Consider the following 60,023-nt stretch of genomic DNA (forward strand, 5'->3'; position numbering starts at 1 on the left):
TACCATTTCGGAGGAGGCGCGCTCAGAGATTAGTTCAGTAGTGCAATGCAACATAAAATTACCCCAGTCTCAACTCATCGACATCGATGGGCTGAATTCTGAAGCAAGGAAAGTACAGAGAAACAAAATAAGGCGCTGTCCCCCAACAAACTAACGTAACGTTTATTCCGGCGTACGCTTTCGTGCATTGGAGTTCACTTCATCCGATATATGAACTGAACGTCTATTACACTGATACCTAAAACTACATACAAACAACCGGGGGGGGGGGTATTTGCAGAAACAGGAGAATATGAAACAAGATGCAACCTTAAAGAGTAAATAATCCACTCAGAGCAATCCTGTGCATTTTCTCAGAACTACATCCCATTTTATTCAGTGGTGCTTATTCCTAGGTAAGCAAGTATTATTCAGAGTCTGGTCAGACTGGGTGAGGACCTATAAATTATGAAACAATAGTCAATCTTGTCTATAAGAAAGGCCTAGAGCAGAATGCAAATGCGTAGGCTTTGATACATGAAAACAAGCAGGTTGCAGGTTTGGACCATAACACTACAGCTAATAAGGAGCTGGGAGTTTGTTAAAGAACTTGCCAATATGTGTCAGTATTGGGGAGGGAAGATTATATCTAATGTAATGTTGAGTTCCATTTTGGAGTTTTTGGAGCAGTTATGTTTCGTTTTAATAAATATTTAATAAATATTGTAGGGGTCATGTAGCATCACCAGCTTATCAAATGTAAGAATTACACTCATGTTCGTCCAGCGTTGCAAATCTTGTGGCACAGTTAAAGTTTTATCCAGTTCCTTTTCCAGTCTAGCTGGTCTCTTTTTCCCCCCTCCCTTTTCCACCTGCTTATGATCTTGTTATTGTTTGGGGTTTAGGAAAAAGATTGGAATTCAAATTTGTCTCCATCTCCCCCGCGCTTCCGTAGGACATATTATTTTTAAGGCACCGGGTTTTGTTATTTTGCTTTATTGTCATGTTTCTAGTTTGATTTTTTTTATTGATATGTATATTACTGATGTAAGCTTCTCTGAGCCTGTCATGACAGGAGAGAGCAGCGTAGAAGTCAAACAGATAAAAAAATAATGTGACATTAACTTTTGGTCACAAGAACCTGATGATCTCAAAGGTGTCTTCTGTTTTTACTATGACAGTTCTTCAGAAGTGTTGTGAAGTTGCTGAAAATTTTAAAATGCTAACTAACGCTCTCTTAGATAGGTGCAGGTAACTCCAATCACAATCCCTGTTTACTCAGAAGCAGGCCCGTGCACATCTCTTCCAACTAAATATGCACTGGATTTGCAGCTCAGTTGGGAGGCTCTATTGAACTAGGTGCCATGTCTCGTTTATTATTGCCCATTGCTCAGAATGGCCCCTTCCACTATCTTCATCACAACCCTGTGAGGTATGTTTTATCAGAGAATGACCAATCCAAGGTCATCCAATGAGTTTCCTGGTAAACAGGGGGTTGGTTTCCTTAGCCACAGTCTCTTAGTCTAACCAGTACACCATAGTATGACTTCTTCACAAGCACGTCCAGGATCAGTTGACTGGTGTCGTGTGCACTTTAATTCTCCTGGCCACAGGATGAAGGGCTAATGTGGCCAGCCAACTGCACAACTTCGCCTTAAAAACATATTTCTCTTTTCACCTCCCTCATGGATATATCCAGGCGGATCAGGAATTCTGTGGCAATGCGAAAGCTAACTCATTACGGTGTGACATTCTGAATGATCTCTCATAAAGACTGGCGAGTGTTAAACCTACTGCTGTGCTATTTGTCCATAGCTGCTGCATTTGATGTGCCACTGAACCGTTTATTTTTGCTGCAAGCACCCCGACAGGAAAACCCCATGAGAAGCGAGGGTCATTCTGCACAGCAGTTTTGTAAAGAGCTGCAATCGTTATAAATGTGCAGTGCAGAATCCACAGAGTCACGTCCGTCCATCCCAAAGCCTATCTACTGTTTCCAGACAATCTGTCCCAAACTTCCGGATCGCTATCGTCGTTTCGTTCCGCTCTAGGACTTTAACGCTTCCGGATCTCTGTGTTGCGTCCCTTCCACCCATACGGTGTGTCGTAGTCTGACGAAAGTATTTTTGCAACTCTATGGTTATCGGCTTCGAATGAGTCATCGCCGTGTCATCTCTGTGCGCAGGCGCAGTGCGACAGAGGGGTGCATGTGTGAAGCCAAAATTGCAGGGAGGCGACAGAGTCGCCGGAGAGTAAGTGGCAGCTGCGGGGACGGAAGAAGGAGGTTGATCAGCCATGCCTAAGGGAGGAAAGCAGCACCAGCACCAGGAAGAATGGATCGGGGACGAGGAAGAGAAGGGCGTCTCCAGGGAGGGGGCTGGAGGTAAGAAAGGGGGCAGTTGAATTGGGTCCGGGGGTGGGGGGTGGGGATTGCTGGTCTGCATAAAGTAGGGAAAGGCCACTTGGAGAGAGGTGGGAGGAAATCCTGGGGGTGATGGGAAAGAGGGCGAGAGGTTTGGGACAATCACTCAGTTCCTTCCTCTTATTCCTTACAATTGGATTCGTTATGGTTGTGTAGCCTTCGTGGGAAGGAGGCAGGAAAGCTCAAAGTTCGTAGGAACAGACTTGCTCATTGGTGATTCCCACGCCTCTCCTCCCTCCACTCTTTCTGAATGAAAATTATGTGGGTTTGGGGGCATGTGGTTCTTGTGTTGCTAATTTTGTAAAGGAGCCTATGTCTTGGTAATAGTCATTTATAACAATGTCTTATCCCTGCTTTCCATCCTAAAGCATATCCCCCAAAAGAGGTGCGCTTGAATGTCAGTACAGATAAAACTCCTGTTTTATTTTGCTGCCACACACTCACACAGTTTCCAGTCCTGGAATTATTATCGGTACTGATCTTGGTTGAAATATAACTGAAAAGGTACTTGAAGAGGGAGTTCTGTGTGAGATTTGTGTCCAGGCCCAAATGTGAGGTCTGCCTCTTCCTCTCTTTCTGACTCCTCTGCTAGTCTTTGATGATGGGATGGGAGGAGGTTCTGAGCTAGAACTGGAGCCGGTTGGGATATGGGAGTCCCTGGGCGTTTCCTTCTCTTGAATCGTACTTTTTGGCCAGAGGTTGGAATGAGCTCTTCAAGTAATGTTGGAGATGAACCTCTAATGGTGGAAGAATCCTGAGACAGGACCCTGTAATGGGGAGAGGGGAAGAGATGTGATCGTTTCTTAAGTGCCATAATGTTTTATGTGCTTTTCCTTTGGGTCACTATATTGTTGAATTAGTTTGGTTCTCTTCATTTTCTATAGGGAAAAAAATTAGGAACATGAACTCTTAAGGCATACAGGGTAAAACTAATAAACTCAGCTAGCTTTCCAAATCTCAGTTCCAGTGAACATTGACTCAACATAGTCCAACATACGCAGAGTGAAGATTAGATGTTTGGCCATGCTGGCAGGGGCTAGTGGGAATTGTAGTCCATGAACGTCTGGAGAGCCGCAGGTTGCAGACCCCTGAAATAGACAGGTTAAGATGAAGGTGGAACCCAGCAGGATATTCATATTAGAAATCTGTAGCCAAAGATATTCTCTTGTGAGATTCTAATCTGTATTTGAGATTGAGCTGATGCACATCTGTTTAGCTTTTTGGTTCCTCTGCCTTTCTGTATCCTTTTCCACAAAGAGCACACAGCACACGAGGGAGCAGCAGTGGCGTAGGAGGTTAAGAGCTCGCGTATCTAATCTGGAGGAACCGGGTTTGATTCCCTAGCTCTGCCGCCTGAGCTGTGGAGGCTTATCTGGGGAATTCAGATTAGCCTGTACACTCCCACACACGCCAGCTGGGTGACCTTGGGCTAGTCACAGCTTCTCGGAGCTCTCTCAGCCCCACCTACCTCACAAGGTGTTTGTTGTGAGGGGGGAAGGGCAAGGAGATTGTCAGCCCCTTTGAGTCTCCTGCAGGAGAGAAAGGGGGGATATAAATCCAAACTCCTCCTCCTCTTCTTCTTCTTCTTCCTCCCTGTCCTGTGCCAAGGTTTCTCACCCACCCCTTTACCACCTGTTTCTCCCCATTCTGTGCTCCCTCATTCTTCCTGTTGCCTTCTCCTGGCAGCCTTGTCTTCAGACAATCAGTCTCTACCACATAGGCTTCCTAGTTTGTTAGAGACTCTCTTTTCTTTCAGTCTTTCCTGTCTTGAATTAGTTACAGGGTTTGCAAAGCCTCTGACTATTGGCATCCCCAATAACAATTGTTCCATCTTTGGGATTAAAAGTTAGGTTCTTTTTGTTGTGGCTGGTGGCATCTGAAGTTAGACCTTTGGGGACATTATTTCCCCTGGAAGCCTCTTGCAGCAGCCAGGCATTCACCTGAGAGAGCGTCTGTCAAACCATCTGTGCCCTCATTTGCAGAGTCCTGAAGCAAAATCTCAGTGGGAGGGGGGCTTGGGCATGAAAGGAAACTGAACATCCACTGCTGTATGTGGATATTTTCCCATGAGCTTTCTGGATCTTTGCTGCGTGTCTGAGAGGTAGACATGCCAGTAAAAGATTCATCTGTTGAATTTTTGCCTGTCATGTAGAAAAGTTTGAATTCCCCCCTCCCTTTTCTCAATCTTAAGGAGTCTCAGCACGGCTTACAAACACCTTCCCCTCCCCCACAACAAACACCTTGGTAGTGGGGCTGAGAAGGTTCTGAAAGAACTGTGACTGGCCCAAGATCACCCACCAGTCTTCATGGGTAGGAGCAGGGAGACAAATCTTGTTCACCAGGTAAGTCTCATGTGGATGAGTGGGGAATCAAACCTGGTTCAGTCCACTGCTCTTAATTACTACACCCCACAGGCAGCTTGTTCAAAGGGCCATTTTAACTTCCCCATGTGGGGAAGCTGGCTGGAGTGAAGTTTCAAGGTAAATGGGAGGGTGAACTGAGTAAGATGAAAGGAATTGGGCTACGGCAAGTTAAGTTAATTGAGGTTGGACCTTGAATGAAGTAGGATGCTTCATAATTGAGTGACTAGCAGTGCAATCCAGAACAGAGTTGTTCCAGTCTAAGCCCGTTGAACTGAATGGACTTAGGCTGGAGTATCTCTGTTCTGGATTGCATTGTCCAGCTGTTCCTCACTTGGTAGGATGTTTTCATATGGCTGTCCTCTTTATTTTCTGGACTGGGCTTAATAGCTGGACAGGAATTCAGAAAATGCCCCCTTTTTCCCTGCAGGGAAGTGAATGGAGAAAGGCTTGCTGGTTGAATTTCTGCCTGCTGGGAAAGATACAAGAGTTTAAAAGACTGAAAAAAGTGACTTCTGCTATTTATTTATTTAGATATTTGTACCCCATTTTTTCTCTTCAGTGGGGACCCAAAGTAACAGCAACATTGTTCTCCCTCTTCCATTTTATCCTTACAATTATTTGCCTGTATGCCGCCCTTCCCCTCACAGACTTAGGGGGGCTTCCAACATGCAAAAACAACAAAATGATACATTGAATACTTATCTACTTCTCCCTCCCCTCTTCTACAATCCAAACATCTGAAAGGTGCCTTGTTATTTCCTCTACTTGACTCCTGTAATGTGGCTTATCTGGGAATGCCCTTGAAGGCTTCTCCAAAAGTTCATCTCATCAAGAATGGCGATGATGGTGACAGAGTGTATGAATCATGGATCTTGAGAGGGTGTCGCTAGGAACTTTTAATGAAGGGCTAATGTTAAAGACCTAAGTACCCCTGTTGTAGCATAAGAAGTCCCTTTTTCTACATGTGCTTATTCACAGTCAGAACCCTTTAGGAGGAGTCGTTTTCTGATTATGACTTCCTTCAAGGGTGAGGTCGGCTTATGTCCTGAGCAACCCTTGTGCTTTTCCGAGTGCCCTCTGTAGTGATTCCTCCCCTACCCTCTACCTGCCCAACCTAACGTTTCCAGATTTACTAAGATGGGAAAGCAGCCTCTCTGTGTGTGTGTTTGTTTATTGGATTTCACAGACTGCCTCATCCCCAAAGGGCTCTAGGCGGTTTACAGCAACAACATCCATAATCAATAATTAAAAAACAATTAAAACCCTTAAAATTCAGTAGCAGCGTACCAATCTCTAAAACAGAGACAGCTTAAGAATCCCATGGTAGGGGCGCCCGTTCTTAAGGTCGGGAGGGGGCGACAGTGCCAAAAGATGAAAAAGGCATTGCGGAAGATGGCGAAATATGGCAGGAGCCTCACATTGTGGCCTGTGACAGAAGAGGATTTCCTCCAGCTGGACAGACAGGGACCTTATTGTAAATGAAATCAAGATGTGCTTGTCTTTCCTCCCGTCTTCTGGCTGTCACTATGGCACATTAGCAGCTGGGCTAATTTTGTGGGCTAGAACCTTTTTGCAGTAGGTTTGTTTTTCAGGAAACCTTTGGGCTATAGATAGCTGTTATATTTGACATAAAGGATTTCGGCATGCCATTTTTAAATGTTTTCTTTAATTCTTTCATTGCAAGCACGGCAGGGGTGCTGAACGTTCGGCCAGGGGGACAGATCCAGCTCCTTTCAAGGGCTTGTCAGGTCCACAGGCCAACTGAGGAAGCTCCCCCCCCCCCCCAATCTGGGCTGGCAAGCCTGCCGCTGGCTGGCTGGTCCAGGCACTCCCTCCCCCCATCTACGCTTGGTCTGTCCTGGCAAGCCACTCTCCTCCCCCGTGCCAATCTGGGCTGGTGAGCTGTGGGCTTACCAGCTGAGGCAGTGGTGGCGAACCTTTGGCACTCCAGATGTTATGGACTACAATTCCCATCAGCCGTTGCCAGAATGGCCAGTTGCCCTGCTGGCGGGGGCTGATGGGAATTGTAGTCCATAACATCTGGAGTGCCTGATTCCATCCCACACATTCTCCTGAACTGCTTATTATACCAAGAACTCTGATCCAGCCTGTTATCCCAAGCTATAGACTCTATGATTGATTATACTGAATCAGGTAAAGTAGTTAACGCTTTTAAATTGTCAGGATTTTCATTGTTGCCTTATAGTGGCAAAGTTTTTGTCAGAAGTTTGTAAACTGAATGTATGACAAACGCGAAGTTTTTTACTATTCGCTTTTTAACTGGAACTGTATCTTTATACTATCGTGTATATATTTTTATACTATTGTATATGCCAATAAAGGCTTATTGAATTGAATCTGGAGTGCCAAAGGTTCACCACCACGGAGCTGAGGCAGCCACCCCCTGTAGCTTTTGATCTTACCACAACGGAGCTGGTGAGGCCACCTCGAGGAGGCTTACACCAGCCAAGGTGAAAGCTGCCTGGCTCCGGCCTACTAACTAAGTCAGCTTGATTTTAACGCGTCATATCCAGCCCTTGTAACAAATGAGTTTGACACCCCTGGCCTATGGGATGTATTGAGCAACACTGTAAAAAAGTAGTTCATAATTATTGCAGTAGTAAATAAGGTGTTGTTGATGCATAGGGGGTGTGTGTGTGTGTGTGTGTGTGTGTGTGTGTGTGTGTGTGTGTGTGTGTGTGTGTGTGTGTGTGTGTGTGTGTGTGTGTGTGTGTGTGTGTGTGTGTGTGTGAAGTCTGGGTTTTGGCTCTCAGCTTCCATGGGAGGGAGGAATGATGTGTGTGTTCCCTGTGGTTATAGGGAGCTTAATAATATCTTGAGTCTTTCGCTTTTCTTTGGGGGAGCTAATATCCTCAGACATTCTCTGATTCTTTTTTTTTCCAGACAAAGTGGTGAAGAAGGGGAAGAAGGATAAAAAGACCAAAAAATCGGTAAGGTTCAGTTTCAGCTCATTTATTTGGACTGAAGGGGAGGGTTTTAAGGTTCATAACTCTGGAGGCAATCGGGGCTCCTGTTCTTTACCTCATGAGTAGCCTCAGGTGTGCTGCAGGTCCCCGAATACTTGGAGGTGTTTGAGAGCCTGCAGCCGATATTAATCATAGGAATAGCGCTTTTCAAAGTACCCAGAATGCTTTGTGGCTTGTACTTCATTTATCCACATAAGCCCCTACCGAGTAAAACTTCACAACTGATCATTTAAAGCTGATTCAGAATGCCATTCTGCTGCACCAGGTTGGCCTTTAGCATGTGGGAAACCATTATACAACTCAGAGTACATGCAGTAAGTGTGTGTGACTTCAGAAAGAAGGAGGGTGCTGTGCTTCTTATTCCACGAAGCAAAGGCATGTCTTGCTTTGGAAGAAAACAGAGCTGTTTCATTCTTGTGGCCTCACCCATGTCACCAAAATAACCAGATTTGCACTTTATTTTGCTTTTTTCCTGCCTCCCAAGTTCTTTGAAGAGTTGGCTGTGGAAGAGAAACACACCAGTGAGGAGCAAGTGGCTGAGAAGGAAAAGGAACAACAGCAACAGGTGAGCAGATTTTTAAAAAATCCACCCTCCTCATTGTTTACTGTGGAGTCTTGTCAGCAGAAGATACCCTCCAACAACCTGGACTGTGTTTTGCTGAGTGCTGCCATTAATCCTGCTTCCCTTTTTTTTCAATTTTTGTGCGTGGCTTTCGCAGCAAAAAAAGAAAAGAGACAAAAAAAAGGACCGAAAGAAAAAAGAGGTGGATGAAGATGAGGAGGAGAGCCAGCTGATCGAAAGGCTCAAGAAGCTGTCGGCACAAGCCAGCGATGAGGAAGATGAAGGTTGGAGGCAGGAATTTGGCGGTGGGGTTTTTTTCCTCTGTGAGCTCTTCTGCCCCCTCTCCCTTCAGAGGTTCAGACCTCCTATGAACAGGGTTTGCGTTGCAAATCTGAGGCCTTACTGTTGCAACAGAACAAGGTGACTGAATCCTCAAGCCTTAGTCTGGGCTGTGTCACTTCTGACTGCAGGTGGGGAAAATGACATTGTTAATGGTCCTCTCCATCATATAACCCCTCCCTCGCCCACAAATATAACATGAGCACCCCAAGGAGACAGATTATAGCTTAGGGGCCCTTTGCATGCGGTGTCAGTCTTCTCATTACAGGAGCAGCAGTGGCGTAGGAGGTTAAGAGCTCGTGTATCTAATCTGGAGGAACCGGGTTTGATTCCCCGCTCTGCCGCCTGAGCTGTGGAGGCTTATCTGGGGAATTCAGATTAGCCTGTGCACTCCCACACACGCCAGCTGGGTGACCTTGGGCTAGTCACAGCTTCTCGGAGATCTCTCAGCCCCACCCACCTCACAGGGTGTTTGTTGTGATGGGGGAAGGGCAAGGAGGTTGTAAGCCCCTTTGAGTCTCCTGCAGGAGAGAAAAGGGGGATATAAATCCAAACTCTTCTTCTTCTTCTTCATTACCAAGAATTATTAATATGAGGGAGTTTTGAAAAAAAATGTTACACCCACCCGCACCTTCCGTGCAGTCAGAGGTGCTGCAGCCTCATCTGACCCCTCAGCACTCTGCTGTTACAGGTCAGGTCAGCAATAATCTTGTTTAAAAGGACAGAGGCACATTTGGTGGGTGTGAGCTGTGTTGTTGCGCCTCCATAACCACAGGTGGAGAAAACAGGGCACTGGTACAGTCTACTTCATGAGGTGCTGGATTCCTTGTAATTGGGTTTTTCAGCTTTCAAATGGATACAATCTTGTCGGCCACATGTAGTTGTAGTTCCAGCAGGGGCGTAACGATGCAAACTGTAGCCCTGGGCAAAACCTGAGTTGGATGCCCCCCCCCCCATGGGCGGCCACTCCACCACTACCAAATTGGTGCCTGCAGGGAGTGAATTTGTAGACATATCAGCACCAACATTTCAGCGTATCATCAGGAGACTGTCCTTATGCTACCCCCCAAGTTTTGTGAGGTTTGGTTCAAGGAGTCCAAAGTTATGGACTCCCAAAGGGGGTGCCCCATCCCTCATTGTTTCCAATGGGAGCTAATAGGAGATGGGGTCTACCCTTTTGAGGGTCCATAACTTTGGACCCCCTGAACCAAACTACACCAAACTTGGGGGGTGCCATCATGACAGTCTCCAGATGATACCCTGAAATTCTGGTGCTGATACGTCCAAAAATGCACCCCCTTCTGGAACATCCCAGAAATTTGCCCAAGAATCTTTGTTCTGCATTGAGTTTTCTGCACTGCTGTCAATGGGGGTTGCAGGCTCGGGAGGGGGGCACATTTCTGAAGGCACAGTCTCCCTGAACCAAACCTCACCAAACTTGGAGGGTAGCATAAGGACAGTCTCCTGGTAATACGCTGAAATTTTGGTGCCGCTAGCCTAAAAACTGTGCCCCTGCAGGCCAAAAATGGAAAACCACTAAAAATACCCCAAAACGAACCCTGCATTTTGATGCCCCCCCACAAGGTGGTGCCCTGGGCAGCTGCCCACCTTGCCCAATGGGCATTACGCCCCTGAGTTCCAGGGTAGGCCAGAGGTTGGACTTGATGACCTTTGTCGTCCCTATCAACTCTGAGATTATATAAATACATATAATATTATGATCTGCCTGTGAGCTTCCAGTGATATTTGGCAGTTTACTGTTGAGGGCAGGGCTAGACTAGCTAGACCCACGGTCTGACCTGCAGGGCCGTTTGTAACGTTCTTCAGGGCTGTAAGGAAACTGGTTCCTCAGGCCCAGCTTCCCTGTCACATAGCAGAGGAAAGTGCATCTGTGGACTGTTGCCCTGGTGTACAGCTTGTAAAAACAAATAGACCTTTTATGCAAGGCGATCTTGCCTGCGAGTTTTGATCCTTACTTTAATTTCCAGTACAGTCAATCGCCGTTTGTTTCTCTTCCAGTGGCTTTCCCCATTGTCAAAGCTGGTAAGACGAAGAAGGTGAGTTCTTGGGCCTCAGAAGCTTCCTTTATCAGGAGGAAAATTGCTGTTGGCCGTTTCTTTGCCGAGGGGGGCAGGATCAGCATGCTAGACTCTACGGTCCTGCAGGGATGGCCATAAATCTCAAGACATGGCACCACTGTACTCTTTATTACCCCTTGTTTCCCCTAAGATATAAAAGGATACCCATCCCCAGAAAAAATAAGAGCTAGTAGTAGAGGTTTTGCTGAAGTGCGAAATATAAGGCATCCCCCAAAAGTAAGACGTAGCAAAGTTTTTGTTTGGAAGCATGCCTGACGAACAGAATACAGAAATATAAGACATCCGCTGAAAATAAGACATAGTGCATCTTTGGGAGCAAAAATTAATATAAGACACTGTCTTATATTCGGGGAAACGCGGTAGACTCTCACGCTCCTCATGATGACCTTATCATGGTTGAGCTTATAAAGGTTTTGTCAGGAAATGGCCAGGAAGAAGTTTTGCGGTGGTCCAACGATGGTTCCGTCACACCTACAATGTCTTCAGATTACCTTACAAGATAGAAGAATGTATCAGTTATTATTAATTAGTGTTTTACCCATTCCTGAGGGAATGGTTTTTTGGCTAGATCCATGGTGGCGAATCTTTGGCCAATTGGTCTTGTTGGCGGGGTTGATGGGAATTGTAGTCCATAACCTCTGGAGTGCCAAAGGTTCGCCACCATGGGGCTAGATGGTGAGGAAGCCACACTTTTCTGGCTCCATTAGTCGATGAGTTCTGGGAGCCCCCAGAAGTCTCTTCCGCATTGTGGTGTTGTGGCCGGAGTATGGCACTAGGAACGGGGAGACGCAGGTTCTAATCCCCTCTTGCCTTTGGTCGGTTTGTTCTCTCTCACTCTAACCTACAGGACAAGGATTTTGTAAAATGGAGGAGAGAACCGTGTGTGCTTCACTGAACTTTGTAGGGGGAGGGATGGACAGGAGGATAACTGTGTGCCAGGTAGTTATCATGTATGGTGCCGGTGTGAACGGTCTATTTGCTGCCATGTGCTCTCTTGGTTGTCTCTAGGGAGGAAACTTGTTTGCTGCCTTGAGTCAGGAGCAGAGTGAGGAAGAGGAAGAGCCGCCAAAGCTTGACAAGAATAAGATCAACAAGGTGAGATGTGTGGCAGAATGTGGCAAGCAGTGGCTTGGGGCAACGACTGTGAACGAGGAGCTCGTGGAAAAGTGGGGTGGGTGCGTGGGTGAGCCACAGGGTGCCACGAGAATTGTTTTGTACGTCTCATAGGTTAGAAATCTTTGGGCACATGAGCAGAGGTATTATATGTGCACACTACTCATCCTCTGCTTCCATTTTGAAAAGAAAAAAAAGGATCTAGCCCACATGGAAGAAAAGGGTGAGGAGACTGGTCATTTTTCTGGGATTTTTTTTCCTGGTCAGAAATGAGAAAAAATGTCACTCACACCAATCTCTATTTCTTCAGGCTTCTGATAGTGAAGAGGAGAAACAGCCAAACAAGAAGGGGCCAAAGGGCAAACAGACGGTGAGTGTTTGCGGCATTACCTGAAGCAATTCCGGATCATACCTTAGGCAGAGCAAAAAATTATAGGTAGATCATCTGGTCTGGTTCCCCCACTCCCCCACCCCATTGTGCTCAGACACAACCTGCCACTCCCTGAAGACTTCAGGTGAGTCACACCACATAAGAAACACTGTAAAATTTAAAATGCAGCAAACGACTCTTGCAAATGTTAAGCGTCATCACTGGTTGGGATAGGAACCAGAGCTTAAGGACAGATGACATGTTTTGCTGCCTTGTGCTGAATCAGACTGTTAGTCTATCAAGGACAATATTATCTGCTGTGGCTGGCAGGGAGTCTCACATAAAGATCTTTCTACTATTACTATCCTTTAAACTGGATGCTGCCTTGGAAGGCCTGTGATGCAACCATCTTGCTCAGTCTAAGCCAGGAGTCTGCAACCTGTGGCTCTCCAGATGTTCATGGACTACAGTTCCCACCAGCCCCTGCCAGCATGGAGCTGGTGGGAATTGTAGCCCATGAACATCTGGAGAGCCACAGGTTGCAGACCCCTGATCTAAGCAGACCTCGGGCCTGGTTAGTATCTGGATGGGAGGCCCCCCCTGAGAGTTTCCTAACATTCCAGAAGAAAAGCATAGTATACATGCAGTAAAGTCCAAGGTTCGTGGCCCGCAGGAGACTCACTGCTCATCAGCTGGTAATTCTGGGCTAGAGTCTGTCCTCTATTCAAACCACTTGAACATAAGAACATAAGAACAAGCCAGCTGGATCAGACCAGAGTCCATCTAGTCCAGCTCTCTGCTACTCGCAGTGGCCCACCAGGTGCCTTTGGGAGCTCACGTGCAGGATGTGAAAGCAATGGCCTTCTGCCGCTGCTGCTTTTGAGCATTTGGTCTGCTAAGGCATTTGCAATCTGAGATCAAGGAGGATCGAGATTGGTAGCCATAGATCGACTTCTCCTCCATAAATCTGCCCAAGCCCATTTTAAAGCTATCCAGGTTAGTGACCATCACTACCTCCTGTGGCCGCATATTCCAAACACCAATCACACATCGTGTGAAGAAGTGTTTCCTTTTATTAGTCCTTATTCTTCCCCCCAGCATTTTCAATGAATGCCCCCTGGTTCTAGCATTGTGAGAAAGAGAGAAAAATCTCTCTCTGTCAACATTTTCTACCCCATGCATAATTTTATAGACTTCAATCATATTCCCCCCTCAGACGTCTTCTCTCCAAACTAAAGAGCCCCAAATGCTGCAGCCTCTCCTCATAGGGAAGGTGCTCTTTATGAAGGACTTGTTCCTTATGAAGGACCTGCAGTAGCAAGGAGTCTGGCAGCCTTGGAAGAACCTGCGCTGTAGCTAAGCGGATCTTTGTCCTGACTGTGTATAAAGTATTTTTTAAAATGTTTTAATCTCCACTTCATAGAGGCCTTCCCAGATAGAAAGACTTAACACTTTAAAAAGGTGATCAGGCAAAAATATAAGGCTGTTCTGGAAACCAATTCTGAAGTTACCTATCCATGGTGGTCCAGCCTGATGCACTTTTGTGTCCTTGGACGGTACTCTTAATATTATTTTGAGAGGTGTTCCAAATGGAATATCTGGGAGGGTGAGGTCCTTGTAGTACGTCAAGCTCTAAAGTTGTTTGGTCATTACTTAATTTCTAGTGATACTGGCATTTGAAAACTCTGTTTTAGAAACACGTAGTTGGTCTTGACCTTGGGAGACCAGTAGTCTGACTCCGTATTAAGCAGTTTCAAGTGTTCATAGATTCAGATTCCTCCTGAGGTAATCCTAGTGCCGCACTGCTCTAACAACCGGAAGGGTTTCCTAATTCTAGTTTACTGGGGAAAGAAAAATACAGTAAGTATTCCTGGCTTTCCTTGTATGTGTTTTCCAGCAGCAAGAAGAAGAGGAGGACGACGTAAAGAGGAAGAGTAGCAAAAATGAGAAGAACAAAGGAAAACAGCAGGTTTGGTTCCTCCATTTTGTTACTCAGCCTGACTTAACAGTCCTTGACTTATCTCCTGTTCAGTTGGTTGCCTTCTATGGCAGATTGATGTTCTGAGGGGCACTTGAGGGGTGGTGATTTATGTCTGAACAGTCTTTCCACAGCAAACTACAACCCAGAACTATGTTAGCTCTCACTCTTCAGATCAGCTTTCTGATTTTTTTGAGCTCCGAAAAAAACTGCTTGTGAGTCCCAGCTGAGGAGAAAGAGAGATATAAAAATAAAAGAAATAAGTACCAAAGGCATGCAATTCAGCTTTCTTGCTAGCGTCTATAATTTCCTTAAGATCACTCATAATGCCAGGAGTGGGGTTTTTCAACAGAGTCGGAACATTTCAGGAGGAATTAAAGATGCAGAGGAAACAAGTGAATGGGCAGATTTGTTAACAGGAGTCAGGAGCCTTTTTTAAAAAAAAATTATTGTATCATTTGAATTTTACAGTTTATAGTAATTTCCTTCTTCCTACATTTTCAAACAATACTTTTCCCCCCCTTTTCTCCCTCCCCCCCCATTGCTTCTTCTTCATAGTTTTGTCACACCAACAGCAGTAAGTTCGTTCTCTGCAGCCTCTTCTCCCATATTTCCTTGTCGACTCGAGCTTCTTTCATCCAGTCCACGTATATTATCCATATCTTCAAAATTTTCATTCTGTTTATCTTGCCACGTCTTATTTTTGGTTAGCGTATCGAAAATATCGAGGGTCACTTGTTCCCAGATATATTCTAACCATCTCTGAAGTGTCCATTTTTTTTCTTTTCTTTCCAGCCCAAGGCTATTGCTGCATGGGCTGCTTTGATCATTATTTTATACATATTGAAGTCGTTACGGGTGATGCAAGGAATAGGCGAGACGCAGCAATATCATCCGGTGGAGAGAAGCCAGTGGCGATATAGCGTGATCCGTGGATCTGGCTACTCTGCCGAGCTGGCGGTCCCTGGCACCTTTTATTAGGGTTTTTGGAAAGGCGGGAGAGCGGGAGAATTTGCACAATACATGAATCATAGGGGCTGCGTAAGTGCGGGAGGAAACGTTCCTGTCTGGGCTTAATCCAAACCTGGGGGTATGCACCTTTTGTCCCTTTGTCCAGGACATCTTGTGACCCGTGAGTCATGGGGGTCTTGTGCGCCCAGAAGGCAACAGATGGCACAGGCATGCCTGTGCTCTGTCTGAAGCTCTGCTGTGTTCGCTGGCTCACCCCTACACATATAACCATATTGTTTGTCCACCCTTCTGTCTTCCATTACACCCATGAACATTAAGTCATTATTTAAATCAATATTTATCAGGAGTCAGGAGCCTTGACCATTGGGAAGTTGGCTGCATAGACAAGAGAGGTCTGTGCACAACCCCCACCCTCCAGACCACTGGAGGGTCTGCTGCTTGAGCAGAAGTGTGTAGAAATCACTCCCTTTCTGCATTAACTGTGAGGGGAGGGTGTGCAGTTGTGGAATTCTGCCAGGTTTTCCACCTTGCTGCGGTCTCTGCCCTGTCTTCCTGTGTCTGGAGCGGGGGGGGGGGGGGGAGCTCTGCTCCATGAGATTCTTCCATTTGCAATTCAAAGGATCCACTTGTTGACACCTAGACAGTTATGAGGAGAGATCCCCTTCGTAGGGGGGGCAGAAGGGATGAAAACAAAGGGGAACATTTGACTGAAAACTTGAGATACAAATTCTGGAAAACTTCAGATTGTCCAGATGTCATTTCTGCTCTGCTCAGGCTCTTGGACAAGAGATGCCTCTTCCTTTTCCCCATCCCTTATTGATTTGTTTCCAGGGTGGGATGTTGCTGTTTGACGCTGTGTCTTTCTGCACACCTCATGTTTGTTTCTTTCTCTGCCATCTCAGGGGGGAGGCTCCGCCTTTGCCATATTGGCTCAAAGTGATGAGGAGGAGGAAGAAGAGGAAGAGAGTGCAGAAGCCAAGAAGCCCAAGGGCAAAGCAAAGGTAGATATGGTGAGGCCTCTAGGAAAGGTGGTGGGTGGATAAACAGGCAAAAGACTCCCTGGGGTTTGTACCAGGTGGGCAAAATGGCTACTTCACCTAGGACACTTGTGATAGAATTTGGGTCTTCCCTTTGTTTCCCTGAAAGCCCCGTTTGTATTTTACCTGAGCATCAGGTTGCTGACCAGAGCAGCTGATCAGCATTTTTTGAGCCATCACCTGCTGTTCCTCAGTTCCCATGGGTAGCAGTTGCTTATATACACTTGGTCTCTGCAGGGTTGGTCTCTGTCACCAAGCTCTGTCTGAATACCATGAGTCAGTAGACACCCCGCCCCCGCCCCCATGAACCAATTTAAGGGAAATGTTTGCTTCTTCCTTGACAGAGTTATGCTCTATAAATCATAAGTTCTGAGAAGATCTCAGAAGAAGAAGAAGAGTTTGGATTTATATCCCCCCTTTCTCTCCTGCAGGAGACTCAAAGGGGCTTACAATCTCCTTGCCCTTCCCCCCTCACAACAAACACCCTGTGAGGTAGGTGGGGCTGAGAGAGCTCCGAGAAGCTGTGACTAGCCCAAGGTCACCCAGCTGGCATGTGTGGGAGTGTACAGGCTAATCTGAATTCCCCAGATAAGCCTTCATAGCTCAGGCAGCAGAGCTGGGAATCAAACCTGGTTCCTCCAGATTAGATACACAATCTCTTAACCTCCTACGCCACTGCTGCTCCTAGTTCTCAGAGTTCCCCCTGCTTGAATGCTCCCTTGTTGCAAAGATTCCTGCATTTGAAAAGCTGCTTCTTCTGGATGAAGGGGTCCCGCTTAGCCTTTATCCTGATCTTTGCAAAGATTGCAAGGTTGGCTGCCAAATAGAGTGATACGTTCTTCTTTCTCCCTGTTCGGTTGGATAGGCCCTCTCTCAACAACGAGCCGTCCTCTGCATTTTACTTTGCAAGCCGTCCTTTGCCCCGTATGCTCTCAGCCCCCTCTCCTTGACATTCATATCAGTAGAACAGGTCTCCCAGAGAGAGAATCTCAAGGAAATAATGGTCTAGTCACCTCACAATTGTGTTTCCTAACTTGCCTCCATGCAGCACACAACTGCGCATCATTGAGGGGAGGAGTTGAGTCCCAAGAGAATCATGATCGGCAAGCGCTAGAAAAATATTGATAGGCAGGGAAGACGGAGATGGCAACGTAGAGGCAACCTTTGTGCCATTTCCGCCCTGTTTACACCTTTCTGTTCTTCCAGGCGGTGAAAAAAGAGACTGTTCAACCTGATGAAGCTGGGAAGAAGGCCAAAGGGAAAAAGAATCTGCCTTCCAAGGTAAGAGGACCTGAAGATGAGGCCACAATGTAGCCCAGCGGGGCGGGTGCAGTTCCGTTGGCCTCAGAGCCTGTGCGGAGCATAGGGAGGATCTGCCATCTGCTGCTGAGTTTCTCACTGCCACTTGCGTTAGCCGTATCTGGGGGGTGGAGCCTGTGCTGCCTTTTCTGTTATCCTGTGGGGCCTTCAGATAGGGAAATGTTAAGCAAGTGACCAGAAGGGTTGTCTCTCTGGCCAGTTATGCATAAGGTGTTTGCTGCATGGCGAAAGCGAATGTCCGTAGCAGCAACATTTCTTGTACGGCCGTATTTCCTCTAGCCCCGCTTTCACTTTCCACTCTCTCCGTGGCGAGCAAGTCCACCTAAAGCACGATTTTAATTTGCTTCGCTGCCAGGGTGGGACAGATTTGCCAGCGGGCACAGGTTTGCCCCAGACTGCTTCCCTACGCTCACAGCCAGCCAGCCAGTCTGGTTTAATCCTCCCCCAATTAATTTAAGGAAATACGGCCGTACAAGAAATGTTGCTGCTACGGACATTCGCTTTCACCATGCAGCAAACACCTTATGCATAACTGGCCAGAGAGTCTATGCCGCCCCTCCCCCGAAGGGTTTTGGGCGGTGAACAACAGAATACAACAACAAACAGATGGAGCATGAAACAAAATGCAAATTATAAATACATAATCTGGGCTCCATAAACCATAAAATACTAAAGCCTATTAAAATACAGCGTTCCATACAAAATTGTCAGCGTCCAACATTAAAACCTTCATTAAAAGGTTTAGATCAGTGGTGGCGAACCTTTGGCACGGGTGCCAGAGGTGGCACTCAGAGCCCTCTCTGTGGGCCCGCATGCACCGAGTTCATCATGTGATAATAGTATAATCATTTCAGGGAGATTATTAGCATCAAACCTAAGACCTAGTTTTGGGGAAGCAGTGTAAGTAAACCCTGTTAAGTTCTGTTAAACCCCACTGATTTTCATGGGAAGAACTAGGCGTAATCCTTTACCTGGGAGTGAGCTTGGTTGCTTCAAAGCAAAGCCACCGACTACCACCAAGCTTACTCCTGAGTAACGCGCGCCTTGGAGCCAACCGTTTTTTCTATACTAAAACCTCAGTATTCAGGTTAAATTGCCATGTTGGCACTTTGCCATAAATAAGTGGGTTTTGGGTTGCAGTTTGGGCACTCGGTCTCGAAAAGGTTCGCCATTACTGGTTTAGATCTTTAGATTAAAAAAACTAAATAATAATCCATAAACCAATACTAACTCTAAAAAAAAAAAAAGTAAAGACTAGTCGATCAGTCCAAACACCCGATTTGCCCCTGCGTTTGATCAACAAACTGGGACATCTCCAGCCTCGTACACAAGCAGTCAGTGATTCCAGACCACACCAGTAAAAGGACGCTTGGGTTTACAGCACATTGAGAGACAGACAATCGTGAACCTAGGGAGCTTCGCAAATGGCAGTTCACATTGTCCTTTTGCTGTTTTGCCTTTGTAATCCTCGTGTTTAATGTCATATTCTAAGTTTCCCCCCAATCACAGGGTTTTTCTTTAAATTTCCCAGCCCTGCTTCTTGAGTTTTCTACTTAAGAATGAAAGATGCCTAAGACTTCAGGGACCCTCCAGGAGAAGGGAATTCTGCATTCAGGGACCCTCCAGGAGAAGGGAATTCTGGAAGTAGGGGTGGGTAGTGTGGTGGCCAAGTTTGCAGGGGGCATTCATTGAAAATGCTGGGGGGAAGAATTAGGACTAATAAAAAGAAACACTTCTTCACACAACGTGTGATTGGTGTTTGGAATATGTTGCCACAGGAGGTGGTGATGGCCACTAACCTGGATAGCTTTAAAAAGGGCTTGGACAGATTTATGGAGGAGAAGTCGATCTATGGCTACCAATCTTGATCCTCCTTGATCTGAGATTGCAAATGCCTTAGCAGACCAGGTGCTCAGGAGCAGCAGCAGCAGAAGGCCATCGCTTTCACCTCCTACCTGTGAGCTCCCAAAGGCACCTGGTGGGCCACTGCGAGTAGCAGAGTGCTGGACTAGATGGACTCTGGTCTGATCCAGCAGGCTAGTTCTTATGTTCTTATGTTCTTATGCATCACAGCTTAGGCTTGATGAGTCTGGGCTGAGGTAATCACTTTTTAACTCTTTTCCTGGTTTTCTTGGTTCCACAGAATGTGTTCGCTGCTCTGGAAGCAGAGGAGATGAATGAAGAAGAGGATGACAGTTGTGGATATGAAGATGAGGAAGAGGGGTCTGCAGAGGGCAAAGAGAAGTCTAAACAGAGCAGCAAGGCAGTAAGAAATCCTCGCCTTGTGTCTAGAGACCTGGCTTAGGCCCCTTCCTCACACGCAAAATAATGCGCTTTCAAACCACTTTCACAACTGTTTGCAAGTGGGTTTTGCTATTCCGCACAGCTTCAAAGAGCACTGAAAGCAGTTTGAAAGTGCATTATTCTGCATGTGCGGAATGAGCCCTAGTTTGAATCCAACACCAGTTGTTTAATTTGTCCCTGTTCATACAGCATTTGACTGCATGCAGTGCAGTTTAGGAATGACACTCAATGTGCATACAATTCTGCACTGTGAGCTCCTTCTCTGCTCTTGTCTTCTGTCCACCTTAATGAGGCACACTTCCAAGCGAATGTATGCACACATGTGTTGGTTCCTACAAAATAAGCATAAGCATTTTATTGTCATTGTGCACGCACAACGAAATTTACAGCAGCATTCCTCGATGCGCACAATTTCAGACTCATACCCCATCCTCACTTTCCCCTTCCTCCACCTATCCCTACACAGCCCCAAACACATCAACACGAAGCCGCTGAGTTTAGCATAGCCACAGCTCTAGAGTAGAAGCTGTCTCTAAGCCTCTTTGTCCTAGTTTTGATAGACCTGTATCGTCTGCCGGATGGCAACAGTTCAAAAAGAGAGTGTGCTGGGTGAGACGGGTCTCTCAGAATATTTTGGGCTTTTTTTGCTGCATAACTGCATAATGCTGCATAAGTGGGGACTGCAAAGCTTGTTTCTGCACGCCACTGCTTCAAACATGTTCCAACTTTTGGTACATCATGACCCAAATACCTCTGTGCCATAAAACTCCCATCTGCCTCCTGCAACCTAGTGTGTGTAGGACATAGTGTGGACTAGTTGGGCAATGGGGAGGTAAACTGGTGCCTTCCCCCTACTCAGAATAATTATTCTGGCAACCGTATTATTCGATGAGCTAGAGCAGGGGTCTGCAACCTGCGGCTCTCCAGATGTTTGTGGACTACAATTCCCATCAGCTCCTGCCACCATGGCCAATTGGCTGATGGGAATTGTAGTCCATGAACATCTGGAGAGTCGCAGGTTGCAGACCCCTGAGCTAGAGCAAGTCATGTGAGGGCAACTTTCAGCCCTCCTGACAGGCATTCCCCACAGAGTTGAACCCTGTGGACCTTCTGCTGCATAAAAATAGGAGAATGGGCAAGAGGCTTGCTGCGAAGTTACCTGCCCTGAGGCAAAAATTTCCAAGCAGTAAGTGCTTTTGAGTTTCCTGCCTGACCCCACTTGCTAACACACATTTGCTGTAAATACTGTAGCATTCAGAAGAGGAGGATGAGGAAGAAGAGGAGAAGAAAGAAGACGATCCCTTTGCGCACCTCAGCAAAAAGGAAAAGAAGAAACTCAAGAAGCAGGTTAGCTTTATCCTGGAGGAAGGAGGGTTTGGATGGAGCCTCGTAGGGCAAACTGAGCTTTGCCAACTGTTCTCCAGGCTTTATCTTCTTTTGCTCAGGAATGGCTATATTGTGTGTTCCCACAATCCTTTGCATGGCTCCCTTTGATGTTTAAGGCCTCCTGAGGAACTTGTTCAATTAAAGTCTGTCAGAAAGAGAACTTGAGGAGTCCACATACAGCTACCTCAGTGTTAAGCCCTGCAGGATATGAACACCAGGATGAGAGTGCCTCTAGGCATGTGTAGCTTGTCCTTTCCCTTAACACTGGTTAGTACTGGCACCACCACCGCACAAACAAATACATTTGTTCAGCAGCAAGCCTCAGAGCAGAAGGCTAAATTCTCAGTTGAGAAATCATGCCCTGTTTGTTGGGCCAGTCTTAGAATTGCTGCTAGGCAACTAAAATACTCTCCGGCGGGTTGGGGGGCAGAAGCCAGTTTTTCAAACTATTTTGATGTGACCTATTCACTTGTGGAAAATACCATCAAGTGACAGCTGACATAGAGTTTTCAAGGCAAGAGACGTTTAGAGGTGGTTTGCCATTGCCTGTCTCTGCATGGGCTGAGAGAATTCTGAGAGAACTGTGACTGGCCCAAGGTCACCCCGCAGGCTGCATGTTGGGGAATGAGAAAACCAGCCCTATTCTTCAGATTAGAGTCCACAGCTCTTCACTACTACACCACTCTGGATCTCCCAATTTAGTCACTTAGCAGCAGTGGCGTAGGAGGTTAAGATCTCGTGTATCTAATCAGGAGGAACCGGGTTTGATTCCCAGCTCTGCTGTCTGAGCTGTGGAGGCTTATCTGGGGAATTCAGATTAGCCTGTACACTCCCACCCACGCCAGCTGGGTGACCTTGGGCTAGTCACAGCTTCTCGGAGCTCTCTCAGCCCCACCTACCTCACAGGGTGTTTGTTGTGAGGGGGGAAGGGCAAGGAGGTTGTAAGCCCCTTTGAGTCTCCTGCAGGAGGGAAAGGGGTGATATAAATCCAAACTCTTCTTCTTCCTCTTAGGCATGTTAATATTTATAATTTATAGGTTGCAATTCTGAGCTATTTGTAGATGAAACCGTGCTGCGGTTTTTAATGCAGTAACAGTTTTTATATTTGAGTTTTGAATCATTCCATTTTGTTTGCTTGTTTGTGTTACAGTTAAATAGACCTGATCAAAATGGAAGGTGTATTGAGCAGCTGGAAGTGTGTGTGAGAGAGAAAGAGCAAGAGTGAGAGAAAGGGAGATGGGCAAGGGGGGAGAGAGAGAGACCAGTCACAGTTTGAAACATATTTTAAAAGGGCGATTTCTTGACTGAGTAACATGGTGAGGGAAATAATGTGAACCACAAGTAAAGGCCCTATTCAGACTTTTAAAAATTGTGTAGAAGGTCTGAGGAGCAAAAAGTGAACAAAAGACTCTCCCAAATTGAAAGGGAGGAAACATTAAGAGAGAAGCCATGCCAGCCAGTCAAGAACATTCTCCGGTAAAAGGTGTTCCCTGTAGAATCATAAAATCTGATTATGGTGAAAGGGTTCTAGTGGAATGATGTGTGGGAAAAAACAGTTGTCAGGTTGTACAGAGGTAGCTGGTAGCAGACTGATGAAGAAGAGGCAGTGAGGTCTTCTTTGCTGGTGTTTCATGACTGGGACACTCCTTTCTCTGTCAGCTGGAGTTTGAACGGCAGGTGGCGACTCTGAAAGCAGCCAATGCGGCAGAGAATGATTTCTCGGTGTCACAAGCAGAAATGTCCTCCCGACAGGCCATGCTGGAAAACGCCTCAGATATCAAGGTACTGCCATCACTTTACATCCTGCCTCCCCTGCCCCTGTCTTTTTCTCTCATTATGAAGTCATTTGAATTATTCCTTCCTTCCTTCCTTCCTTCCTTCCTTCCTTCCTTCCTTCCTTCCTTCCTTCCTTCCTTCCTTCCTTCCTTCCTTCCTTCCTTCCTTCCTTCCTTCCTTCCTTCCTTCCTTCCTTCCTTCCTTCCTTCCTTCCTTCCTTCCTTCCTTCCTTCCTGTTGCACTTTATGACATTGGGTTTGTAATGCAAGAGGATCCCTGGACAGAGGGCATAGCTCAATACTGATTGCATCCTCCTGATGTGTGAGGAGTGGGGAGTCAAACCTGGTTTTCCAGATTAATGATAGCAAAAAAATCAACCGGGCATAAATATAATCAACTGGAAAGCTACAGGTTTGGCAACAACCCAAAAAAGATAGCCCAATGCAAGGGATAGTGCAATTAAATTCATGATAACTATATTCTAAATCACAACTATAATCTTATACAAATATACAGGTAAGTCAAGGACATTCATCTGTATCAGCCAGATATAACTAAACGTCTCATTGAATGAAAAATTCACATCAAGTCTATGTGTGGTGAGGCAAAGATAAGCTCACCACACCGCCGAGGAATGTAGGAATGGAGTCAAAGTGTCCGCCGCCAGTTCTATTCACCATGTAGTTTATGAAGGCAGCGAGTCCAGCGTTCAGACTTGATGTGAATTTTTCATTCCGTGAGATGTTTAGTTATATCTTTGGGTTGTTTCCAAACCTGTAGCTTTCCAGTTGATTTTCCAGATTAATGTCCACCATTCTTAAACCACCACATCATGCAGAGTGGATATTTTAAAAGTTCCTAAGGGGGAAAGACTGAATTTGTCAATACCCTGTTTTGTATACTGAATGTTCCCTGGAAGACTGGAAGCTAATCGCTGCTTAGTTCCAGTTAAATCATACGGCGCGTAATGCTGTTATGAACATGCAACCCACGTGCCTTTTGCACTACAGAATTATCTTTGACTAGTTCTAAAGCATTTTAAAGTAAAGTAACGGGTACAGTTAGGTCATATCATCCAACCCCTAATAATCATCTCCGTGCTCTTCCATTACAGTTGGAGAAATTTAGCATCTCGGCTCATGGCAAAGAGTTATTTGTTAATGCCGATCTGTACATTGTGGCTGGCCGCCGATATGGCCTCGTGGGGCCTAATGGGTAAGTACTAGGGGAGGGGGGTTGTTTGCTTACTGTATCTGGTGCAGGACCCGGCTTGAGAAGGAGCTCCGTTGCAGAGAGCCTTGTAATGGGGGTCAGTGGGACAGGCCTGGCTGTCATTCATTCTGTTAACCCCGTATTGTCTGTATTAACACGTTTGTTGTGATACAGGGGTGGCAGAGTGGGTTACTTGGGTGCCTTCCTTTTGCACAGTCACATTAATTGTCTCTTCCCTTTCAGGAAAGGGAAAACCACCTTGCTGAAACACATTGCGAACAGGGCTCTGAGCATCCCTCCTAACATTGATGTGCTGCTGTGTGAACAAGGTACAGGGGGCGGGTGCACGAGTTTGTGTGTTGTTTTTATTTATTTATTTATTTATTTACTTACTTACTTACTTACTTACTTACTTACTTACTTACTTACTTATTTATATATATTGGGCTTGATAGACCGCCCAACCCCCGAAGGGCTCTGGGTGGTGTACAATGAGACATAAAACAAATAAAATCTCAGAAATACAATATAGCAATAAAACATTAAAATTCATTAAAATACACTATAGCAGCAATTTCAAAAAATTTTACAAATAAAATACATGCCCAGATGCATGCACAGATGGCGCCCAACCCAAAGGCCAGGAGGGCCAGCATTGCCCAAAAATAGGTGGGATCAGCAATCAGGCAATGCTGAAGATGGCAAAACTGTCGTGGGGGCTCCACGGGGGGCAGGCAGTCTGTGGCTGGCATCCCCAAAGGCCCGGTGGAATAACTCAGTCTTACAGGCCCTGCGGAACTCGTCAAGGTCCCGCAGGGCCCGGACAGCAGATGGTAAAGCATTCCACCAGGACGGGGCCAGGGCTGTAAAGGCCCTGACGCAGGTAGAGGCCAGCCGCATCGACGAGGGGCAGGGGACTACCAGCAAATTGGCCTCCGCCGAACGCAGAGGCCTATTCGGGACATATGGGGTTAGACGGTATCGCAGGTATGAAGGCCCCAAGCCGCTAAGGGCCTTAAAGGTTAACCCCAACACCTTGAAGACGATCCGGAATTTTGCTGGTTTCCAAAGTGAGCTTGAAGGTGAAGCTCCCAGAATTCCATCTGGGCAGGAATTTGGGGGAGGAGTTAGAAGCAGGAATAATTTCAGCAGCCCCGGGTATTCATACGAATGCATAAAGCCGCCTTACATTGAATCCGACCATTTGTCCGTCAAGGTCAGTATTGTCTGCTCAGACTGGCAACCGGTCTCAGGTTCTTGCACATCACCTACTGCCTGGTTCTTATAACTGGATATGCTGAGAATTGAACCTGGGACCTTCTTCATGCCAGGCAGACGTTCGACCAGTGAGCCATCTCTTCCCCACTGTAGAAAACATACTGTCTTAATAGCAGCTTCAGATGTGGGAAAAAATATGTTTTTGCTGGCTGTTGTGGGTTTCCAGGCTCCGTGGTCGTGGCCTGGTGGTTTTTGCTCCTACCGTTTTGCCTACATTGGTAGCTGGCATCTTCAGAGGCATGTCATGGTAACCGTGACATGCCTCTGAAGATGCCAGCCCAACCTCCTTTGCGAGGCTTTGCAGACACCATACTGGTGTTTCGCAGATCTGCCAGTAGGGGGAGCTCTCACTGAGCTCTTGCAGGCAGCTCTGTGTTGCTCAATGGTAGAGAATGTCCATGCAGTTCCCTCCCATGGTTAGAGGCAGTGGTGGGATCCAAAAAAATTAGTAACAGGTTCCCATGGTGGTGGGATTCAAACTGTGGCGTAGCGCCAATGGGGCCACACCCCCCCCCCCCCCCACCCCCCCCCCCCGCCCACCCTCCCCCCCACCCCCCCCCACCCCCCACACCCCCCCCCCCCCCCCACCCAGCCCCCCCCCCCCACCCCCCCTCCCCCCCCCCCCCCCCCCCCCCCCCTCCCCCCCCCCCCCCCCCCCCCCCCCCCAACCCCCCCCCCCCCCCCCCCCCCCCCCCCCCCCCCCCCCCCCGCCGCACTCACCCCCCCCGCCACCCGGGCCCCCCCCCCCCCCCCCCCCCCCCCCCCCCCCCCCCCCCCCCCCACCCCCCCCCCCCCCCACCCCCCCCCCCCCCCACCCCCCCCCCCCCCCACCCCCCCCCCCCCCCACCCCCCCCCCCCCCCACCCCCCCCCCCCCCCACCCCCCCCCCCCCCCACCCCCCCCCCCCCCCACCCCCCCCCCCCCCCACCCCCCCCCCCCCCCACCCCCCCCCCCCCCCACCCCCCCCCCCCCCCACCCCCCCCCCCCCCCACCCCCCCCCCCCCCCACCCCCCCCCCCCCCCACCCCCCCCCCCCCCCACCCCCCCCCCCCCCCACCCCCCCCCCCCCCCACCCCCCCCCCCCCCCACCCCCCCCCCCCCCCACCCCCCCCCCCCCCCACCCCCCCCCCCCCCCACCCCCCCCCCCCCCCACCCCCCCCCCCCCCCACCCCCCCCCCCCCCCACCCCCCCCCCCCCCCACCCCCCCCCCCCCCCACCCCCCCCCCCCCCCACCCCCCCCCCCCCCCACCCCCCCCCCCCCCCACCCCCCCCCCCCCCCACCCCCCCCCCCCCCCACCCCCCCCCCCCCCCACCCCCCCCCCCCCCCACCCCCCCCCCCCCCCACCCCCCCCCCCCCCCACCCCCCCCCCCCCCCACCCCCCCCCCCCCCCACCCCCCCCCCCCCCCACCCCCCCCCCCCCCCACCCCCCCCCCCCCCCACCCCCCCCCCCCCCCACCCCCCCCCCCCCCCACCCCCCCCCCCCCCCACCCCCCCCCCCCCCCACCCCCCCCCCCCCCCACCCCCCCCCCCCCCCACCCCCCCCCCCCCCCACCCCCCCCCCCCCCCACCCCCCCCCCCCCCCACCCCCCCCCCCCCCCACCCCCCCCCCCCCCCACCCCCCCCCCCCCCCACCCCCCCCCCCCCCCACCCCCCCCCCCCCCCACCCCCCCCCCCCCCCACCCCCCCCCCCCCCCACCCCCCCCCCCCCCCACCCCCCCCCCCCCCCACCCCCCCCCCCCCCCACCCCCCCCCCCCCCCACCCCCCCCCCCCCCCACCCCCCCCCCCCCCCACCCCCCCCCCCCCCCACCCCCCCCCCCCCCCACCCCCCCCCCCCCCCACCCCCCCCCCCCCCCACCCCCCCCCCCCCCCACCCCCCCCCCCCCCCACCCCCCCCCCCCCCCACCCCCCCCCCCCCCCACCCCCCCCCCCCCCCACCCCCCCCCCCCCCCACCCCCCCCCCCCCCCACCCCCCCCCCCCCCCACCCCCCCCCCCCCCCACCCCCCCCCCCCCCCACCCCCCCCCCCCCCCACCCCCCCCCCCCCCCACCCCCCCCCCCCCCCACCCCCCCCCCCCCCCACCCCCCCCCCCCCCCACCCCCCCCCCCCCCCACCCCCCCCCCCCCCCACCCCCCCCCCCCCCCACCCCCCCCCCCCCCCACCCCCCCCCCCCCCCACCCCCCCCCCCCCCCACCCCCCCCCCCCCCCACCCCCCCCCCCCCCCACCCCCCCCCCCCCCCACCCCCCCCCCCCCCCACCCCCCCCCCCCCCCACCCCCCCCCCCCCCCACCCCCCCCCCCCCCCACCCCCCCCCCCCCCCACCCCCCCCCCCCCCCACCCCCCCCCCCCCCCACCCCCCCCCCCCCCCACCCCCCCCCCCCCCCACCCCCCCCCCCCCCCACCCCCCCCCCCCCCCACCCCCCCCCCCCCCCACCCCCCCCCCCCCCCACCCCCCCCCCCCCCCACCCCCCCCCCCCCCCACCCCCCCCCCCCCCCACCCCCCCCCCCCCCCACCCCCCCCCCCCCCCACCCCCCCCCCCCCCCACCCCCCCCCCCCCCCACCCCCCCCCCCCCCCACCCCCCCCCCCCCCCACCCCCCCCCCCCCCCACCCCCCCCCCCCCCCACCCCCCCCCCCCCCCACCCCCCCCCCCCCCCACCCCCCCCCCCCCCCACCCCCCCCCCCCCCCACCCCCCCCCCCCCCCACCCCCCCCCCCCCCCACCCCCCCCCCCCCCCACCCCCCCCCCCCCCCACCCCCCCCCCCCCCCACCCCCCCCCCCCCCCACCCCCCCCCCCCCCCACCCCCCCCCCCCCCCACCCCCCCCCCCCCCCACCCCCCCCCCCCCCCACCCCCCCCCCCCCCCACCCCCCCCCCCCCCCACCCCCCCCCCCCCCCACCCCCCCCCCCCCCCACCCCCCCCCCCCCCCACCCCCCCCCCCCCCCACCCCCCCCCCCCCCCACCCCCCCCCCCCCCCACCCCCCCCCCCCCCCACCCCCCCCCCCCCCCACCCCCCCCCCCCCCCACCCCCCCCCCCCCCCACCCCCCCCCCCCCCCACCCCCCCCCCCCCCCACCCCCCCCCCCCCCCACCCCCCCCCCCCCCCACCCCCCCCCCCCCCCACCCCCCCCCCCCCCCACCCCCCCCCCCCCCCACCCCCCCCCCCCCCCACCCCCCCCCCCCCCCACCCCCCCCCCCCCCCACCCCCCCCCCCCCCCACCCCCCCCCCCCCCCACCCCCCCCCCCCCCCACCCCCCCCCCCCCCCACCCCCCCCCCCCCCCACCCCCCCCCCCCCCCACCCCCCCCCCCCCCCACCCCCCCCCCCCCCCACCCCCCCCCCCCCCCACCCCCCCCCCCCCCCACCCCCCCCCCCCCCCACCCCCCCCCCCCCCCACCCCCCCCCCCCCCCACCCCCCCCCCCCCCCACCCCCCCCCCCCCCCACCCCCCCCCCCCCCCACCCCCCCCCCCCCCCACCCCCCCCCCCCCCCACCCCCCCCCCCCCCCACCCCCCCCCCCCCCCACCCCCCCCCCCCCCCACCCCCCCCCCCCCCCACCCCCCCCCCCCCCCACCCCCCCCCCCCCCCACCCCCCCCCCCCCCCACCCCCCCCCCCCCCCACCCCCCCCCCCCCCCACCCCCCCCCCCCCCCACCCCCCCCCCCCCCCACCCCCCCCCCCCCCCACCCCCCCCCCCCCCCACCCCCCCCCCCCCCCACCCCCCCCCCCCCCCACCCCCCCCCCCCCCCACCCCCCCCCCCCCCCACCCCCCCCCCCCCCCACCCCCCCCCCCCCCCACCCCCCCCCCCCCCCACCCCCCCCCCCCCCCACCCCCCCCCCCCCCCACCCCCCCCCCCCCCCACCCCCCCCCCCCCCCACCCCCCCCCCCCCCCACCCCCCCCCCCCCCCACCCCCCCCCCCCCCCACCCCCCCCCCCCCCCACCCCCCCCCCCCCCCACCCCCCCCCCCCCCCACCCCCCCCCCCCCCCACCCCCCCCCCCCCCCACCCCCCCCCCCCCCCACCCCCCCCCCCCCCCACCCCCCCCCCCCCCCACCCCCCCCCCCCCCCACCCCCCCCCCCCCCCACCCCCCCCCCCCCCCACCCCCCCCCCCCCCCACCCCCCCCCCCCCCCACCCCCCCCCCCCCCCACCCCCCCCCCCCCCCACCCCCCCCCCCCCCCACCCCCCCCCCCCCCCACCCCCCCCCCCCCCCACCCCCCCCCCCCCCCACCCCCCCCCCCCCCCACCCCCCCCCCCCCCCACCCCCCCCCCCCCCCACCCCCCCCCCCCCCCACCCCCCCCCCCCCCCACCCCCCCCCCCCCCCACCCCCCCCCCCCCCCACCCCCCCCCCCCCCCACCCCCCCCCCCCCCCACCCCCCCCCCCCCCCACCCCCCCCCCCCCCCACCCCCCCCCCCCCCCACCCCCCCCCCCCCCCACCCCCCCCCCCCCCCACCCCCCCCCCCCCCCACCCCCCCCCCCCCCCACCCCCCCCCCCCCCCACCCCCCCCCCCCCCCACCCCCCCCCCCCCCCACCCCCCCCCCCCCCCACCCCCCCCCCCCCCCACCCCCCCCCCCCCCCACCCCCCCCCCCCCCCACCCCCCCCCCCCCCCACCCCCCCCCCCCCCCACCCCCCCCCCCCCCCACCCCCCCCCCCCCCCACCCCCCCCCCCCCCCACCCCCCCCCCCCCCCACCCCCCCCCCCCCCCACCCCCCCCCCCCCCCACCCCCCCCCCCCCCCACCCCCCCCCCCCCCCACCCCCCCCCCCCCCCACCCCCCCCCCCCCCCACCCCCCCCCCCCCCCACCCCCCCCCCCCCCCACCCCCCCCCCCCCCCACCCCCCCCCCCCCCCACCCCCCCCCCCCCCCACCCCCCCCCCCCCCCACCCCCCCCCCCCCCCACCCCCCCCCCCCCCCACCCCCCCCCCCCCCCACCCCCCCCCCCCCCCACCCCCCCCCCCCCCCACCCCCCCCCCCCCCCACCCCCCCCCCCCCCCACCCCCCCCCCCCCCCACCCCCCCCCCCCCCCACCCCCCCCCCCCCCCACCCCCCCCCCCCCCCACCCCCCCCCCCCCCCACCCCCCCCCCCCCCCACCCCCCCCCCCCCCCACCCCCCCCCCCCCCCACCCCCCCCCCCCCCCACCCCCCCCCCCCCCCACCCCCCCCCCCCCCCACCCCCCCCCCCCCCCACCCCCCCCCCCCCCCACCCCCCCCCCCCCCCACCCCCCCCCCCCCCCACCCCCCCCCCCCCCCACCCCCCCCCCCCCCCACCCCCCCCCCCCCCCACCCCCCCCCCCCCCCACCCCCCCCCCCCCCCACCCCCCCCCCCCCCCACCCCCCCCCCCCCCCACCCCCCCCCCCCCCCACCCCCCCCCCCCCCCACCCCCCCCCCCCCCCACCCCCCCCCCCCCCCACCCCCCCCCCCCCCCACCCCCCCCCCCCCCCACCCCCCCCCCCCCCCACCCCCCCCCCCCCCCACCCCCCCCCCCCCCCACCCCCCCCCCCCCCCACCCCCTAAATGAAGGATTGTGATTATAGGTGATGGAAATTACTGCTCTTGTCAGCCTAGTGTGCTGTTGTTCTTCGTGCTTTTTTCTAAATGTCTGTCTGTTGGGAGCCCACTCAGAAACCTGTCTGGGTTGGTTTCCTGTCTTTGAAAGATCGAACCTCCTGAGAGGTGGAGGGAAGGGGCTAAGTTGACTGGAATTTCCTGGTTTCTTGTCCAAATACTAACCAGGGCAACTGTGCTTAGCTTCTGAGATCAGGGTAGCCTGGGCTGTAAAGGGCAGAGTGTACATACACACGCCAGTTGCTATCTGTGTGTTAAGTCAGCTCTTGTTCAGACTAGCAGTGGTGTAGGAGGTTAAGAGCTCGTGTATCTAATCTGGAGGAACCGGGTTTGATTCCCAGCTCTGCCGCCTGAGCTGTGGAGGCTTATCTGGGGAATTCAGATTAGCCTGGACACTCCCACACACGCCAGCTGGGTGACCTTGGGCTAGTCACAGCTTCTTGGAGCTCTCTCAGCCCCACCTACCTCACAGGGTGTTTGTTGTGAGGGGGGAAGGGCAAGGAGATTGTAAGCCCCTTTGAGTCTCCTACAGGAGAGAAAGGGGGGATATCAATCCAAACTCTTCTTCTTCTTCTTCCATATTGGGAACAGCCTCCTTTCCCCCCCATCCCCGCCCCATCAATCATCACTTAATCTCTGTTCAAGAGAGTGACTGTTCATTATTCTAAATTCGTGGAGTCTCCGAAATTTCAGCCATCCAGGCTGCTTAGCTAACTTGTTTCCCTCTTTCTCAGAAATAGTGTGGCTTTCTAGGGGATGTCGTGAGGGCAACTGTTACTCACCATTTTCCCCCCCTCAGAGCACTGTTCATGGAGCCCACACTGTTAATGCTAGACGAGCCCACCAACCATTTGGACCTGAATGCCGTCATCTGGCTTAACAAGTAAGTTCTCAGGGAGTCAAGTTTGTGAAATAATGAATTGGTTTCTATGGCTGAAGTCCTCCTTGAGGCTGGCTCACAGTCTTCAGGAGGGTGAGGAAACACTTCTTCACGCAACGTGTGATTGGTGTTTGGAATATGCTGCCACAGGAGGTGGTGATGGCCACTAACCTGGATAGCTTTAAAAGGGGCTTGGACAGATTTATGGAGGAGAAGTCGATCTATGGCAGTGATGGCGAACCTATGGCACAGGTGCCAGAGGTGGCACTCGGAGCCCTCTCTGTTGGCACCCGCACACAGAGTTCGTCATGTGGGGGGCAGAAAATCACCCCACCCCACCCCATACACACACACATCTAGGCTGGCCTGAGCCACTGAGCACGACGTGCGCGCACCGCAGTGAGCAGGGAGGACTCGGCTGGCGGGCCTGGTGCCTGTGCTCCAGGTGGCTGCTGCCCAAAGGGGGGGGCGCAGAGGAGGCAGAGATGCTAGAGAGGCACAGAGCAGTGTGCGTGGGACTTGCTGGAGGCTAGAGCAGGCTAGCCCTTCTCGAGCAGGTGGGGCGGTGGAAGAGGGAGCCAACCATTTTTTTAAAACTAAAACCTCAGCATTCAGGTTAAATTGCCGTGTTGGCACTTTGCGATAAATAAGTGGGGTTTGCGTTGTAGTTTGGGCACTCGGTCTCAAAAAGGTTCGCCATCACTGATCTATGGCTACCAATCTTGATCCTCCTTGATCTGAGATTGCAAATGCCTTAGCAGACCAGGTGCTCAGGAGCAGCAGAAGGCCATTGCTTTCATCTCCTGCACGTGAGTTCCCAAAGGCACCTGGTGGGCCACTGCGAGTAGCAGAGTGCTGGACTAGATGGACTCTGATCTGATCCAGCAGGCTAGTTCTTATGTTCTTATGAGCAATGCCTGGTGAATTTTCAGAAACCATAGGAATACACTATCAGTGGGAATTTCCAGAGGGAGGGGTGAATTTCTGTTGGGTCAATGCAAAATGTCTTCAGTTCTGGTGTTTTGCCACCTTGCCCTTCTAAAGTGCTTAGGGGGGAGGTACGTCATTCTCTCTCCCACCAATTTGTCCGCTCTCCGATCCTATGTGGGAAATAAAGACCGAGAGAGACTAGCTGAAGGTCAGCCGATGATTTTTTAAAAAGAATCTCAAGATTGATTATGCTAATAAAGCTCATCTATTAGATATTAGAATTAGACGCACATCCAATATAAACCAGCAAACTGGTGCACATTTCATATTGTTATCTGTGAAGTAGGTACTATTTGGAAGAGTGCATGATAAGTGGAAAGCATCCTCAGGGTCCCTTTTCTTTCTCTCTCCTCTGTCCTTCCACTTTCAGACTTCACTGTGCCAATGAGGGGGAGTGAGGTAGGGCTGGAGACGTTATCCTTTTTAATCATGGGAGTCTTGGGATGCTATTATGAACATGATAACTTTCCCAGGGTGCCTAAGATCCTTGGTTATTGGTGGCCCCCTTTATTTTGAAATGAAATCAATGTAGCAGCCAAAAATTCACCACAGCCTCTGTTTTTTGGCTTCACCATCTGCTTTTTAAAAAAACTTCATGATTACGTACTTATTCCATCAAAAAATACGCAACTACAATGAGTTAAGAGCTAGATTCAAGACTCACAAGATTTTCAGAGGTCAAGCTTTTGAAAGTCAACACTTCCTTTGACAGATGTCTCTCTGACAAAGGGAACTTTGACTGGTTCTGGTGGGTTTTCCGGGCTGTGTGGCCGTGGTCTGGTGGATCTTGTTCCTAACATTTTGCCTGCATCTGTGGCTGGCATCTTCAGAGGTGTATCACAGAGGGAAGTCTGTTACACACTGTGTCCTAACAGACTTCCCTCTGTGATACACCTCTGAAGATGCCAGCTACAGAGGCAGGCGAAACGTTAGGAACAAGATCCACCAGACCACGGCCACACAGCCCGGGAAAAACCACCAGAACCAGTTTAATTTGGCCGTGAAAGTCTTCGACAATACATGGGACTTGGACTGTCAAAAACTTCTACTCTGGAAATCTTGTTGGTTTCTGAGGTACTGCTGGCCTTGAATCTAGTTCGGGGGTAGGGAACCTTTAACACTCAAAGAGCCATTTGGACCCATTTTCCATGGGAAAAGAAAACACTTGGAGCCGCAAATAATTTTTGACATTTAAAATAAAGATAAAACTATATATATAGGGTTTTTTTAACCTTTTACTCTGCTCATTCTGAGAAGCACATGGACGCGCCCACCCTGCTGCCTGCAGGGCGGGCAAGGATGAAGCCGGTGGCTCGGCCTTGTTGGCCGCCGGGAAAGCACCCGCCCCGCTCCAACGGGGCGGGCGAGAGGGAAAGCCCACGGCGCGGCCCAGCCGACCGTGGGCAGTTGGTGCGCCCGCCCTGCTGCCTGCAGGGTGGGCAAGGATGGGGCCGGCGGCTCAGCTCGTGGAGCCACAGTGCAAGGGCAGAAGAGCCGCATGCGGCTCTCGAGCCTCAGGTTCCCTACCCCTGATCTAGTTGTTCTACTGCAGTCCAATATGGCTGCTCTCTGAAACTAAAATGAGGTAAGAGGTTGTTATAGAATAGTATAAGAGTTGGTGGGGTGTAATGCAGAAGTTACTGTGTTGGACTAGCATCTGGGAGTCTCAGCTTTGAATCCCCACTCTTCCAGGGAAGCTTGCAGAGTGATCCTGGGCCGGTCGCTCTCTCTCTCTCTCTTTCAGGCTAAGATACCTCACAGGGTGGTTGTTGTGAGGATAACATGAAGGAGGGGAGCTTAAGTTCTTAATGCTTTTTTCCCCTTTCATATTTGCCTTGTTCTTTCTTTCAGCTACCTCCAGACATGGAAGAAAACCCTCTTAATTGTCTCCCATGACCAGGGTTTCCTAGACGATGTGTGTACAGACATTGTCCACCTGGACATCCAGAAGCTCTTCTACTATCGGGGGAACTACAGTAAGTGCGCTCTAAAGTTCCTCATAGCTGAGAGAAAAGAGGAATGAATCTGTTTCCAGGCCAGTTCTGCTGTTGTGCCTTTAAGACAGTTTGGGAACTCTGCCCACGTACCTCACGTGCAGAACAGGCGCACACATCTGTCAAATTTCAGGTTACAAATATTTTGTTTCGTTTTTGCCCTCGCTTTCTTAAATTGTCCAAGGTGTCTTACAAATTTAAAAACAACAGTACTAAAGCTGTAGAGCTACAAAGGCAATAAGCATCCCAACATCATTACTGTGGAAATATACTCCAGGAAAAGGCCTGGTGAAGGAGCCACAAGGGCAGTGCCTTTTGCGTGGCCTCAGGCAAACAAAGCCGCCTTTCATATGCTTTGCCATTTGACTTCCACGTGCTCTTAGAGATTTGTCGTAGCTCCCTACCTCAGCTGTGACATCTTAAGCATTTCTTTTCCATGGAGGAATTAGGGCTAGCTCTCATTTACATTCTGTGTTGATTACACTAGCAATTCAGAGACCTTTGTTTTTAAAAGGTGTACATAAAGAGCGGGGGAGGTGTAATGAAGTTTTGAGTTAACAGCCAGTTTAGGAGACGCATGTGTCCTAGGAGTGGAGGCTTAGTAGACCACTACTAGATCTGGAAGCCCTTCTCTTGATCTAAGAACTTAGTTTGGAGAGGAGACGTCTGAGGGGGGATATGATTGAAGTCTATAAAATTATGCATGGGGTAGAAAATGTTGACAGAGAGAAATTTTTCTCTCTTTCTCACAATACTAGAACCAGGGGGCATTCATTGAAAATGCTGGGGGGAAGAATTAGGACTAATAAAAGGAAACACTTCTTCACGCAATGTGTGATCGGTGTTTGGAATAGGCTGCCACAGGAGGTGGTGATGGCCACTAACCTGGATAGCTTTAAAAGGGGCTTGGACAGATTTATGGAGGAGAAGTCGATCTATGGCTACCAATGTTGATCCTCCTTGATCTCAGATTGCAAATGCCTTAGCAGACCAGGTGCTCAGGAGCAGCAGCAGCAGAAGGCCATTGCTTTCACCTCCTGCACGTGAGCTCCCAAAGGCACCTGGTGGGCCACTGCGAGTAGCAGAGAGCTGGACTAGATGGACTCTGGTCTGATCCAGCTGGCGTGTTCTTATGTTCTTATGAGACAGAAGTGTAGGCCAGATAGATCAGATCCAGCAAGCCAGAGTTTTTATTAAGGGTCATCCCTTTCCCTGTTACATTTTAAGTGACCTTCAAGAAGATGTATCAGCAGAAACAGAAGGAGATGCTCAAACAGTACGAGAAGCAAGAGAAGAAACTGAAAGACCTCAAGGCTGGAGGGAAGTCCACCAAGCAGGCAGTAAGTCTTCGCTTTGGGTTCTGTCCTGGGAGCCAGTGACAAGGGACCAATGTGTGTCATGTTGATGTCCTCCTTTGTGGGGCTTCTGGGCAGTTCTGTTTCTTGAGGAGAGACAACTTGAAAAGTGTGCCATCAAGTCACCAACCCATGCTGAGCAGCAGTGGTGTAGGAGGTTAAGAGCTGGGTGACCTTGGGCTAGTCACAGCTTCTCGGAGCTCTCTCAGCCCCACCTACCTCACAGGGTGTTTGTTGTGAGGGGGGAAGGGCAAGGAGATTGTAAGCCCCTTTGAGTCTCCTGCAGGAGAGAAAGGGGGGATATAAATAAATTAAAAAAAACCTCTACCTCGTGGGTTTTCAAGGCAAGAAGTGATCAGAGGTAGTTTGCCATTGCCTTCCTCTTCATAACAACCCTGGTGGTTTTCCATCCAAGCACCAGCTCTTTGGCTTGCAAGCGTTGATGAGATTGGGCAAGTCTGGGCCATTAGGGTTGCCACAGAGAACTTGTACGATTAGTTTTTCCTGTAATCCTGCTCTTCAGTTTACCTCATTCCTGGGAAATTGATATAACGATAGGGAGAATGGACCCTTCCGCTTGGCCTTGCAGTTGTCAGAATGAGGGTTTTCCTATGGGACACTAGAAAGATTAGTTGATTCTGTTTGTTGTTGGTTGGCCTTGGTGGATGCCTTGAAATGATTCTGTTTGGTGAAGGGGGAAAGGACACAGTGGCCGAGATTGGACATCTGGTAAATTTTTTTTCAATCCAGCCCATTAATTTGCTTTGTTCTGGGCAGGAAAAACAGACGAAGGAGGCCTTAACCCGCAAGCAGCAGAAATGCCGCAAGAAGAATGCCGATGAAGAGGCCAACGAAGCCCCTGAGCTACTGAAGCGGCCTAAGGAGTACACTGTGAAGTTTACCTTTCCAAACCCACCACCCCTCAGCCCGCCCATTCTGGGCCTGCACGGTAGGAGGCCTTCCTTTCCTTGGGGTTGGAGGTGCGGGGAAACCTGCGGCCTAGAATGCAGTGGGCGACTTGGGGAAAGGCTGCTCTGAGGCAGTGATCCACGTACAGGGGGTGGGATTTGTACTGTTGTGATTCAGAAAATGGCAGTGGGTTCAAGACTGCTTTACCTGTGGCGGGTGAACTCGCATACTTTTGGGGGGCTCCTGATAGTTTGGACCGAGAGTGTTGGGGGTGGGGTGGGGGGCTGGAAAACTGCCTTCCACAAGCACAACTGTGTTTGTGTAGCTTGGGATACTACTAGCCCAAGGGTCTGCAACCCGCAGCTCCAGAGCCTCATGCGGCTCTTTCAGCTTTACACTGTGGCTCCGCGTGGCCTGGAGGTCAGAAGGTAGAGTGGGCGTGGAAGGAAAGATGAGTGGAGGGATCGAACCAGAGGCGTCTCCGTGCGTGAGGGTGCCGCTTTCTGTGTCCCCTCCACTCATCTCTCCTTCCAGCGCTGCTCTGGAGGGTTGAAGAGACATGCCCATGCTGCCCTCCGACCCCTGGAGGTCGGAGGGTAGCTTGGGCATGTCCCTCCACAGCAGCCATCATCCCCCCCTATGCCATCTCTGCAGCCGCCATCCTCCCTCTGCCCCACGGAGCAGGCAACTGCTTGCTCCGTCGGGCAAAGGGGGTTTCCCTGCCTGGCGCCTCTGCCTTCCAGCGCTGGAAGGAAAGTTGAGTGGAGGGGCCGAACCAGAGCAGAGCTGCCTGTCCGGCTCAGTAGATCTTTGGGGCCATGGAAAACGGGTCCAAATGGCTCTTTGGGTGGTAAAGATTGCTGACCCCTGTACTAGCCCATGTGTGCACAGCATTGCTGCCATTTCTTTGCAGAGACAGACCAGCGTTGCATTTGTGTGGCTTCCATCTTTTTAAAGGGTTTGGAATGGAGGACTGAACCACAATGCTGTTGACTGATTGTGGGTTCTGCAGTCTGCTGCTCCTGGATTGGCAGATTCACAGTCGTTGCCACCAGAGGTTTTAGCAACAGATGTGTGTGGCAGGCAGGTGGTTGTGGGGAATGCCTCTGAACTGGGATTTCTTTTTACCCTGTTGTCTGCTTCCTCCTCCTTGTTCTTCCGTACAGGCGTGGACTTTGCCTACGACGGACAGAAGCCTCTCTTCAAAAACCTAGACTTTGGGATTGACCTGGAATCTCGAAGTAAGTGATCGGAAGAGAGTCCCCTGTGGTGAAACTCTTGACTCTCTCTCAGTATCACACAAGGGGGATGGTTCATTTTTTAACTTATGTGCTTGTTTTCTTCATATCCTCCTGAACCATCACGAATAGCAGTTTATTAATGTATTCACTCAGGAAATTTGCACGCTAGCTCTCTGTGAATTTGCCCAAGGTGGCTTAAGAACATAAGAACATAAGAACTAGCCTGCTGGATCAGACCAGAGTCCATCTAGTCCAGCTCTCTGCTACTCGCAGTGGCCCACCAGGTGCCCTTGGGAGCTCACGTGCAGGATGTGAAAGCAATGGCCTTCTGCTGCTGCTGCTCCTGAGCACCTGGTCTGCTAAGGCATTTGCAATCTGAGATCAAGGAGGATCAAGATTGGTAGCCATAGATTGACTTCTCCTCCATAAATCTGTCCAAGCCCCTTTTAAAGCTATCCAGGTTAGTGGCCATCACCACCTCCTGTGGCAGCATATTCCAAGCACCAATCACACGTTGCGTGAAGAAGTGTTTCCTTTCATTAGTCCTAATTCTTCCCCCCAGCATTTTCAATGAATGCCCCCTGGTTCTAGCATTGTGAGAAAGAGAGAAAAATTTCTCTCTGTCAACATTTTCTGCTTACAAAATAATATAATAAAAACAAAACTTTAAAATATATTAATAAAGCCCCATCCCACCACTGAAAACATTGGCCGGCAACAGACCTCAGGCAGCTTAAAATAAGTTTCCAGACTAAAATAGTGTTAGAGTAACCTCTTAATTAAAAGCCTGAAAGAACAGAAATCTTTTGACCCGACACCGAAAAGAAGGAACCAAGATATCAAGGGACAAACAAGCCCAAAACACTATACAATTCCTGTAAGTGAAGATACAGTGTGCGTGCTAACTTGCATATATTTAATATTAACAAAGAGCATCCATATAAACATCGGCGGTGCAAATCATAGACATCCAACACAGTATATATTATTATATCTTATACATACACAGTATAATCCTTTTTGGGGAGATTTTAATGAACTGGGCTATAGGACGCCTGTCATTGTTATGTTAACCGCTGTTTTAATAGATTTTAATGGATTTTAGTTACTATGTTGATTGTTGTGTGGTCACTATTGTGAACCTCTATTTAATTGTGTATATATCGATGTTGTGCACCACCCAGAGCCCCTTGGGGATGGGGCGGTTTATACATCGGAAAAAATAAATAAATAAAAATAAATAAAAATAATGCATAAATTGGATAGCAAGCATGACCTCAAGAAACAGCCACAAGGTGCATTTTCCAACAGGTTCACAGATATGTGATAACAGTTTTCATATAGTCATAAAGTTCTAGGTTCACACATGCAGGACAGGAATCCCAGTGATTTCCTGCTTTGTGGATCATGAATTCCACTTCCTCAGGAATTAATGAACACTGTCCTGTCCACAGCAACAAAGGAACACTATAATAGCTTGTTCCATTAAGGTAGCTTAAATCAGGTGATATGCCCCATAGCTGCCGGGCAACCAAAGCAGCCTGAGCTATCTGACCTTCGAAGAAATGATTGTGCTTTTGCTGTGAAGGACATTAACATTGCATATGAAACTGGTCCAACATGCAGCGGCGCGTTTGCTCACAGGGGGCGCCTTCTGTGATCATATTCAACCTGTGCTGCGCCAGCTGCACTGGCTTCCAGTGGAATTCCGAATCATCTTCAAGGTGTGGGTTTTAACCTTTAAGGCCTTACGCGGCCTGGGACCCTCGTATCTGAGAGACCGCATTACCCCATATGCCCCTACTCGGCCTCTGCGATCAGCAGAGGCCAATTTGCTGGCGGTTCCTGGCCCCTCGATGATGCGGCTGGCCTCCACACGGGCCAGGACCTTTACGGCCCTGGCCCCAGCCTGGTGGAACACTCTTCCTCCAGCTGTCCGGGCCCTGCGGGACCTTGATGAGTTCCGCAGGGCCTGTAAGACTGAGTTGTTCCACCGGGCCTTTGGAGTGTCCAGTCGCTGAGTGGCGCCCCCTTCCCCCTCCCCCTCTCCTTCCGCCCCTGCATCTTCTTGCACATACCATCTGTTGCACTTTACCACCTATTATCCTCCCAGAGAGGAACCTGACCCCTCCCTTTTCTTTTACTGGGGTGATCTAAATTGAATTGGCCATAATAGGGCACCTATTATGATGCTAACCGCTGTTTTTAAGTAGTTTTTAATGGTTTTTAGTATTATATTGTTGTTATCGATTTAATTAATTGTATATGTGAATGTTGTTCACCGCCCAGAGCCCCCAGGGGATGGGGCGGTTTATAAATCGAAACAATAAATAAATAAATAAATATATTTGCAGTTTAGTGTGCTATACCGTGTTTCCCCCAAAATAAGACAGTGTCTTATATTAATTTTTGCTCCCAAAGATGCGCTATGTCTAATTTTCAGGGGATGTCTTATTTTTCCGCTCCACGGCTGCATGCTCTGGTGTTCTGTTCGACGGGCATGCTTCCAAACAAAAACTTTGCTACGTCTTACTTTCGGAGGATGTTTTCTATTTAGCACTTCAGCAAAACCTCTACTACGTCTTATTCTCAGGGGATGTCTTATTTTTGGAGAAACAGGGTAGTACACAGCCTTCAGTGGCAAATAATTCACTTTTTTTGTATTGCTGGATTTTGTTACATTGTAACTGGATTTTAGCTTATTGGATTTTTGCATTTTTATAATATTGTATTTGGAGACTCCCACTTAATATAGAGCACTGCAGTTTCATAGCATAACTTTGGGGTTATTTTTTGTTTGTTCGCTTCAGGATACTCTGCCTGCATTATGTTAGAATCTGAGTGTTGGTTTTGTCTCTCCCTCTTCTCCCTCCCTCCCCCCCCCCCCCCCCCCAGTCTGTATCGTGGGCCCCAATGGAGTGGGAAAGAGTACACTGCTGCTTCTACTAACGGGGAAACTGCCACCGGTAAGAAAACCTTCGTCTTCTTTTTGCATTTGGGCCTTCTTCCTGTAGCCCATAGGTGTCAAACTCGCGGCCCTCCAGATGTTATGGACTACAGTTCCCATCATACCCTGCCAGCATGATGCTTTTAATAACATGTTTGCCTGCCCTCCAGATGTTATGGACTAGAGTTCCCATCATCCCCTGCCAGGATCATGTTTTTAATAACATCTCTTCTCTGAATCTGCACAGGGTTGTTATTTGGGTGAGATACCAATCTAACTTTTCTCCCCCTCCCCCTTCATATCTTTCCAGACAAGAGGAGAAATGAGGAAAAACCACAGACTAGTGAGTATTGATGAAATTGTAAGGATCTTTCCGGGGATGGTGGGACAGAATGTAAGAAACCTGAAGGGCGGAGAGGAGCCCTTCCCTTACCCTGCACCCTCCTCCTTTCCTGCCTTTTGTTGTTCGATAAAGCCTTTTGCTTACATTGCTGTATCAGTGTGGTCATTTCAGGCTTCTGCCACAGATGCGCGTCTGCTGGCCTGCCCCTGATTGACCCCATTGTAGGACTGAAAGCAGGGCTGCCGGGGCTAGTGAAGCACCCCCTTGGGGACATAATCTCTCTTGTTTTTTTTTTCCCCTGGTAGAAAATCGGGTTCTTCAACCAGCAATACGCCGATCAGCTGAATATGCAGGAGACGGCTACGGAGTACCTCCAGCGCAACTTCAACCTGCCCTACCAGGATGCGCGCAAATGCCTCGGGCGTTTTGGCCTGGAGAGCCACGCCCACACCATCCAGATCTGCAAGCTCTCTGGTACGAGAGGCGTTGGCTTCTTGGGAAGAGGGGCACCGGGCCTCTGTGGGAGTGGGGCTTGAGTTGAGCAAGATTCAGCCGAGGCTGATGTGCCATGACCTGGAGAGCCCAGGCTTATCCTATCTCCAGCTACACAGGGTTGACCATGGTTAGCACTTGGTTGGAAGACCACTCAGGAAGACCAGGGTTGCTACACAGAGGCAGGAAATGACAAACCACCTCTGAACCGTCTCTTGCCTTGAAAACCCACTAGGGGTCGCCATAAGTCAACTGCAACACGGCAGCAAAAACAAATAAGGCTAGTTAGGAAGTGGAAGAGGTGGGAGGAAATAAGGCCGGGAAGCTTAACAGTGCAGGTGTAACCTCTGCTTGTGGGTTCTGTGGGGCAGAACCTGGAATGAGTTTGCAACAACGATTTTTGAAAACAAAATGGTTTACTTTCTTAACATATAACATCAACATTTAACATCACACTTCAAGGTCCTGTTCAGGTTGCATTTTCAAGTCCTTATATTTATGGTCTACTGATACTGCCAGGTCCAATTCTTCTTTGCATGTGGGTTGGCTCCTGAAGACTCCAAGGGCTTGATGAACAGGATTCAACATGATGAAGGTTTCCAGGAGAACTCTCACCCATTACAAACACAAAAAAGAAACCCTGAAACAATAAACTCCAACATTTACAATGTAGCAAAAACAAACAACTACCTTCCCAGTAGTTCCCAACAGCATTGCGGTTACCTTAACAAGGTGTTAAGGGCTTATAGAAATCAAGGTCCGAGTCTGGTAGCCTTGTCTCCTCCAAAGTACATGAGCTCTGCAGCCTCTTGCTGCTTTGAGTGTCCACCCCTTACTGGGTCAACCCATTCTGAGCACGGGGGTTACACAGGCAAACATCCGGGGCTGTCAGAGGACAAGGACTTGTGCAGAGCTAAGGAAAAGGTGACCCGTGGGTGTATGCTACAGGCTCCCTTGGTTCTTGAACCTCTTTGGCTCATTTCTTGGAGCAATGATAGTTCAGAAATGCATGACGCATCTATGGAACCACAGGAGCACGTGTGTTGCTCTTGGACTGCAAAGTGCGCTTTGTACAAAATTAACACATTCTTCATTGATTCAAGCAGTGGCATACCAACGCCAGATGGGCACTTTGCAAAGCCCACCAAGGACTGGGCGGTACAGCTGTATGTGAGCTGAGACGGGTGGGAATAGGGTTGCTGTTTATCATCCCAGGTCCCCCCTCGGGAGAACAGCATCTCATCCCCGACCAACTTTGCACGGAGGATTTCTTCTGGTTCTTTCATCATCTGTCTTATTCTCATTTCCTTGTTTGCTTCCTTCTCCAGGGGGACAGAAAGCCCGTGTGGTATTTGCCGAACTGGCTTGCAGGGAGCCAGACGTCCTTGTGTTGGTGAGTTTGTTTAGGAGCAGAGGATTTTGTAAGGGAACGTAACTTTAATACCGCAGTACCGTTTGGCGATGCAGGGCACAGGTTGTCTTGGTGGTGCCTTCCTTCCATATCACTGTAGAACTTGCCATCTGGGCTACATGCTACTGTGCCAAAAAACCCTATTGAAACACCCTTCCTACTTTCCCCAGCTATTTGCTCAGGTTTTTGGCCGGGGAGCAGGATTTCTGGACTGTTGGTGTGCACCCCTGCTTGGTCTCTGCTGAAGTTGCCCAACCAGACCCTGCAACTGTTAAGTGGGAACCCCCAGTAGGGACTCTTTCACTGAGAGCCAGGATGGTGTAGTGGCTACAGTGTCATTCTAGAATCAGGGTGACACAGGTTTCAATCCACCATGGATGGTTGCTGGCTTTGGTTCAATCACCTGCTGTCAGCCACATCGACTGTTAGGATAAAATGGAGCAGGCACTAGGACCATGGTGGCGAACCTTTGGCACTCCAGATGTTATGGACTACAACAAATTGGGCCTTCTTCCAAATTGTTATGGACTACAACAAATTAGGCCTTCTTCAGTAACAGACTTCCCTCTATGATACACCTCTGAAGATACCAGCCACAGATGCAGGCGAAACATTAGGAACAAGATCCACCAGACCACGGCCACACAGCCCGGAAAACCCACCAGAACCAGTTGAATATGGCTGTGAAAGCCTTTGACAATACAAAAAACCTGTGAGTCTTCCTCTTTTTCCTTTCGAGTGAACACCTTTCTGTTTCCTCCTCCCCATCTCTGCACAGGATGAACCTACGAATAACCTGGATATTGAGTCCATCGATGCCTTGGGAGATGCCATCAATGAATACAAAGGGGGTAAGCGATAGCCTTATCATACAATCTGAGGGGGGCGGGGGGCGGGAACAAAAGAACACTAAGAGGGTGCTTCTAAAGATGTCACCCAGCACAAGTTTTGAACTGGGTGATGGCGCCCAGGTCGAGGCTGGGCTGGGCTTGCCTGGATCTGGCTTTAACATGTAGGCTCCACCTGGAAGCCTGGAATGGCAGATTCTGCCCTGTTGGGTCCAGCTTCAGACTTCTGGCTCCACCTCCAAAGGCCACGTGACTTCAAAGTCAGAGCTTCGGAGGCAAAGTGAACAGTATAAAGCTGGACCCAGCAGGGCGGAGTCTGCAGTTCAAGGCTGGCTTCCTGGCTAGGTTCAGCTTTATACTGCGGGCTTCCAGGCAGAGCCCCCGGTTTAAAGCTAGACCTCTCTGAGCCCAACCTTGAACTGTATGCCCCCCCCCCCCAACAACTCCACGTAGAATTTGTAGCTGGGCACAGTTTGACGGTGGGGGCGGGGGGAAGGGCTTGTGGAGGGTCTCTGGGGTGCCTGGCACCCCCCTCAAGCAGTGTCCGGGGCATGAGTCCTGACTTGTCCCACCTTAGTTACGCCCTTGATCCTGTGCAGGCCAGAACTTCTAGAGAGGACTCAAATCCGGCAGCAAGCAAACAGTGGGGACCTAAGAAACCCAGTGCAAAAAAGCAAACAAAAACCTCAGTTGCTGTTTAAAAATCCTTAATCTGTGCATTCTAAATATTTAACTCAGTTTTTTCACTTGGAAGTGTACCTGGCCCCTTCCCCCTCACTTCACTTTAGCTTCACAAATGCCCTGTGAGTTACGTTAGTTTGCTCAGGAGGGAGAACTTATAATCTAGATGTTATGGATTATCATTTTATCAGTTCCTCTGCCAGCATGGCAGTTGGCCATGCTGGTAGGGGCTGATGGGAATTGTAGTCCAGAACATCTGGAGTGCCAAAGGTTCACCACCACTGCGTTAGGCTGTGAGAGCACCTGGTCCGGAGTCACCTGGGGGCTTCGTAGCAGAGCGGGGGTTTGGACCTTGCCATCATCTGGGATTGCCGCTTTCCTATGAAGGCCTTACCTCTACCCCAGCCACATTCTTGACTCACCACAAGGTGGCAGCACTCGGCTGCAAGTCCAGTTGATCTGGAATAGATCGAAGAGAGACTAACGGGAGGGCTTTTTCCCCAGACGTGTAATACATAAATTATGTGTAGAAGTGACTGCCACAGGATGCAGTGATAGCCTCTAGCTCAGATGGCTTTAAAAGGGAAACTAGACACACTCAGGGCATTCTCTTGCTATTAGCCATACATGGAAACTCTGGGTGACCTGGGTTCGAATTGTCACACTACTAGGTGGCTTTGGCCCAGTCACACACTCTTGATCTAAGATCCCTCACAGGTGTGGTTGTGGAGATAAAATGGAGGAGAAGAACAATGTCAGCCGCTTTGGATCTCCTTGGGGGAGAACGCCTTGGTATAAATCAGGGGTGTCCAACTCTGGCCCTCCATATGTTCATGGACTACGATTCCCATCAGCCCCTACAGGGCCAGAGTTGAATGCCCCTGGTATAAATGAAGAAGGCACAGTTCTGGGGGGAGGTTGTTTAAGGCCCTACAAAAACCCTTCCGTCTCTTAAGAACATAAGAACAAGCCAGCTGGATCAGACCAGAGTCCATCTAGTCCAGCTCTCTGCTACTCACAGAGGCCCACCAGGTGCCTTTGGGAGCTCACATGCAGGATGTGAAAGCAATGGCCTTCTGCGGCTGTTGCTCCCGATCACCTGGTCTGCTAAGGCATTTGCAATCTCAGATCAAAGAGGATCAAGATTGGTAGCCATAGATCGACTTCTCCTCCATAAATCTGTCCAAGCCCCTTTGAAAGCTATCCAGGTTAGTGGCCATCACCCCCTCCTGTGGCAGCATATTCCAAACACCAATCACACGTTGCGTGAAGAACTGTGTTTCCTTTTATTAGTCCTAATTCTTCCCCCCTCTTCCAGCTGTGATCATTGTCAGCCACGATGCCCGCCTTATCACGGAGACCAACTGCCAGCTGTGGGTGGTGGAGGACCAGACCATCAACCAAATAGACGGGGACTTTGAGGAGTACAAGCGGGAAGTCCTGGAAGCCCTGGGCGAGGTCATCATCAATCGGCCTCGGGAGTGAGGCTGGAAGAGGAGGAGGCAGAGACGCCACCGTCCATCAGAAATTCCTGCCTCTTCTCAGCTACAAGACTCTCTCGAGTGGAAGGGAGGGGGAGGGGCTGGCCAAAACCAAATGCTCCTTTTCTCCTCAGCTGCTGTCTTCTCTCGCCATCCACCAGCAGGGAACACAAAAGTGTCAGGAGGGGGTGGGGGAATGTGGGTATGTCTCCGCATGGCTCATTCTTATGAAACACCCGGTAGCAATTCTACAGGCCACTCCTCCTGCTTATCTCCCCCCCCCCCCCCACAAACACATAACACACACACCTTTTTCTGAGGACAGTTCAAGCAGAGCTGTGCAAATGGATTTAAATTAAAATGTGAAGGATGCTTTTTGGGCAAAGCTGCCTCCGAGTCTTTATTTGGGAGAGTGGAGGCTGGGAAGCAAAGCCGCCAGGATGGCTTTTCCAGTCGTCTGCTTGAGCCCAACTGACGCCTAGGGAGCTTGCATCCATGGTTACAGTGCTGATAAGTGTACCATGGCTCTAAACTGAGACAAGAGCATCAGTGCTTTTCTGTTTGAATTTTAGCTGTGAATCCCACTTAGGGGAGATTAGGGAGTAGACCCTGAGGAGGTAAAGATTTGTAGAACAGAAGAAGAAGAAGAGGAAGAGTTTGGATTTATATCCCCCCTTTCTCTCCAGTAGGAGACTCAAAGGGGCTGACAATCTCCTTGCCCCCCCCTTCCCCCCTCACAACAAACACCCTGTGAGGTGGGTGGGGCTGAGAGAGCTCCGAGAAGCTGTGACTAGCCCGCAAGATTGTTTGTCACTTCCAGCTGGCATGGTGGGAGTGAGTGCACAGGCTAATCTGGAATCTTCCTAGGATAAGCCTCCTACAGCTTTTCCCAGGCGGCAGAGCTTGGAATCAAAACCCGGCTCCCTCCAGATGGCCACACGAAGCTCTTAACCCTCCCACGCCATCTGTAGGCTACGCCAGTTCCCCATGCTGAGGTCCTGAGGAAGGACCTCAGCATGGTATAAAGCCACACAACCCACCCTCCAAAGCAGCCATCTTCTGCAAGGAAACTGAAGTCTGTCATCTGGAGATCAGTTATAATTTTGGGAGCTTTCCAATCTCCAACCTGGGAGTTGGCAACCCTAAGGCTGCCCTTTGCCCTGAAACTCCTCTGTGAGAGACAGTAGGAGCTGACAGGAAATCTAGTAAAATTCCAATTTCCAGTTGAAGATTGTGGCTAAAGAAAAGGGGGGAAGGCTATTTCAGACTTTTTCTTGTGGCTGAAGCCATCTCCTCCTCATGTGAGGCTTTGGGTCTAACTTGAAGCGAGAGTCCAGATTGTGGATGTCATCACCATTTTAAGAGCAATTTCAAAATGCCCAATCAGGCCAAGGTTGTGGCAGCTTGAGCTGTTCTTGTTCTCTCCCTTCATCCCACCCAGTTGCTGGAACAGCCCTTTAATGGAGCAGCAGTGGTGTAGGAGGTTAAGAACTCGTGTATCTAATCTGGAGGAACCGGGTTTGATTCCCGGCTCTGCCGCCTGAGCTGTGGAGGCTTATCTGGGGAATTCAGATTAGCCTGTACAAGCCTCCCACACACGCCCAGCTGGGTGACCTTGGGCCAGGCTCACAGCTTCGGAGCCTCTCAGCCCCACTCCAATTCTACCTACACAGGGTGTGTTTGTTGTGAGGGGGGAAGGGCAAGGAGATTGTCAGCCCCTTTGAGTCTCCTGCAGGAGAGAAAGGGGGGATATAAATCCAAACTCTTCCTCTTCTTTAAAATGACGGCGGCACCTTCAGGTCAGACCTGTGCCTTCCATCACGTCAGGTTTGGCCCTCTGTCACTCTTCAGAAAGGATTTTCAGGATCAACTGACGCCTAAAGTGCTATAATTGGCAGTAGAGATCAGGCTAGGTAGGCACTGCGACGTCTGAGACATCTCCCAAGGGAAAACTCATGTATGATCAGACACCTTAGCTTCTGTCCCCTCTGTGTTTTGAATGGCCAATAGCCCTCACAAGCCCAGCTCTTCACCATCCTTTGCAGAAAGCACTATTCAAAAGAGGCCTGTTTGGTTACAGTGAGTAACGTGCCTGGATTATAGCTGCTCGTGTATCAGTTATATAGTAGCCTATGAAGCTCCTGTACCCAAAGCCAGAGTGCTGGTCCACCTTGTTCAGTATTGTCTCTGCCGACTGGTCATGGTATTCCTGGGCCTCATGTGGACAGATGGGATGGGAGGAATCGCATCTCACTGGGGCCTTCAACATGCAAAATGGATGACGTCCAAGATAGCCTACTCACATTTTTTAAAACCCAAAATATAAAATCAAACTGTAACTGGTCAGCAAGCTACGCAGGGGGTGTTTGAGGTTTATGGTAGCATCATCCCAGCATAAGCGGATGTATAATTCCACAAGTCACTTTTATGACTTACGGGATTCTATGTTTGGGATAAGGTTAGGGTTGCCAGCTCCGAGTTGGGAAATCCTGGAGCTTTGGGGGTGGAGCCTAGGGAGGGCGGAGTTTGGGGCAGGGAGGCCCCTCAGCAGCGTGTAATGCCACAGAGTTTGCCATTTTCTGCAGGGGCACTGATCTTGGAAATCAATGGTATTGGCAGGAGATCTCCAGGGGCTACCTGGAGGCTGGCAACCTTAGATTTGACACATCAAGTGTATTCTTTACTGTTTTGAGCTTCCGCCTCTTGTCAGAGCGTGCCCCCAAACTCTCCTTCCAGCCTATTTTTGGAGTCGTTGCAGTTCCAACGGAAGTCCTTCAAACTTGTTTGTCAGCTACTTATCAAAACAAGCAGGTGCTGTGGGGGGGGCAGGGGAGGAGGGGGAAGTGAGAGACTCCTCTTGCTTGCGTCTTTTTCTTGTTTCAGTTACTAAAGATGCAGGACGCTGGCTTCGTGTGGGGGAGGGGGCGAGAAACCTGCCTGCTTTATTTTATCAAGCTCTTCTCTTAAGTTAAACTGGAAATAATCATTTTAAATCGAATGTTTTAATCTGATATTTATATTGTAATATACAGTGAATGATTGCCAAGGGCCCAGCCTGGCCAGGGAAGGCGAGGTATAAATGGAATAAAATAAATAAGCATAAGCATTTATTGTCATTGTGAACATAAGAACATAAGAACTAGCCTGCTGGATCAGACCAGAGTCCATCTAGTCCAGCACTCTGCTACTCGCAGTGGCCCACCAGGTGCCTTTGGGAGCTCACATGCAGGAGGTGAAAGCAATGGCCTGCTGCTGCTGCTGCTGCTGCTGCTGCTCCTGAGCACCTGGTCTGCTAAGGCATTCCTCGATGCACACAATTTCAGACTCATACCCCATCCTCACTTTCCCCTTCCTCCACCCATCCCCTCACAGACTGTACAACATTTCTCATTTCTGCACCAGCTGGGGTGGGTGAGCACTGTATTACTCAGCACGTGAGAGTCATTCGCTGCTCGGTTCTGATGTTTAATTCTTTTTTATGAGGGACTCTTTTAAAAAAAAGATTTCAAATTAGTGGATGCTTGGCAATGCTTCCCGTGAAATCCGAAACAAGCACCTGGGTTGGGTTATGTTCTGCTCTTTCGGAAAATGCTGTAAGGATGACTCAACCCTTTCAGACTATTTCAGTACCGAAAATAAACCGGAGTCTCTGTTGTTTTCGTCTCTTATGCTCGGTTAGTAATTCCACCCCCCTTCCTTCCGAGGATCTCGGAGCAGCAAGCAACGGTTTCTCAATGCAATTTCATCCTCCTGATAACACTGCAAGGGAGGTTACATTGAAAGAATATGACTGAGCCATGAGACATCCAAAAAACTTTAAGGTAGGGTTGTCAATCCCCAGTCAGTGCCTGGAGATCTCCACAAAAACATCTCCAAAAATCAATTACAGATCTCCAGGTTACAGAGTTGAGTCAACTCTATGGTATTGTACCCAGCTTAGGTCTCTCTCCTCAACCAATCATCCTCTCCCCAGGTTTCAACTTGACACCCTAGAGCAGGGGTCTGCAACCTGCGGCTCTCCAGATGTTCATGAACTACAATTCCCATCAGCTCCATGCTGGCAGAGGCTGATGGGAATTGTAGTTCATGAACATCTGGAGAGCTGCAGGTTGCAGACCCCTGCCCTAGAGGGTTGACACCAGAGGTGGGATCCAGCAGGTTCTCACAGGTTCCCGAGAGTAGGTTACTAATTATTTGTGTGTACCGAGAGGGGGTTACTAATTGGTGATTTTGCCACGTGATTTTTGCCTTAGTTACGCCCCTCCTCCGCTCCTCAGCAGAACTTGAAGCAGTCTAGCAGAACTTGAAGCAGTCTAGCAGGAGGTGGACCGGCGTATGCAGCAAGCCCCGCGCCTGCGCTGCATCTGCTTGCTCCCACTCCAATCTGCGACTGGAAGCAAAGCTGCTGCGCCCTGCGCTACAGCCCCGCCCAGCAATGCCCCGCCCCTGGAATGCCCCGCTCCGCCCCATTGGCGCTACGCCACTGTTTGAATCCCACCACCATGGGAACCTGTTACTAAAATTTTTGGATCCCACCACTGGTTGACATCCTAGAGTGCAGAATGGTAATTTGAAGCCAGGTCTCCCAGACTCTAATGGGACGTATGTATACCCTGCACAATGTCTGTTCTCCACTGTGCACATATGTGGCTGGTGCTCAAAAGTACCATCTGGGAGAACATTGCATGGGTCAATGTTCCCAGGAATCCACTGTCTTAAAGCTCGGCATACGAAATTATGCCTCAGACCCTATAGGGAGGGCATTGGTTAGACCAAGAAATCCTTGCAAAGAGAGAACAGGTTTGTCTTGCTTCTGCAGAGGACAGACTTAATCAGCATCTGGCGACGGTGCAGATAGATCAAGCTACCTTTCTTGAGGTCACTGTGAAATCATTTTTTTCCTGCTGACTGTGAGAAACAAAAGGCTGTTTGGATATGACCAAGACGTACCAGTGGGGGGGGGGGGCGGTGTTTTCTGCTTTCTCCTAAGGATCGGTATACATTGCCCCAGAGAAGCTGGTGGCAATAGACATGCTGAGGGACCCAGTCACTTTTTTCTTCTCAGTGGCCATACAGAGTAGTTGCTTATAGCTGATCCTATGGGTGCCAGGGCTGGGGGCTGGCAATTTCCCAGAGTTGAATCTGATCTCCTGACTACAGAGATCAGGTTCCCCTGGAAAAAAGGGTGGACTGTATGACATTATACTCCTTTAAGATCCTCCCCCTCCCCAAGCCCCACCCTTCTTAGGCTCCACCCTCAAATATACAGGAAATTCCCAACCAAGAGATGGCAACCCTGCAACCATCTCCTAATCTGCAGGAGTTTCCCGAACTGTACTCGGCAACCCGGGGTTCCACTTCCCCCTCATATGCCTCTGCAACTGTGCCTCTGCCTGTAACTTCAGGAGTTTGAGGCAGGGGCACAGTTGAGGACTGGTGAGCAAGGCACACCCTGCCCCCAATCTCCACATGGAGATCGGGAGCTGGGCCAGCTGGCTTGCCCCGCCCCTGACCGCCACATGTAGGCTGGGAGCAGCAAGAGCCTGGCTGAGCTTCACACTGGAGCTACCAAGCTTCACCTGATCTCTGTAGAGATCGGGGCAAGGGTTTGTCCCAATCCTGATCTCCATGTGAAGTTCAGGCCCAGGCACAGCTGTTGGGGTGCTGTTTCATAACACTGCACCCCTGTCCGCTGCATGAAAGTTGAAGTGCCAAATATGAAGGGAATCAGGACTCCTGAGCAACGTAATCTTGAGACCCGCACCCAGTGACGTAGTGCCATGTTCCGCTGGGCCTTGTTTGCACGGTGGTTAAGAAGGCCCAGCAAAGACTGTACTATCTGAGACTTTTAAGGAAACAACAACTGAATGGAAAACTCCTGGTGTCCTTTTACCGCTGTGCTATAGAGAGTGTCTTAACCTACTGCATCTGTGTATGGTTCTCCAGTTGCACAGTGGCAGATAGGAAGGCGCTCCAAAGGGTGATCACTACTGCACAGAGGATTATCGGGTTGCCCTCTCCCCTCCTTGGAAGAACTCTACTACCCCGGTAGGGCCTAAAGAAAGCTCCAAAATATTCTGAGGGACCTTGCCTTCATCCAGCACACTCTCTTTTGGAATCGCTACTATCCGGTGACGACACAGGTCTATCAAAACTAGGACAAAGAGGCTTAGAGACAGCTTCTGCTCTAGAGCTGTGGCGATGCTAAACTCCGCGGCTTCGTGTTGATGTGTTTGGGGCTGTGGAGGGATGGGTGGAGGAAGGGGAAAGTGAGGATGGGGTCTGAATTTGTGTGCATCGAGGAACGCTGCTGTGAATTTCGTTGTGCGTGCACAATGACAATACAATGCTTATGCTTATGCTCAAAGTGCCTCTGGAGCATCCAAGGCATGCAGAGTGGCTAAACGCACAAGCAAGGGGAGCGACCTTCCTCCCGGCTGCAGGGGGGGGGGCGCACGGAGGGGTTGGGTCAGGGGAGAAGGTGATATGAACATATAGTTTATAATGTTTTAAGCCATTGTATTTAATCATATAAGTTATATGAGTGTAATTCACTGGGTACCCATCACTTCAAAAACTTACTTTCATTGGAAGAAATGAAACTCATAGAACAGCCTGACACTGAGCTTTGATTTGGGAAAACAGGGCCCCACCAAGGAGATAAGGAATTAGCAGAAGCTCACAAACACAGAGATAAGGGTGAAGTACTATAGCAACCGAGATCTCTGAACGGGGCAAGATGACATAGAGAATACACGCCCAATTGTAGAAAGCAAGGTGGGCTTTGGAGAGGAGTGGAGATTCAAATGGCAATGTGTACGTATTCCAAATCTAGCCAATGGTCAGAAGACAAGGAGGGATGTTTGTAAGAGGGTATAAATTATGTTACACAAGCAACAGCCCCTTTGAACCTCCTCCCTGTTGCTAACAGAGGAGAGTTCCCTCTTCTGCGCAGAATTGAAAACAATAAATCTCTGAACACTGAAGTAGCTTGTGGATGGTTATTTTTTTGTAACCGGTCAGAGCCTTTGCTCTGTGGACAGGGCCTTACCCTGTGCCTATCAAAGGGGCAAAATGCACCCCCATGTGACTCAGGGTGATATGCCCCCGCTCATCCCCCACACTGCTATTTGCAATGGAAGCTTTGATTGACTTTGGAAGTTAAAACTAAAGGGAGCAGCCTCAAAATCCAGGTGACAAAAGGAATAGCAGTGGCAACAGTAAAGGAAATGGAAACACTGTGGCTCAGGTTATATCAAGAACTCTCTCTTTTTGCTTTTACTTTTTTTTACTTTATTTCAAAATTTATACCCCGCCCTACCCCAGCAAGCTGGGCTCAGGACGGCAAGCAACAGCATCATAACATAATATATACAACAATCAATAGAACCGACAAACAATACATCTCGGTTTAAAACATTCATCATTAGGACATTTATAGTTAATTGGCGATACAAAATCTTTGGGCTTCCCAGTAATATAAACACCAGAGGGGACCTGTACAAGGGACCTCCTCTTAATTCACGCACAAAACATGAAACTCCCCCCACAACTCCTAATTTGTACATTTTTGCACCACTCCCCTCACGCCGCTTGCAATAAAAGCTCTTCGGCAGACATAACTCAACAGAAAAGGAAGCTTGGAGTTTCAAAAGTGACTTCGCCAAAATTTGAAGGGAATCAGCTCAGCCTGACTCATATTCTCTTCAGTACATCTCTCTGCTGTTTGCAACGGAAGCAACAGTTTACCCATGAGAAACCAGGAAGTGTAGGCAGCACTAACAGGGCAAATATGCTCTCTATTACAAAACAAAAGGTGCTGAACAACTTCCCAGTCCTGTCATAGCCAGTTAGGTATAGTGGACAAAATCTCTGAATAGGATCTGAGAGACTCAGTTTTGAACACCCATTCTGCCATGGAAGCTTTCTGGGTGATCTTGGACGAGTCACACACCTCACAAGAGAGTTGTGAAGATAAAAGGAAGAAGAGTATCAGCTGCTTAGGATCCCACCCTTTAGGGAGAAAGGTGAGATCTAACATTTGTTAGACAGCTAATTATGGCTACCGTTTGCCCTAAAGGATTTCTCCTGCTTCAATGCTGGCTCTCTTCAGCCGGGAGTCAGAGCGGCTCCTGTTGTTTTCAAGCCACCTACTCAAACGGACTTTAAATGTGGAAAGCCAAGTAAGCGGGCGGACTTCTGGAATTTAAATAAAATAATTTCTGGAAGGCAAAAGGACTCTTCTAGACTATGAGCCAATTACATAATTATCCAGCCTTTCCCCACAACTGGACAAATCAGCATGATTTGAGGGATGGCATGAGCAGGGGCCAGATTATTTTATTTTGACTGCCCAACAGAAGCAGTAACGTGGCAGGTAGAATCTAGCAGGGAACGCTACTCTTCAGCAAACGTGAGGAAAGCCTTTTTTGCCTGAACTCTCCTTTCTCAACAGAAACTTTCTATTTTGTAAGTGATTGCCTGTATTGCCCTAAGATTGCCTCTGCAAAGGTCTTCAGGATCTCCTCAGCATTCTAGAGACAGTAAGACCAGCTATGCACCACCACTTTAGATTTACAATAGGTTGTGGTTTCGACCATGGTCGCCTGATAAGCATCTTCAGATGAAGATGCCAGACGGCAGAGAATGCCAGAATGGCCATACAAGTCTCTGTCCACACAAGACCCGCGATTCTCGACAATTATTCCAGGCTGGTTTGGTTGTATGGAGCCAGAGCGCAGAGATTTTTTCCTGATGCTGCTTTAGATCAAGCATCTTCTAGATCCTCTGAAGATGCCAGCCAGATGCAGGCTACGTAAACGCCAGGGAGAGAATATAGAATATCGAAGCCATAGCTGCAGCCCGGAAACTACACAGCACCTGCTAGATTCCGGGTCGAAAGCCTCTCGGCTTAATACATCAAACCATTTTTATTAAATGCAATAACAGACTACGCTAACCATCAGCCAATAATCAAGTAAACACATACAGAACGTGCCCTGTGACCTCGCCTCCAGGAAATAAGAATACCATCTGAGGCTACAGGCCGGCCAGCTAGCTTGTCACTTCAGAGGTGACCCATCTGGTCTCAGGGATTGCTGGGAGGAACCTGGTGCCCACGGTTATGGTTGTGCCTAACTTTGCTGCTGCTGTCGCTGCAGAGTGCAGAAACAAGTTTGGTTTCTTGGGACGACACGTAATTCTCTGGACTCCTCTCTTCCCGGATTGCTCTGATCTTTCAATGGCTAGGTGGTGCAGTTTTTTTCAAGGAAAAAAAATGTTCCAACTGCTTTCAATTAGCAGTTCGGTTAAATTAATTCCATCCAAAGGTCAGTCACATCAACTTCATGTGATTTTTTTTTTTTACCCTGTGCATGTTCTGACCACATCTTTTCCAGGACAAGCACACTTTCATGTGCACCAGTGAAAGAAAGGCCTAAACAAGATGTCAGCATTTCCCAATCAAGTCTCTCGAATCCCAACTTCCAACTCTTGTGAACAGCAGAACAAGCTAGCTGGATCAGACCAGAGTCCATCTTAGTCCAGCCTCTGCCACTGCAAGAGTGTAATATTCACCAGGTGCCATTGGGAGCTCACATGCAGGATGTGAAAGCAATGGCTCTGAACATGTTGCTCAGCCGACCAGAGTCCATCTAGCCAGCTCCCACACCTATCCAGCAGGCCAGTTTTTATTCACATGACGAGCCAAATGGCCTACATTGCCGCTCCGTTGCCAGAAGGGCAGCACACCATTAATACACAGGTGATGCACCCATGGCCAGTTTAACTATACATTTCTTAACTTCTCCTTTCCTTCACTTACCTAGGGGTCTCCTCAGCAACTAGCTCTGTTAAGGTGCAGACCATATTTTCCTTTTTCTCAGCGATGTCCTCTGAGCTTATAATTCCTTAGCCAAGCTGACGTGGTTCTGGGGTACAGCTTCTTAGGACCCTAAATTCAGGAGTTCCTGAATTGTTACTGGACGGGTATATGATGTCATAAATCTGGCCATGTGGGGAAATAGCAAACACCAATGCAAAGCTACCGGACAAATCAAAGCTATGATGCTACTGGATGTTTATGTCCCGTCGAAAACAATGGGACTTACTTTGGAGTAGACATGCATAGGATGGAGCCAGTGTTGCAGTAAACAGAGGGCATCACTGAGGTCTACACTGCGCCTTGATCTCAGGACTTTTCCCTGTCAGTATTTGCCTATCAATCCCCATGAAAATGCACCTTCACCTAGCCTCCCAGCCCCATGAGGCTCAGAACATAAGAACTAGCCTGCTGGATCAGACCAGAGTCCACCTAGTCCAGCACTCTGCTACTCGCAGTGGCCCACCAGGTGCCTTTGGGAGCTCACATGCAGGAGGTGAAAGCAATGGCCTCCTGCTGCTGCTGCTCCCGAGCACCTGGTCTGCTAAGGCATTTGCAATCTGAGATCAAGGAGGATCAAGATTGGTAGCCAGAAGTGTGGAAGTGTGATCTAGGGGTAATCGCCTGGAGAAAGCCTTCCTCTGTCCCAAGTCCTCCTACAGTTCAAAACAATTTTAAAATGTGATGAGCATGATCATTATTTTCCTTCGCCTTTCCAAAATCTGTCCCCCAGCATTATGCTTCACCTTTTATTATTTCTTCCCAATTGACCCTCTTGGTCCATTTCCACTTCTCACACAAACCATGGCCTATTTATTAGCCTCAGTGGCAGGGAAGCCTGGTTTGGCTCTTTGCTTTGGGGAGGAATCAAGGGGGCAAGATGTCGGTGATCGTTCGTCACTCTAAGAACTTTTTTCCCCTCTGCTTTTTGTTTTCCTCAAATATTTTGTTCCTTTTAGTCTCTTTCTGACACCAAGGATGGACGACAGCTTCAAGCATGATCTTGTATCTCGTAGCTGTTGCTCACTCCTAATTGTATTTAGAAGTTTGCCCTGGGAGCTAGCCCCTGGCTTAGATTTCCCACCATGCTGAGAGACAAAGGCTGTTCTTTGCTAATGTTTTTTTAAAAAGCCACATTCATATTTCAAATCAAATGGTGCCTCATGGAGTTCTCTTACGAAACACAAGAAAAGCAACAAGTCCAACGTGAGGCATGTTCACTTAGCCTTCCAAGGGGGAAACTTTCTTCTAGAATTTGAGGAGGGGAGACTCAATAAGATTGATGGGGAAATAGGCCCAGGTCAGACAAAAGGAAACACTTCTTTACTCAGCAAGTAAACTGTGGGATTCACTGCTTGTAGAGGTAGTGATGGCCAGACACCTTGAAAAGGGGGCTACACAGATTCATGAAAGAGAGGCCCTTCGGGGGCTACTAGCCACAGGGACTGAAGGGAGCCTTCAACTGCAGAGGTACATGGGAAGCAGCAGCAGCAGCAAGGGAAGGCCCTCAACCTTTATACTTTGTTCGTTTAGGTTTCCAAGCCAATTGGCTGGACACTGACTAGATGGCCCCAATGATCTAATCCGGAAGGCTCTTAAGGCAGATCTTCAAAACAAATAAAAATGGTTTCAATGAGGCTCCCAGAAAAACCTTTCCAGGAGGGTTCATGGTGTGTGGTGAGAGGGAATAATGAATGGCAAATAGATTGAACTAGGTTCAATCAGGAAGCTCTCCAGATGTTCGTGGATCATACTCGATCACCCTTCGCCAGCATGGCCAATTGACCATGCTGGCAGGGGCTGATGGGATTTGTAGTCCATGAACATCTGGAGAGCCACAGGTTGCAGACCCCTGGACTAGTCATTCCCTTCAAAACTCTGTTGGTTACATGGGACCAGCTGTGCTCAATTAGAACAGCCTCCCATTTGTAGTGGTTGGGCCAGGCCTTCCCTAATGCTGCCTCCTAGCACTGCTATTCAGAGGTCCACTGTCAATGGAAGTTCCTGTTAAGTCAGCATGGCTAATGGCCATTGATGGACCTCTACTCGGCAAGTTTGCAGATTGTAATCCTACGGGTGTCCCCCACCCCGGATTAATGGAACGTTCCACATTAATACCTCACCGCTTCCTCTAGACTTGCAGAAGGTACCATGTCAGCCTTCCACCCTGAGTACATACAAAGCTTAGTTGGCTTAGTTGTACAAAAATGGTGTTTGGTGCCCTACAAATCAACTTCTAAAAGAATTTGGGTTTTTTTAAGCAATTGGTTTTAGTCTATCGGCCGGCAAGGGCAATGCAATCTTTTAGCCAAGGATGTGAGAAGGGTTCTTTACTGAGGTCTAATACACTACCCTATAATACTGAGGTCTAAGTTACACTACCCTATAATAAAAGGTTCTGTTTACCTGGCCCCTTGCTACTCGCCATATTTTCAGTTTCCACACTAAAGGGGGGTTGCTTATGAGCGGTGGAACAGGACCCCTTGTATAATTCTGGAGTATATTCCTGGTGCACAACGGCAAAACAAAACCATTGGCAGCAAGACAAGTGCTAAGCATATAATTTGGGCAGGCTTTTGAAATGTGCAGATAGCTGTAGTGAATAGACAAAAAGATGTAGATAAGAATAATGCAGGCAAAGCAGTGGGATTTCTTTAATCTACAGAAAGCCTGTTGCTAAATGGATTTTTACCCGTTGTGAATGAAGGTACCTCTCAGGGAAGAGAGGACCAACATCACAGAGCATCCAGAAACCTTCTAGGCAAAGCTAGTAGAATCCTCTGGTAAAAAGTACTGAGCTTACGAGGGTGGCTGAGGTGCAGTTAGGAGATAAAAATGGTCTGCTCTTCCTTTTGAAAGAGGTATTAACAGATTTTAAATATTTTTAAAGGTGTCAAGAAAAATGGAAGAGTAGATGTATTTTCAAATAGCCTACTTCTCACACTTCATTTCAAACTATTTGATTTTATAAAAAAACTCTAAGATGGCTAGTATTCTCCACAGAAGTAAGATAGTAGGGACAGTTGAAGTAGTAATTTAAAAAGGGGGTGCCGAAAGGAGTAACATTACAAGAGGTGAGCCAAGGAACTGAATGCTGTGGCTCACTAGTCCTGCAAATGTTCACAGAAACTATATGCACAATCTCCCTAGGCTAGAAAACGATGCAAGGGGTCCAAATTCCCATTACATACAACTAGTTTTTGTACCCAGATTCCACCTATTTGAGGATGATATACTAGTAGGAGTGATGCCCATGGCATCTCTCTCAGAGGTTCATGGATCATACAATTTATCAGCCCCTGCCAGCATGGCCAATCGGTCATGCTGGCAGGGGCTGATGGGACTCGTAGTCCATGAATATCTGGAGTGCCATAGGTTCCCCACCACTGACTTATACAATAAATAAAGGAAGAGCTCTAGCCAGTTCTAGACAGGCAGCTGTGTTAGCCAGCGGCAGAGCAGAAAACAGAGTCCAGCGGCATCTTAAAGACTAATAATATTTATTCTGGCATG

The 60,023-nt window shown here is 51.2% G+C and overlaps 1 protein-coding gene across 1 annotated transcript; it reads left to right on the forward strand.

The window, feature by feature from the left end:
* Positions 1-2,104: 2,104 nt before the first annotated feature.
* Positions 2,105-47,015, forward strand: ABCF1 (ATP binding cassette subfamily F member 1). The gene is made up of 26 exons (XM_048487251.1): positions 2,105-2,362; positions 7,669-7,715; positions 8,236-8,316; positions 8,471-8,597; positions 10,672-10,709; positions 11,760-11,846; positions 12,175-12,234; positions 14,132-14,203; positions 16,087-16,185; positions 17,428-17,502; positions 19,685-19,807; positions 21,097-21,192; positions 22,891-23,013; positions 24,122-24,222; positions 24,463-24,548; positions 31,812-31,941; positions 34,780-34,904; positions 36,150-36,262; positions 37,055-37,226; positions 38,353-38,427; positions 41,323-41,393; positions 41,685-41,717; positions 42,023-42,191; positions 43,538-43,602; positions 44,399-44,471; positions 46,468-47,015. Exons 1-26 carry the CDS (start codon positions 2,275-2,277, stop codon positions 46,632-46,634), a joined length of 2,496 nt encoding a protein of 831 aa, XP_048343208.1. The 5' UTR covers positions 2,105-2,274; the 3' UTR covers positions 46,635-47,015.
* The last annotated feature ends 13,008 nt before the right edge of the window (positions 47,016-60,023 follow it).

This window comes from Sphaerodactylus townsendi, linkage group LG03, assembly GCF_021028975.2.
Source record: "Sphaerodactylus townsendi isolate TG3544 linkage group LG03, MPM_Stown_v2.3, whole genome shotgun sequence".
NCBI lineage: Eukaryota > Metazoa > Chordata > Lepidosauria > Squamata > Sphaerodactylidae > Sphaerodactylus > Sphaerodactylus townsendi.

Bases quoted from the DNA above. Each gene is read 5' to 3' on its own strand.
- ABCF1 (XM_048487251.1), top strand. From the start codon at position 2,275: ATGCCTAAGGGAGGAAAGCAGCACCAGCACCAGGAAGAATGGATCGGG. The intron at 12,235-14,131 runs GTGAGTGTTTGC...TGTGTTTTCCAG, and splicing joins GGCCAAAGGGCAAACAGACG to CAGCAAGAAGAAGAGGAGGA. The intron at 21,193-22,890 runs GTTAGCTTTATC...TTTCTCTGTCAG, and splicing joins AGAAGAAACTCAAGAAGCAG to CTGGAGTTTGAACGGCAGGT.